Genomic DNA, 64,573 nt, shown 5'->3' on the forward strand with positions numbered 1-64,573 from the left:
TTGAATTGTTCGCATTATAGGTCACATTAAAGATGGAAAAAGTTCTGACATGATTTATCTTTGTCTCATTCTTTAACATCGCAAGAACCTGGTATTTTAACAGGGGCGTGTAGACTTTTTATATCCACTGCATATATATATATTTATATATATATACATACTACATTATACATTATTCTATGAACCTCAGAGGTCTATTCTTCTATTTGAGGTCCCAAAAGCTTATGCATTGTTTTCTATCTTCACCCCATCTTCCATTAAAGACTCCATTTTCTCTTGGGCTAATGCAGCTATATCTTTTATTCTTTCATAAAATAACAGCACATTTCTGGTGTGTGTGTATGATATAAGTACTCAAGGAGACAGAGTGTCCTAGCTGCTGGCATTTAAAACCAATTTCAAGAGACACTCTGCTGCTGGGCAGTCGCATTAATACATGTCACAAGGTGTCTACGGGACTGTGTAGCTCGGGGCCGGAACAAATCCTTTCACAACAGATATGTAACTGCATTTGTAGAGCAGGAGGAGGATCACAACCAATATTGTGCACAACCATGGCAGCAGGATGGTAAGCGAGGTATATTAAATATACATAGGTTATGGTATGGGTATAGTGTGTATAATTCATTAGTAGCCAATGGCACTCTTACCTTTTTAGCAATTCAGTGACATAATCTTACTGCTTTAACCATAATTATGAAAAACCCACTGCAGAAAGAAGAGGTACATCTCAGCCTCAGCTCATGATTTAGTGAATAAATCCCACTAGTGTATTCATCAGACTTTACCTATGTATGTAATGAGAAGTGTCATCTGAATTCCAGTATGCCTTGTTACCGAATCACGAGAAGGATGTGGAATCAGTCTGTACATTTCTGCGCATCCCTCAGCCCCCGGCGTTAAAGGGGAGTTCCTACCTATGTTTTTATTATATGTGTCCAATTAAAAAGAAGTTTTCCAAATATTTTGCTCTTTTCAGTCCTGGTTTTGGATAATATATTTTGTTTTCAGGCGGTAGCATATTAGCCATTAGTATGTGTTCTAGCTGTGTTATCATAGTTCAATCTACTAGAATATGAGCCACATTGCAAGTGCCATGATTAAGTGCTTCGCTAGGAGAATTCTCAATATAGTCAGTATTTATAGATGGCTCTCTGTTCTGCTCAGTATTTATTGGAGAGTTTATAATTACCATCCTGCCCACCTTTAACTGTTATAAATATTTTATGAAGACCCAGTACAGCGTCATACTGCAGCAGCTAGAAATCATTCACATTTCTGATGATTCTGCTGAAGGCCGATTTGCTTTCTGGTATAGTAGCCTGGATGGCTTCTATTGCACCCTTCCACTGGCCACAGAGTCACGTTACCCATTAAAGTTTGGGGTCACCCAGGCATATGCTTCGTGTACCTAATGTGTATTCCTTTTTTTATGTAGAAATAGAAGAATATACCCCTTGTACCCTTGATGATATTAATAGCCCTGCATGTACTACTTTTTGATGATTACTTTGTAGATGTCTTACTATGAATAACAAAACTCAGGCTTTATCATGCTCATATTTAACATTATGGCTGTTATCACATCTTTATTGAAATAATAATAATAATAATAATAAAACAATAATAATAAAACAAAATGTAAAGGTATCTTTGAATGTAACTCTATGCATTTTATTTATTTTTCTTAAATTTTAACCAACAATAAACCACCTTTGAACCAACAATAAACCACCTTTCTGTAATCCGTTGTTACTAACAGGGTATAATAACATATGGCTATTGTAAAGACTAAAATATATGCGCTATTAACGCATTTGGAAAGGAAACAAAAACTGCATATTCATTTTCTTATTTAAACATAATGTGCTACTAGCTACGTCACACGAGTGTGTTGGTAACCTGCGGTACCTGTTCCCCAAGAAGAACAGCTCATAAAAGTATTGATAGCTGGAGCTAGAAGTCTGTCTGTGTATTGACTGCTCTTTTGACTGCTCTGCTTTTTTGAGCAGTCAATTGTATTTTGTAAGGAATAACCGGTGTTCTGCAAAAAACGATAACGACAAAGATATTTGGAAGATGTGCTTAAATATAGTACACAAATAGAATATACATATACATTCTTGTGTAGTGTATATCTCTCAACATACTCCTACACTAAATGACCTTTGTAACGAATCTCACGCATTTATGTTACGCCAACATTTTCATCCACAGATATTTTTTCCAGACATTACTCTGGAAATGAAGAGGTTTTTTAATGGTATTTTAGCTATAATTTTTGCCTGTAGTAGTTTCCTACCGTGTTGATGTAAATTCATGTAGAATATGCATATTTTTTCAGCCTAGTGTAAAGAGCGCATGGTATTTCACAAAGCGTAACATGCAAAGCTATTACAATATTACTCAACACCTTCAGGCAATTTTCAGTTTCAAAATGATTACAGTCTAGTTGAAGACTACAGGAACAATCCTTCAATCAGTGTTTGACCTCCACACCTTATCAGCCTTAAATTTCTTTAAGAAGACTGTATAATTACATACATTACTATGTGTATAACACTGTCTTTTATGCTCTCCTAAGGAAAGAAAAATACATTGATTTTCAGGGCACATTTTGCAAAAAAAGTGCAAAAAGGAAAAAGAAAAATACCCTTGTTAAGGAAATGATCCGCTCTATTATAAAAAGACATATTAATCAGAGAATTTTAAAATCAGACAAAAAGTAGTGAGCTGGGAAAACAATACAGCTTAAAAGGACATTCCAGCCATCATATGTACTTTTTTTTATACACCCATGATAGCTGTGATTGTTCATTGTTTGGGACGCTACATCAACATTTGCACTTGATGCATATGATAGACATGTCGTCCCTTTACATTTTTGTTATTTCTTTTTAAGTAAATGCATGAAGGGATTCTGCAGAATCCCCCATATGCATTCCCCCCGTTTCGTCATATCCAGTCAGCTCCGTGGCTCAAGGAAAGCTGGGGGTTGAGATCTGTTCAGACCCCCCAGTGCATATGTCTGGAAAGTGCTGCCATTGAGTTTAAAAACAGTCGGATCATGGAGGAGGAGGGCAGCTATTGTGTCAGGTAAGTGTTATATATATATATATATATATATATATATATATATATATATATATATATATATATCTTCTTTATGGGGGGGTCAAGGGCATTAAATGCTTCTGGGATGGTATATACTATACACTCACTGGCCACTTTATTAGGTACACTTTCTCAATTGTTTAACACAAATAGCTAATAAGCCAATCACATGGCAGCAACTCAATGCCTTTAGGCATGAAGAAGTTGGCAAGACAACTTGCTGAAGTTCAAACCGAGCATCAGAAGGGGGAAGAAAGGGGATTTAAGTGACATTGAACGTGGCATGGTTGTTGGTGCCAGACGGGCTGGTCTGAGTATTTCAGAAACAGAGACACCAGATCTCAATCCAATAGAGCACCTTTGGGATGTGGCGGAATGGGAGATTCAATCATGGATGTGCAGCTGGCAAATCTGCAGCAACTGTGTGATGCCATCATGTCCATATGGACCAAAATGTCTAAGGAATGTTTCCAGAACCTTGTAGAAAGTATGCCCCGAAGAATGAAGGCAAAAGGGGGTCCAACTAGCAAGCTATTAGCAAGGTGTACCTACTAAAGTGGACAGTGAGTGTATATTGAGCCACTGTAAAACCCACGGAGATGGATGATATATGTTAAAATGTATCATTAAAAATATAACTGTTAAAAAAAAATAACTAATTAAACTGTGTTTTTCTTTTATCTCAGAATGTAACATAACAAAGATTGTAAGTTCATAGGAGCTGGGTCCTCTTCTACTTAGTTATGTCTTACTCTGCGTTAATGCCATTGTAACTTTTGTATATTATCCATTTTTATTAATTTTCACTCGCCCTATTGACTATTATAATAGCGCTACGGAATCTGCTGGCATTCTAAAAGTGCAATATAACGCACTTAATATCAACTATTATCAACCATTTATATTTTACAAACATCTATTTTATATCTAAAATGTAAACATAGAAACAGTAAACATAGAAACAAGCATTCCTATTTGTATGCTCCACCATAAGATATGTTTTCGGGTGACAGGTCCATCATAATATTGGCAAGGCACGGCAGGAGCTGCAACCGTACATGCTGTTGTTTCAAAATTGGATTGTCCTTCAAGATCATGCTGACAGAGAATGAAAACTGATACATGGATACGCTGAACAAGTTAAACCATAGACTATTGATTAAGAGTCATGCCCTTTCCCTTCTGTCTGGAGGCGAAGATGGATATCTTATCTGTCTGACACTTTATATGCAAAATCTCACAGCCTCGGTTTGTTTGCTTATCTCGGAATCGATATAAAATACATCTGTCCTCCAAGAGTCTCAGATAGTTCTATTTATTCTGAAGAACAGTACTAAGTAGTCCCTCACCAGCCAAAAATAAAGCCTATTCCTTTACTAAGTTTGAAAGCACTAAATGGTGATTGTCTAGGTGACCCAATTAAAATCAGAATGGCCTATATTTGTATTGCTGATTGAGTACCTCCATAATAATATAGTCCAAATGATTTAGAAAAATAATTTTACAAGAACGTGTGTGCGGTTATTAAAGAGCATATCTTAATGTTCTGCTCCGATAAGATGTAAAACAAGTGTAAAGCAAGTTTTGTACCTAAGTATATACATTCTACAAAATTTCCCAGGAAAATGGCCAAAAGAAATAAATCTTTGGGTTCAGTCATTAACAATATAAAATGTTCTATCTTCCAAATACGTGTACGTATTAAGGCTTCTTCATAACACTTACATGATTCCACTTAGGAATCAGGTACATGGAGATGTGTTCAGCACTTTTATAACTTGCACCTTGCATTCTTAAAATCATCCCACACTTTATTATGGTGGTGTAGACCAGGCAAAGTAGGGTTTTTTCCCCATAATAGTGAAAATGGTGCTACTACATGTAAGGGAAACAGTGGCATAGCCATGCTCTTGCTTCTTCTCAGTGAAAGGAGCAACACATCAACAAGAGAGATTACTAGATTCTCCTTTTCCTCTGGCCCATAACCTAAATCCATGTCGTCATTGACATAATCAAGGACCATGTTCTTTTCCCCTAATTGCATAAAGGGGAGTAAGGCCCATTACTGCTGTAAGATTAGACCTACCTTCATCTTTCTCACTTTTCTCTGGACTAAAAATAGACTTGCTACTATCATCTGACAGTACCTGTCCATCTTTGCTCTGGGGTGTTAGAAATATTGCGGTTTCTGGTGGCTGGTGGGACTTTATTTGGGAGGAACCGATTGATATGGCTGCCTGAGAAGGAGCTCCGGCTGGTTCCACAACAACCCAAAAGCACCTGACCATGGTAGGAGAAGAGTATAAGGGGTTCTTATAAACTCCCCGGAAACATCCCTAAATGTCAGGTCAGGTTACTAGACATTGTCATCCTATTAGTTCTAAATTGCATCTTTATCAATTGGCTAATTTCCGAACCTCCCATGGTATCACTCTTCAAAGCAAAGACGCACCAGCTCTTAGCTATAGCCAACAAGGAACACATTTTATGACACCTGGGACCTATTTTTTATGCTAATATACATTCATACAAGAGAACCTATCCAATTAAGTCAAACAAATCAGTTTGCCCCAGAGCCAGGAACATGCTTAGGTTGGGCATAGGGCGGGTTATGTCATAAAGTCCTTAATTTATGCAGCTTGTATTATATGCACCCTGGCATTTTCACATGACCAGCACCCGAAATATACCTGTTCTAGTTACGGGAAAGAGAATGAATCACTGTACAGAGAAAAGTGTTATATTGGTTAATGATGATGATTTAAATTTATCTCCCTTGTGCCATTTAATTGCCATGAGAATAATAAAAAATTTAAAAAAGAAATATAACAAAGCTGACACCAGTAGTAGTTTTATTCCGTGCTTAATCATAGAAGAATTTACAAGCAATCTCCACATTTGACCCCCCCAAAGCACCAGCACATGAACGTTCCGTGATGCCTTGGTAGTAATTAAATTGTGCCTAAATTTGGTAGGTTGGGTGGAGAAGATTTAAACACTAGTATGACCAGGATCTAGTATTTCTGTCTCCAAGAAAGAGCTTCTGCCTACTTGGGCTGGCATCCCAGGGTTCATCAGACTGGTTTATCCTCTTCAAGACCGGGACGTACCTGGTACTTCCTGGTCACAGGTCACCGCCAGACAGGGACTTACCAGGTACATCATCGATGATGCGCGATCCAGCGTCGCTATGAACGCTGGGATCGCGAGGGGCGGCTGCTACTGACCACTGGGTGTCCCCAGCGATCCATAGGAGCCACTCTCCCTCAATTCCGTGCACGTGATCGCTTTGAAGTGAATCACGAGCACGGAATTAAAATATTTTTTTAAAAAACGCGGTCTTCTGAAGGGGTTATTATACACTCTTACCACCTCTGCTCACATCAACAAAATTGGAATCACATCGTTTCACAGACATTTTCAAATTAAGATTTTGGTCAGTCAGTGGTGTGCACAATGAAAATGAATACGTTTGATTGTCAACTAGACTATATCTTCAGAAGCATATAGATACTTTGGCGAGAGTTCAGAGGGGCTACTAAACTGGTTCATGGATTGCAGGAGGCAAAACGCGTTGTGGAAATGAAACAAAAATTTTTTGGACTTCGGACTATTTATATTTGCTGCTACTTACTTTCATGGAAGATACTTTTATATTCTTATGGTGTTATAAAAAGTTTTACTGACACTACCCTCTTCTTGCATTTTTCTGCTGCATGGTGGAGCATTGTCTCAGAAATATATAGTTACCCTTTGTGGTCCCCTTTGAGCTGAATATACCAAGCAGGATCTGCTCAGGTAAATGTGAGTGAGCATTTTTATTTTTCTATTTAGGCTCCCTTGTTAAGATATATTACACATTTTTTTCTTTGTTCCCATATGTTATTACTGCTTGGTTGATATCCTTTAAGAGGATTACTATACCTTGTGTGAGATAGGTCTGGGATCGCCCCTCGCTGAGGTCAAGGGACAAATGCCCGTCTTCATTCAAACCAGGCAAACAGCACTAAGTTCGTGCAATCTGACACAGGGTCAGGTTTATTAGAAAGGTTGCAAAGACAAAAGAAATATAACAACACAGCAACAAAAGAAATACCTTGCCTGTCCGGCACTTACTATACAAGGGATGTCCCTCACTACCAGCTGGAGAGCTTCTCTCTGCCAACTTAACATAATATGTCCAGCAACCTTTACTCACATGTCTCTCCCACAGACAGGCTTTCTCTGTCCTCAGCCAGAAAGCTACCTGCCCTCCTGGCTTCCCTTTTATATCCGCCCTCTCATTCACCTAAATTAATCACCTAGCAGGTGGAAGACTCAGGTGTTACTTCACATAGGAAAGGAATCCAGGAGAAACATACCTCCCTTCCACCACCAATCCTACATGAATGTCACACTTGCAATAAGGTAATTACACAGTGTGTAGAGGGGGTTAGTGCACCTCTTCATTTTCTTTTTGGTTCTTTATTTGTTTATTCTAGCAGTGAGACACTAGCAGATTTGGAGCTGCTTTCCATACAACAGAGGAGCAGTATACTTTTTCAGTTGTATGGATAAAACGTACAAGGAAAGGTTCAAGGATCTTAATATGTATAGCCTGAAAGAAAGGCAAGACAGGGGGATAGGATACAAACATTTAAATACATACAGAAAATATGGGCATGGGTGTGTATGTATAAGTGTATGTAAGCATGGATGTCTATGTATAAGTGTCAGGGTCCAGTGGTCAGAATACACCGCAGCGACTCACCGGAGTACCCGCCACCCGCGGGTACCGGGTCCAGCGCTGTGTACCCGCTACCCGCGGGTACGGGGTCCATCGCCGCAGCATCCATCTTCTCTTCTTCCTCGAGCGGCTGGTACTAAGGGCGCGTGCGCGCCCTCTAGCTTAACTTTATTGTTTCCATTCGGGGAACACAGACTGCATGCTCGGATGATGTCCCGCCCCGAGGGGCGGGGCGTAACCGAGCGGCAAGTTTAAAAACGAGTAAATCAGTTATCATGCTTCCCTAAGCATCGCCTGAGTGACCTCTATTGCTGATTATTGTGTACCAGACCCGGCTTGCCTTGACTCCTCTATTTATTGACCCTTCGTGTACCAGACCCGGCTTGCCTACGTTTATCCTTTTGGTTCCTCCTTGGCGTCTAAACAGCTCCTGCACCTGTGTACCGATTTTTGGCTTCTCCTTGACTTCGTTTTTGGGACTGATTACCTAAATATCGTGCCTGTTTCTCCTGCATACTGGTCTCCGCTCCTCTTCAGTCACTTCTGTCCAGTTCCTGACAATAAGTGCATGTGTGAAGACTAATGTCTATGTATGAGTGTGTGTGAGCATGAATGTGTATGTATAAATGTGTATGAGCAAGAATGGTGACGCTTGAGTTGACATCATCTCCCATATCCTCCAACAGGGTCACTAGACATGGCAAAATGTCAGCGCTTTCAGGGACGTCACTTCTCCCCGAATGGAGGATTTGGGTGGAAGTTTCCGCTGAGATGCAGGCAAAGATAGCAGACCAGAGAGAAGATGCAGAGAGCAAAAGATACAGAAGCAGAAGTGGTCGGCAGAACAAGATGTGGTCGGCAGAGAAGTTAGAGAAACTTTAGAGTGTGTGAGAGAGTGAGTGAGAGTGAATGTGGTCAGCGTGCAACAAATGTTGTTCCCAATTTAAAAATGCACCTAAATTTCCCTGCCTGGGCAGGGTCCAAGGATGAAATGCATCTCCCACACACAAACACTCCCACCAAAACCACACCCATATCCATTATGTTATATCATTAATAATAATAAAATTCACATGCTCTCTCACACTCTCACTTACTTTCAGTCTCTCAATGTCTTCCTACCTTGTCTGCCAACTGCTTCTGTTTCTCTGTCTCCTTTCCCACAGCTCTGCTTCTTCTCTTACCTCTTCCTGCTCTTCTGTCTTCTTTCTTTGCTTCTCCCTATGTCTTCTTTGTGAACCTGACCTCTCAGATCCTATATTTTGGCACTCCCCTTGCCACCCAGTAACTCACATATACACTCAGACACATCTGCACAGATTTACACACTTACGCCAACAGACATACACATACACACTCTACATACACATACACCCTACACACTCATGTTAACATATACTTCACTACACACTTACACATACATATCCATGATCACACACAAATACCCATCAATGCTGACACACATACGCATTCACGCTTACACACACTTACACATACACATTCATGCGTACACACTTACACATACAAATGCATGCTCCTCACACACACATCCATGCTCACACACACATACACACTCATGCTCACACACAAACTCTTACACATTCATGCTCACACACAAACACACATTCATGCTCGTACAAAATTTCACATTTATATCCTTGCTCACACACATACACATCCATGCTCACAAACACAAATACATCGATGCTCACATACTTACACAGAAATTCATGCTCACACACACTTATGCATACATATCCGTACTCACACACATCCATACTTACATACACACACACATGTATGTCCTTTTCCCCACACACACCCATGCTCACAAACATTCATGGTTACACACATACGCATCCATGCTCACACAAACATCCATGCTCACACACTTCCATAAACACATACATGCTGATACATACTTATCCATACCCATCCATCCTTACACACTTTCACATACACATCCATGCTCACACACCATGTACACATACATGCTTATTCACACTTACACATACACATGCATGCATACTCCCTCACTCACCCCATTACCTCAACCACAGCTTTTCCTCTGGCTATGATCAGTCTCATGTTTAACCAAAGGGTCATGTAACTTTGCCTTACGTGACCCCGCTAAATTGCTGTCAAGTTGATGTGATTAATACTAGAACTTGAGACACTCCTGAGCGGGGGAACATGGTAGGGCAAACCATTAAGTTGCTGTCTGCTGGGTAGTACCATTGTTTTTTCAATGGATATTTCTCCTCTGTAATAGCACATGCGATCTAAAACTTAAGCTGCTGAGTAAATATGTTTTGTAGAGCTGGCTATTTCACTGTCTGTTCTTGGTTTGTATGCTCTTTTTCCTTTTTTTTTGCACCTCAAGTGTCAAAACATGGACATCCTTGTTTTAGAGAGATAACATCCACACCTTAGTGGAAAGTCTCTTGACAAATGAAACAAGTATCCTGTAGTACATACAGATATTTGTGCATCATTGTATGCCTTTCTCTAATGAATTATTACTCTGGTATAATCTACCCCATATCTGCCTAAACCACCAAAATATTTGAAGTAGTCATAGAACAGGAAATGCTGCATTCTTCATTCGTCAGATAGATGTCAGTATAGCACCACATTTTATCTAGACCTCTGAAGGCTGATTCGATTGTGAATGTGGTGAATATGCCCTAAAACAATAGCAATAACACTGAAAAACACCAATAAAATGTTTATATTCTGTTAGAACTTTCCACTATTTCCTGCTCCCAGTCTAGAACAAGTTACAAGAAGAAATATAATAATCACCCTGTACCCATCAGGGACCCTATCAAGTATAGTTTGCTCTCTTTGGGAGAGTGTCTACATTATGCAAAATAATAATAAGACTAGCTTGAGAAAATTTAAAATTACATATTACTTTAAGTCCACCCAAAAGAACAACCCAGAAACCAAAATCCAAAGTATATGTCCCCTACACAAGAATCCCCCGCAATCCCAAACATATTTGTCTTAATGGTGTCCTCCCGGTAGACGTGAGCAAGAAGGTCTACATCTGCACACTCTTTTACACTTAGAGTGAAGATTCAGTAGCGTCTTAAGTTTTAGCTGACCTGTGCCATTACAGAGAAAAGAAACTCCACCTAACCTTGTATTTCAGTTCTGGACTGTGCTCATGGGCTGATCAGACTGATATGTCGATGCAGATTGTTCCTCGGTTATGACACAAATGAGCTAGACACTCCTGGGGGGTACTCGGTAGGACAAGCTATTTAGTCACTGTCTGCTTTTGGATGATTTAACCTCATTGTACACATTGTTTTCCATTTTGTGGCTAAATTGGGTTTTTATAGAGTTCCAGTAGTTCAGTGGGATAGCAAAGCCTCCTTAGGTATCTGTAAACCTTAAATAGAACTTGGTGGTGGCAGCGAATAAAGTTTGGGGGTCATGTGAGAGTCAGCAGATGGTGGTTCCTGCTGTTGAAGTGTCTAAGACACCTTGTTTCTAGAGATATAACGTCCACTGGGAAGTCCTATGACGGCTGAAACATAGATCTGGGATTGAGACTGTTTTGACTAATGTTGCAAAGTCATGGCATGGATGGTCATTAAGGGAGAACATTTATGCATACTAGGGGTCTGTGCAGTTACAGACAATGCCCACAGTGCATCATGATAGAGGAGACCTCACTAAATTTTTTCTGGCCGGGTTTTTAAGATCCCTGAAAAGAACTCGGTTTGTATAGATTCTTTTCAGGATCTCACATGGAGGGTAGTAGTGGGATTCAATCTTTTTCGTAACCACTTCCGAGCTTTCTTACTAAAAAAATAAAAACCTTACACACACACAGAGACCCAGGCAGTCTCACACACACAGAGAAACTCAGGCAGTCTCACACACACACAGACCGAGGCAGTATCACACACACACACAGAGAATCAGGCAGCCTCACACACACACACACAGAGACTCAGGCAACCACACACACACACACAGGCTCAGGCAGCCACACAAACACAGGCTCAGGCAGTCACACAAACACAGGCTCAGACAGCCACACACACAGATTGTCCCAAAAGTTGTGTTATAAGTAAGTAAAGTTTACTGTAAAAAGGCACTTTGAACAATTTCAAGCTGTTTAGCAATTTGACTCAAATTTGTATATGCCGTTTTGACCTTTTTTCAAAAAGTATACCGTATTGGCTCGAACATAGGCCGCACTTTTTTCCCCCACTTTAAGTCTTTAAAGTGGGGGTGCGGCCTATATTCGGGGTCTAGCACCCGACGCCTGGGACATGCAGTCCCGGGCGCCGGGCAGGCAACGGGGTTAGGATACAGATCCCCCGCAGCGGTGCAAGGACCTGCATACTACTCTCGGATGTGCTCAGACAGCCTCCCCTGCCAGCACTTTCCACGGAGGGAGTGCCGGCACGGGAGATTGTCTAAGCGCATCGCGCAGACGTTCACCAGCAGCGGCGATGTGCATAAACAGCCCCCGCTGCCGGCACATCTGCACGAGGTGCTTTAACAATCTCCCTTGCCGGGAATTCCCACGGGGGGGAGTCCCGGCAAGGGAGATTGTTAAAGCACATCATTCAGACGTGCCGGCAGTGGAGGTTGTTAACGCTTGCATCGCCGCAGCCGGTGAACGTCTGGGCGATGTACGCTAACAATCTTCCTTGGCGGCACTTCCCACGGCGGAAGTGCCAGCACCGGAAGTTGAGGACGCGTACTGCGTAGCTGTCCCCCGCCGGCCCTGCAAGACCCCGGGGAGTCTGCACCGGTAAGTCTAGGGGGGGGGGCTCTTGGGGGCAGAGTGGCAGCATATCTCAGGGGGGTAGAGTGGCAGCATATCGCGGGGGGGCACATCTCGGGGGCAGAGTGCATATCTCAGGGGGGGATAGAGTGGCAACATATCTCGGGGGGGCAGAGTGGCAGCATATCTGGGGAGGGCAGAGTGGCAGCATATCTGGGGAGGGCAGAGTGGCAGCATATGTAAGTGTAAATCTCAATCTAAAAAGCACCAGTGCATGCTTTTAATTACCATTAATTAATGCTAACTACCATTATACCGTATTGGCTCGATTATAAGCCGCACCATTAAAGTTTAGTGCTGTTTTAAAGATACATTTATTTTTAAGGAAAAAATACACGTATATTAATCATAATGCACCTTACTTATAGATATGCCACCCTGCCCCCCGATATGCCACTCTGCCCTCCCTGATATGCCACTCTGCCCCCCGATATGCCACTGTGCCCCCCGATATGCCACTGTGCCCCCCTGATATGCTTTATGCCCTCCCCAGATATGCCACTCTGTCCCACAGATATGCCACTCTGTTCCCCTGATATGACACAATTTTCAAATTAGAGCAGCCCAGGGGGTGCCCCCCCCCTACCCACACACCTTGCCACCCTATCCCTGTAGGATATAATGACATATCCTGGTTCTCAGTCTCAAAAGGTGTCACAACTAAGGAATATACCCTGTACTCATCCTTTTACTGCTGTTGGCTGGTCTGAGGGGGATCACCGATCTTCCCAACTGGCCCTGCCACCAGTAATACAACTAAGGAGCAGTGCACTCTTACACATGCATCCCAGTATGGACCAAATCATGCTGGGAGTCTGGTATGCTAATGAAGATTTTGTGATGGCACAATCGACCAAAATTTAAAGACCCAAGTGAAACCTGAAAACTTGCACATTCACCGGAACTTGAGAACTGACATTCACAGGATATGCTTAAAATAAACAATATGACAAGATAAAATGTCATTGAATGCATTCAACTGGCTGTAAACAGTGGGTTGCTTATGTACTACAGCTTTCTATAATGTACTGCAGCATACAGTACTTTGCTTAGTATGTGCAAAATAGAAATGTTGATGCAAATCATGATGTCATAACCTTTCCACATAATTTGTATAGGGTAAGGTGTGGTGTTAACCCATGAGCTGAGACATTTAACTCTACAGTTGTTAACAAAGGGAAAAAGACAGTAGGAACAAATAGCTACAATTACACCAAAGAATGTGTGCGTTATGAATGAGGTCATGAGGTTATTTTTAGAACAGGAATAACCAAAGGTTCTCACAGGCAAAAATGGCGATGTTGGAAGGAAGTTAATAACATACTCCATAGTATGGGGAGTTGAAAGAGCATGGGAAATAAGGGCGGATTTTGTCTCTTTTGGATCTTCATCATTGTCATGGGATTAATTGCTGGTAGACAACTGCCTATATTTATATATATTGTTATGGCTTCATCCAATTGCCTGCTGGCTAGAAATGTAACAGTCCAAAAAAAAAGGACACTAGCGGTCCACCAGTTATTAACGTTGCACAGACTACCAGAGAGAAAGCAACAAATAGGTTCATTTACTAAGGTGAGAGTTTGAAGAAGAGTTGGAATTCTTAAGACAAGGGATATTCTGCATTATCACTCCCTGGAAGGAGGATGCCATACAGCAGGCATGTCCAAAGTCCGGCCCGCGGGCCAATTGCGGCCCGCGTTCCGGACTGATACGGCCCCCAAGTGAGCCACGGGACTTGGCGTCATCAGCCGGCGCAGGGAGAAGGAAAGCGCGAGATTTGGGCTTTCCTTCTCCCTGCGCCGGCACACACCCCTCAGTAGCGTACCGAGCGGGGGGCGGTCCGCACCGGGTGCCGCTCATCAGAGGGGTGGCAACTTGCCGGCACCCCTCCAGAGACGGACAGTAATGTCCGCCGCTGGAGGAGCAGGCTCGCAAGGGAGCGGTATCGGAGGTCTTTAACAGACCACCGGCTCCCTTGAGTGATTTTAAGCCGGTTCAAGGATCTCCCTTGAACCCGGCTTAAAATCACTCAAGGGAGCCGGAGGTCTGTTAAAGACCTCCGATACCGCTCCCTTGCGATCCGCGCGGCAACAGCTGTTGTGCGCCGGGGTTTGTTGTCAGATCCCGGCGCACAACACTGAAGCCGCGCCCACCGCTGTCCGTGCCCTCTGAACCCCGTGCCCTCGGAAGAAGACAGAAGAACTGAAGAAGAAGAGGAGCGAAGAGCAGGAAAAGGAGCTGTAACGAGAAAAGAGGAAAGGTAAGAAAGCATACAGTGAGAGTGGATTGGTGTATGTGTGTGGATTGGTGTATGTGTGTGGATTAGTATATGTGTGGATTGGTGTATGTGTGTGGATTGGTGTATGTGTGGATTGGTATATGTGTGGATTGGTGTATGTGTGTGGATTAGTATATGTGTGGATTGGTATGTGTGTGTGGATTGGTGTATGTGTGTGGATTGGTGTATGTGTGTGTGGATTGGTGTATGTGTGTGGATTGGTGTATGTGTGTGGATTAGTGTATGTGTGTGGATTGGTGTATGTGTGTGGATTGGTGTATGTGTGGATTGGTATATGTGTGGATTGGTGTGTGTGTGTGGATTGGTATGTGTGTGTGGATTGGTATATGTGTGGATTGGTATATGTGTGGATTGGTATATGTGTGGATTGGTATATATGTGTGGATTGGTATGCGTGTGTGGATTGGTATGCGTGTGGATTGGTAAATGTGTGAGAGTGATGGGTGTTATGCTGTACTATTTCCAATGTATTTTTCATGATATAATTATGCTCTAAAGTACATCATAACTCCCATCACTCTATACTGTTCCATACAGTGGCAGAGCTGGGAGACAGAGGCCTTGCACCCCCACCGCAGGACTCCTGAAAGGTAAGTGAACTTCAAAGAGGGAGAGGGTAGATAGTTAGGAGGGGTAGATAGGGCAGAAGGGAGCGAGAAGGGGTAGATAGGGCAGAAGGGAGCGAGAAGGGGTAGATAGGCCAATCATACTCCTATCATGCCAAGTCTGCGAGTGCCTCCTGGAATCTGGGTATGCCTGGGCATGATAGGAATGTGATTGCTGTTAACAATTATATATATATATATATATATATTGTTATTTAATTGTTTTGTCCTATTTTGGTGTGTTACTTACTTTAAATAAGTGTTAGATTTTTTTTATGGTGTGTGTGTGTGGGGGGGTGCCACATACAGGATCCGCCCCGGGTGCCAAATACTCTAGGTACGCCCCTGCCCTCCCCTACACAATTTCTTCATCAGATGCCCTTGTGGCTGTGTGTGCCGGCGCAGGGAGAAGGAAAGCCCAAATCTTGCGATCTCGGACGTCGCTAGATTTGGGCTTTCCTTCTCCCTGCGCCGGCACACACAGCCACAAGGGCATCTGATGAAGAAATTTGTAGGCAGTGGCGGAACTACCGGGGTCGCGACTGCGACCGGGCCCTGGAGTTCTGCCAGTCAGTGGGGCCCAAGGGGTGCCGAGCGGTCGCTGAAAACGACCGCTCGGCACCTCTTGGGCCCCCCTGACTGACAGAAATCCAGGACTCCTCTGCTCGCCGCTGCCTGCCTCTGCGCTGCCCAGAGTGCAGTGTTGGAAGTGTGAGGTGTTTGTCTCGGGTGCCGGCGCTTCACGCTGAGCGCTGGCATATGACGGCACTCAGCAGTGAAGCGCCGGCACCCGAGACAAACGCCTCACGCTCCCAACACAGGAGTTGACGGTAAGTGACCTACAAAGGGGAGTAGGGAGGGAGTGGGTAGATCGTGAGAAGGGGGGGTAGGGAGGGAGGGAGAGGGTAGATCGTGAGAAGGGGGGTAGGGAGGGAGAGGGTAGATCGTTAGAAGGGGGGTAGGGAGGGAGAGGGTAGATCGTGAGAAGGGTAGGGAGGGAGAGGGGAAATTGTGAGAAGGGGGGTAGGGAGGAAGAGGGGAGATTGTGAGAAGGAGGGGTAGGGAGAAGGAGGGGTAGGGAGGAAGAGGGGGAGATTGTGAGAAGGAGGGGTAGGGAGGAAGAGGGGAGATTGTGAGAAGGGGGGTAGGGAGGGAGAGGGGAGATTGTGAGAAGGGGGGTAGGGAGGGAGAGGGGAGATTGTGAGAAGGGGGGGTAGGGAGGGAGAGGGGAGATTGTGAGAAGGGGGGTAGGGAGGGGAGATAGTGAGAAAGGGATAGATGTGGTATGCCGTTTTCAATAAACTTTGCATAAAATAGTTAATTTGCATTTAATTTTAATGGTTCAGAAAATGTCAGGCAAAATGGTCGGCCCTCGCACATGTTCACTTCATCAAATCTGGCACTCTTCGAAAAAAGTTTGGACATGCCTGCCATACAGGATCTGTATTTTATAAAAACACAATTCTTTAAGCATGTGCTGATTTTAGATGCATAATATGAGCGGAAAATTTGCGTAAGGATTCTAAACATTCCACTTAAATATTTATTAAATGCGTCCCCTATCTGATTATAGGAAGTTATGTTTCTTTCAACAATTCTTGCTGCTGTTGTTTAAAGCAACGCATGGTCTATCCATAAGAATGATAGCAATGTCATAGCAGGGGTGGTAACTAGGTAGATACATACCAGACATTTCCTAATGGGTGCTATTTGTGTTCCCTCAAATTGTCTGGATTCTTATTAAACGCAAGTGCCAGCGCGATCGGTAGGGTGTCATTTCCACCATTACAGGCGTGTTAAGTCCACCAAGTAAGATGCTGTTCATTCCACATTCATTGATTGTACCGGCTACCCTTGTGTGGTTTTTACTTCTTCTTGTAATGCTGGTTCCATATAATATAATTACACCAATTGTAATATGGGTAACTAGGCAGACCTGCCCTCACTCTATATCTACTTTACATACATACATTGTATGTATGTTAAATGAGAAAGAAATGCACGGCTGTTTTTATACCTTGGGCTCCTGTCCAGAAATCCAAAAAAACGAACCATCATCTGACCCCACACATAACGTGAGGTGCAACAGGGGCATATCTGTATAGAGATTACAGACTTGCTGGAGGCTATTCTATAAATGAGAGGCCAGTGTTGATTTCCATGTGCTAACCTGTGGTCCATAATGAAAACTGTAGCAAACCAAGGAATTGGAAACAAATTATGGCTGTGATAATTGCTCGAATCTGCCCAAAGCCATAGTTTGACTGAGACAGGGCACTAAAACACTACGTTCTTTGTCCCTCCCTTTACACTTTGGTGATTTCTAGTGACTCCCAAACTTCTCAATTCTCATACCTACTAAAATGTATGTGTATAAATTATATACAGTGGTAAGAAAACGTAAATGAACCCTTTGGAATTACCTGCCATATCATCAGGATGTCTGGTGTGAACGACTAGTTGTATTTGTGTGAGAGCATGGATGTCTAAATTGTGTGTGTGAGAGCATGGATGTGTCATTGTGTGTGCATGTGTGAGAGCATGGATGTCTTATTGTATGTGTGTGTGAGCATGGATGTCTAATTGTGTGTGTTTGAATGTATGTGTTAGTAAGAGTATGAGTAATTGTGTGTAATTTGGGTAAGTGTGTTTGCATATATGTACCAGAGTGTATGTTGGAAAGGGGGCAAGGAAGGCACAGACAAGTTGTTTGGGGGCAATGATGGCACATACCAGCTGTTGGGAAGGGCCCAGGGCAATTTTTACAAAAGGGCCCTGTGGTTTCTAGTTATGCCGCTGGGTTAATGTCTGGGCTCTGACTGGGCCACTCCAAAAGGGCAGATTTTGTCCTGGTACCTCACCCACCTTCTACTGAGCTTTAGCTGGCGGTCAGCCACTCTGACATCATGCTGTATGATACCATGATAAACTTGGGAATTCATTGCCCCCTTGATTATGGCAAGCTGTCCAGTCCCCCAGGCAACACAGCATTTTGGCCGTGTGCCCACTTCTAGGGAGAGTAGTCACCGTAGTAAATTGTCTCCATTTATAAACAATTTGTCTAACTGTGGACTGATGAATACGTACATGAACATACAAAGATTACTTTGTGTAAAGCAACGATTATGCAACTCAACAATTCTTGATTGTGGGTCTTTCAAAATTTTTCACATGAGCAGATGATTCTTGAGAATGACAAACTCAAAATATTTGAGTGTTTTTTACGCTCTAAAACACACATTCTATCCCATTTCATTCATGGGACTTCAGGTTTGCCAGCTCCTGACTAGCTTTTGTTGAGGTGATTAGCCAAGGGGTTCACGTGAATGTTAGAATGATGTATTCAATATGGACAAGAACTATACAACACTTTGTGTGTTATTGGTTAAAACAGATTTTGTTTGCTCGTTATTGTAACTTACATGAAATGTTGGTGTGTGTGTGCCCATCAACCCCAACTGCAAGCTCTCAACACAGCGTTCTCCATTTACCTCTGCAACAATCAAGTGGTCACCCAAGCAGTCCTTCTTCTACTGTCTCATTTCCTCCTCAAAGACCCAACAGACTGCAAGCTCACAAGACAAGGGTCCTTCTGCAGCAATGCCTTAGCATATGTTAAAGTTATTATTGTTAGATTTTCTTCTATTGTAACAGCACTACAGAATCTGCTGTGTAAATATATATATATAACTATATATATATGTATATATATGTGTGTGTGTGTGTGTGTGTGTGTGTGTCTATTTTCAGTATGTGTCCACTTTCACATACACCTTTAGTAATAAACTGTACAAGAATGTAGTAATAAAGGCAACTCTCACCGAGCCTGCACCACTTTTTCAAAGCGGGGGGGGATACCAAGAGTTTCCTTCAGAAACGAGCACTCCGCATGCCCCATACTATCAGTCTGTGACTAGTATTGACTTCAGTTTTCACCCCCTCCAGCAGACGTCGGCAGGGATCTGCTTTTGTTTACTGAGCTCTTTTTCCTGTGTGTGTGAGAGGGAGAGCGAGCCTTCCCCACCCCCCTTATCCTGAAATGCTGAGACCCTCCCCTGTGGTGGCCATGTTCCTACAGCTCTGGATGAGCGGTATTCAGTGAGGGCTGGCAGAGCTGGGCTGCGTGCAGCATCTGAGCGGATCGTATGCTTTGCCTGCGTTTCCTTTTGCGCGCACCCTTCGGACAGCAGCATGGCAGTCGCAGTGGGAAGACAGACTGTAAGTTATCCAAGGGTTAACTACACCTTTTTTTTTTCTTCTCTCCATCAAATTCTGCCCCCCCCCGAACGTAACTACACTTTCATTGTAACGTTCTGCCACACTCCATGTGCCCATAGGCTTCCATTGGCCATCAGCGCGTCCAGTTGCTTTTTACATTACATGTATGGGCTGGAATATTTAATTCCCCATCCTCACTCTTTGTACCCCATAGTAGCCCCCCCCCAACTCCTTCCATCCCTTTAACCTGATCTTCCCATTTCCCTCCCTTTTGCATCCTGTGCTTAGGATCAGGAGATGAATAAATCATCTTGCAATAGCGTAGGAGGGAGTTATATAATTCACATAACGGATTCACGTGTCTTAGCCTAGAAACCCATCTGGATCACTAGATCACTCTCTAGATCCGTTGAATGGATCACTGGGGGTTTATGGTGTGCAGCCCCCCCCCCCTATTAAAAAAAAGAATCAGAATAAGAAAAGTGTATTTTTAGACCTGGCCATGCGTTTCTGCCAGCAAACTCTTTGCCAGCTCTTGCTTTACTCACTGCGTGGGTTTCCAATGAGCTTTCTGCGTGGGTTTGATGTGAGTGGGTGAGCAAAACTGTTATGGTGATGTGCAGCACCGTGGGATTAAAGATCTTGTATATAATATACCATGGTGCTGCTGGGCAAAAATTACTTCCTAAAATGATCCATTGGTTAAAAAAAAAAATGTCAATGATCTGCTGGGAAGAATGATAGCTTGGAATGTTTTTCTGATTTTGTCTAAATATCCCCCAAAAATGGTTTATCGTATCAGTCTGGAAAGTATTAATGATGTTACAAACCCTCTTCTTTTTCATTCTTTTTCTCTTGCTTGTTTGTTTACGTGAAAGTTGCTGCAGCTTCTCCAGTAGAGTTGTCAGTCTGGCACACAAAGGGTGGAAGCGCCACAGAAGCTAGTGGGTTAATGCTGCTCCTATGTGACCCTGTTGCCTAAAGTTTATTGTGTTTGTAGGATTACTGTTGTTTTATGTTATTCTCTCTGTAAGACAATCAGACTCATTTATTAGTCTTGATTTAAATACCAGGGTGTGGTCCTGCATACGGTCCTCTGGACCAAGTCTCTAGAAAGTTACTGATATTCCTTGAAGATTCGGAGAGAGGAAAGAGAGATGTAACAAGGAGCTCTCTGTATTTTGGCTTGTGTTAACCCGCTAGCGTTTTTTCTTGTATGTCAGCAAGAGGGGGTGATAAAGGTTAGAATATAAGATTTGAAGGCATCTCTTTGTTGGCTGTGATGGCCGGATGGAGAGGCCTCTCCCCATCCCGCACTCCTCTCCCCCTCCCAATCCACCCCTTGGACAAACAGTTATCTTTTCCTCTCTGGATCAAGCATAGCTATCTGCGGCGTGTGTGCAGGCCATGTGTAAGGAAAGGAATACCCCCTTTTAAATGATATAGATCAAAAGTTTTTTGCAACTATAGAGCTTTGTGAGCTCAGCGTGAGTTTTTTTTATGGGCTGGGGTATGCATTAACTCTCTGGCACACGGGAGGTTAAAAATATCTTTTGTATTTCTACCCGCTGCCGCAGCTATGTGTGCACGAATAACAGAAAACTATTTAATATATGACTTATGATTCCCCCTAAAAATAAATAATCGTCTATAATGTCGGAAATTCGTCGGAGAATTCAGAATCTCAACACCGGAGGGATTTTCGTACGTAGATTTGACTATGTGTTTTAACCCATTTTTGGGAAAGCTGCGTGCATTGATCTTGAAGCCTAATTTAATAGTTAATGTAAGTTAAAATAACAGATGATTTAATCCTACTTTTCATTCATGTTCACTAGCAGATAATATAAAGCTGTTCAGAAGTAAGGAATAAAACATCCCGTGTGTCACACCCGCTCTTATATACGGTACAAGAAGCTTGAAGTTTGTAGCCAGCTTACATTTGATCTTTTCTTGGAACTGACTTCACTTATTAAATATCCAACCGTTTTCTTATGTCAAAATATAGTTAATACTTCTCAATGTTCCAAAAAACAAACATAAGCCAGCATGCACCTACTTCCGGAGAATGGATTGTCGTTTGGCTTTGGTGTCATGAAAAATATAAATTATTTATCTGTTGATTATTGGTAGAATAAAATAGAACTTTTTGAGTTTATCTGCTTGGATATCAATGCATTGCCTCCAGTTTATTTAGGGAAGAATTAAAAAAGAGAAATTGTAGAGAGTCACACCCAAATAATACAATACGATTGCTAATCGTGGTGCGACACTCCAAGACTCTTGCCCAAAAAAGCCTATAAATGACCAAAAATAAAGGACATGCGCATACTAAAACATTTCACAATACGCTATTACAAAAATAAAGCAATACTGTATGGAAAAAAGTTATAAAAAAATGCATAAAAATATGCATAAATGGTTAAAAAAAAAAAGCAATACCAGTGAGCGGTAACACAGAGAACCCCCATGGTTTTGGCAGAATGTCTTTATTAAGGGTGATCTGGTGTGTGCCTCCTCCGTTTTATGTTTAGGGAAGAAGCTCTGATGAAATTGAAGCCCATTTAAGATCCACACTTCAACCTCCCCTCCCCAGTGAGGTCATAACATAAGGTTTGCATATGGAATACACACAAAAAAGGGCCAGGTTCTGTTTATTGGGTCTGGTGATCTTCTCTGTTGGTCGGACATTATAAATGGATGGACAGATTCCATGAGCCACGTAGCAATGGCTTCTACAGTTTTACTGATTATGTCTAGATTTTTTGTTATTTTATGTTGAATCTCATAGACTCTCCACTCTTACCTCCCAGTGCTGGCCCCTTGGTTTTCATTGCCGGCTTCTAAATGTTTTATGTATAGATTTGTCCGACCAATATAGAGTACATTTACGTTTCACATTCACCAGATTGCAAACTCTTTGTAACAGCCCGAGGAATGCAAAACAGATTTATATCTCTGTGTTAACTCCTGATGTTGGTAGAGATTCCAACCCTTTCTGTATTTCCATTTCCTTCCTCACTGCCATCTCCTACAATCGCAGAAGCAATGGATGCAGTTACGGAAAGGCCCTCTCAGTGGACATTGTGGTCAGCTGTGGGCTAAAAACAGAGCGTTTATGTCCCAGTGGGCTCCCACCACTTTGAATGCCTTGAGTAAAACTTATCTGAAGAAGTAATTCGGTCCATCGCAAACTTTTCAGTCCACTTACGTTTTTTTAAGGGTCCGTTTAATTGCTAATAAAGCTAATTAAAGTGTTTGCTAATCCCCCCACTTGTTATGAATATTAGTATTTTTTTCAAGATTCTTCCAAATTAAGTTTGCTCCCCTATGTGCTTTTGCCGATGACATAAAAATTACACTCAATGTCATAGTGATTACCAATTATATTATCAATGCCTTCATCAATTATCTTACCAGGGATTACCTGTAATGAATGGAATCTTCACAGCCTGCCACTGAGACGTACTATGACATCATAAGAATGTTTATCCTGTGTTGTCTTCACGCTATTTTTATGTTAACATACTCAAATGAAATCACAAGAGAGTTTACATTTTTGTTGAAAAAACATTTTTTTTATTTAAGTTATAAGAGAAAATAGTACAGTGACAAGGAAGGAAACAAAGAACCTTTAGTGCAATTAAACAGCCCTAAAGGGGAAAAATCCTTTCAGAATTAGTCTGCAGTCCACATCCTAGTGATCCAGAGGAAGGCGAAAAAACTCGGAGGACAAAGATTGTATTCCAAGCCAAAAATTCCTTCCTGACCCCTGGAAATGGCGATCGGTTACTTTTCCCTGGATCAACAATGAACCGCAGAACCCTCCCTGTAAGGGAAGGACCACTGAAGTCACCAATTGATGGGAGGGGGCACTCTGAAGTGCTCCCCCCTCACCAGAAAAAAAAAAAAACTTTTGGTTCCACCACAGCATTTTCAAAACAAATAGAACAAAAAAAATTCCGGGTGCTTGTTTCATGCAGTTTGATCAATGAAATGAAAAAAGCGCATACTTGATAAAGAGCTCCATCCTTGAAGCCCCAGCCCTTTCGGATGATGTAATAAACACTGCATGCACTGCACACCAGGTGAAAGGGCCGGGGCTAGTAGGGCCACAGTGAACACCAGAGCCCCTTTTTCTTTTATTTTCTTTTGGGGGCTGCGCTCACTGAAGGGATAGGCTGCCTCTTCTTTCCCTTCTCAGCCAGAAAGCCTACAGGAAGGCCGGATCTTCCTGGACCCTCCCTGCAAGGGGGAGGACCACTGAAATCACCAGTTGATGGGTGGGGGTACTCTTGGTTCCATCATGGCATTTTCAAATTAAATAGAACAAAAAAAATTCAGTTTGCATGTCTGATGCAGTTTGATCAATGAAATTTAAAAATCATCACTCAAAAACTAACTCTCAAGGAACAAGCCTTCACAGGCACTCTCGACCTTCTAATAAGGATGAGAAGAGGACCTCTTAAGACCTTGCTGGTGTAGTTAAAAATATCCTCTATCCCAACTGGCCTCACACACTGCAGGCACCTGCTTGGTCTATTATGACAGCAAGCATTATGATGTAATGTGGGTGTGGCTTTAACAAACCCTTATATGGTTACCTGCTATGCGTTATGGTGTAAAGAGGGTGTGGCTCTAACATGCCTTATATGGTTACCTGCTATGCGTTATGGTGTAAAGAGGGTGTGGCTCTAACATGCCTTATATGGTTACCTGCTATGCGTTATGGTGTAAAGAGGGTGTGGCTCTAACATGCCTCATGGAAAAACTGCATCTAGGTGTGGCTTTAGCATCTCTTATCCGAGGAAATAAAATATTTCTTCTTACGAGTAACTGCTGCTGCTGGCCAGTAAGACCCAAATTCTATAACCTCCATACATATCGATAAAGATTATTATTAACAGTGAAACATGCTTGGTTATCCTCTGTGAATGTGCTACTCTAACCAAAGCTTTTAAATTTCCCATGTTTTGCATAATAATTGTAAACTGCATGCATGTAGTTACCGGCTCTGAGACTATAATTACCTGCCATACCTACCAACAGTCCAGAATTTCCTATGCAAGACCCAACAACTGGGTTCATATCCTGTGCTGCAGATTATCCTGTTTGTTGCCAGTGTTGGTGTTTTATAACGACAGAACCCGTCAGGTATCTGTGACTCTGAGAATATGTCCTTTACCCTGAGATTAAATCTTTATAGTTCCAGATTATGACAACTTTAATACATGAATGCGTCTGTGGACTACGACACCCATTTAAATGAACTCTTCCAGAGAACTATTCGGTCACCAAACATGCCAGGAGAGCTCTCTGTTGCCCATTGTAAAATCAATGCTTTGGAAGCCATTGGGTATCAGGCATGCAGATAGCATTTCACCCGAATGGTGTATCGACTCTTAAACATAGAATGGGTTTGAGTGGAAAAGACCCCTAAAATGTTAATCAGAGACATAATAAGCATTAAGTATAACCTCTCATACCACTGTCTGTGTATTCGGAGGGGTGAGTGCCCAACCCCCTAACCCAGCCTGCATACGTACACTGACTTACTGGATGCTATATAGAAGAACATTTAGCAGCCCTTCGTATTTTTATTTTTACAGAAACTGGATTTTTACAAAAAAAAAAAAACCTGTAAACAATCCCTGCAGATACAACTTAATCCGGATTTAGTGTCTAAATACCCTTCTTCTATATGTATTTTTGTAGATATGCTTTGTTCACACTACTTATGACATTTTATTTATAATACAATTACATTAGGGATTGAAGAAACGCCGTAAATTATTCACAGAAAATCCCATATCCCTCTATTTTGTAAAATGTCGTTCTTTCCAATGCATCAGCCCTGGCATGTGAAGTTTATGCAATATGTATTTGTTTTGTGTGGATATCAAAATGCCAAAACCTGTTTACTACACATAAACACCAAGTGAATATTATGTGTAAAGAGTAATTTGGGTGCAAAGTGGTACAATCAGCAGAAACACTCTATTAGTTGCAATGGTGATTGTACCACTTTTTACCAGAATAAGAATAATGTACAGTAAAGAGTATCGCATGTGATTTTTATTCCCCCCCCCCCATTTAGAAATTATAGGTACTAGGAAACTTGTTTACAGGATCTGTAGCTGTGATGTTGTGGAAGTAAAACAATTATAGGGATTATTGTTTTATTTTAAACAGGGCCGGAAATTTCGTATTATTTACAGAGGGAAATCGTTTCCTTGGGTTTCCAAATTGGAGGCATTTTTAAAATGCAAACTCAAACAAATTCATACCAGTCTAAATCAAACTATCACACACGGCATTCTCAAATGCACCACACACACACACACACACTCTTTCATTTCACCATACAGACCATTCTCGGCCACACTGACATACACTCAAAATATATACTAAAGTACACAGTATTCTCAACCAAATGGCATGCACTCAGATATACGCATCCACCTTCACCCACGTACTTCACACTCAGCCGCACACACAAGCATGATCTTCTCACCTATCACTGTGTCAGAAAGGTCTCACTATTCTTTTGAGCTCCTGCTCTTCTAGCTTTTGGCCACAGGTTGCTCTCTATTTAATATAAATATAGTCTGTGCAGTCACATCCAATTCCAGGCGCTGTTAACAGTGTGGTCTGCAAATTTTTTTTTTTTTTCTTCTTCTTCAAATATGATGAAACAATAAGCACCAAACAATTTTTTTAACTCCTGAAACATTTTTTCTAATATTCTTTAAAATAGTCAAAACAAGTATTTGTATGCTAATTGTTTGCTTCTGCCAGATGAAGGAACCAGAAACAGACAATGCTTTTTTTCATGGACAAAATGCAAATTAAAAAACAAAAAAAAACTTTCCAAATAGTCGTGAATGTATGATTTATTTGTGTGTAGCCCATAAAATAATGTTTTCATATACAAAAACCAGAGTGCATTTTTCTGTTGGTGCCATTCCATGTTTTGTCTTTGTTAATGTAGCGTTGTGTAATGCGTAGCCTTGAACTTGATCCACTAAAAGAAAAAAAATCATTTTTGAAAGATGTTGACTACACCACATGCTCTTCATCAGTATTTAGGGGCTAGTGGGGGATTCTACTCTGGTTTTGTTAAGTTTCATTTAACCCTTTTAGTTCCAAGAGGATGAGTAATGCATTGTTTTTAACCCCTTAATGACAAAGCCCGTATATGTACGGGCTCAAAATGCATTGTTTTCAATGGGTTTAGGGACCGCCCATTGTCCTTAAGGGGTTAAGGGCAAATAAAATATGAAACGTGACTTAAATACGGAGCCTCTTGCATCCTACGCACTCGTGGGGAAGCTGCAAAACCAACAGTTTGTCGGTCTGTCCACCAAAATAAAATAATTTTGCCTTCAAGTCTGTTTAAAAAACATGGGCAGGGATGTTATCTCTTGCCACCCAACACAATATATTTATAGTGCCAGATATAGTAACAGATATGTGCGGAAGAACATTGTATGTGTGTGTGTAGACAGACATTAGCATTTTTTCTTTATCATTTCCATATTTTCCTGTGGTTTTCCATGTACAAGTTCAGGTTGTGTTAGAGGCTGTTATAACAAAAGAAAACTATAGTAAAAATGCAAATTCCTTCTGTATGAAATTTTTCACAAATAGTTATTTTATACCATCCCATGCCTTGAACTGACATCACATTAAAGTACTTTCGAGGTGTGTTTGTCTGCTAGGGGAAGGATCTTTTCTTTGTCCTCTCTCAAAGCGCAAGTGGTGTGAGAAGACACATTGCCTGTGTATAGACACTGGCACCGGGGATACCTAGGAACTCTACGGGTTTCGCCCAAAGACTGTGTGTATGAAGCACCGCTTCTCCAGGTCACTATGCGGAACGCCCCACTCCCCAGCCACTTCCCCTCCAACAATGGCGTACGTCATTGGAACAGCCCATGACATCAGTGGGACGGCTGTCCATTCCTGGTTGATGTGTCTCTAATCCGCTTTGTTTAAATGTTCCCCTTTGAAATCTCTTGGGGCCATTCCAAGTGTAAAGGTGAGTCCAGACAGGGACCTCCTTGCTTACTTGTGCCTACTGTACCAACCATACCCCACTGATGAGGCCATGAAGGCCAAAAGGTGTGTCTGCTGTTTGTGGGTTCCCTTGTGCAGGGCTAATTTGCCTCACTGTAACGGCACAAGAGAGCGAAAACTTGAGATGTTTCCAAGTGGGGGCTTACTATCACTAGCGAGTGTTTAGGGGCAGAAATGTTTTCTAATTTTTTTTCTACAAATTTGTGAAATAAATATTCTTGCCAACATTAATTTTTGTGTGTGTGGCGGGGGTCACATACAGGATCAGCTCCGGGTGCCAAACACTTTAGGTACGCCCCTGTTGAGACGTATTGGGGGAAAGCGCAGCTTGACAAATGTCAGCGTGAGAGTCACAGTATGTGATCTACAGCAGAAGAGATGCACGATGGACAGCGCTAGTGTAACTATAAACAATTTAATATTTATAGCTAGTTTAAATAGCCAGTATAATTATAGCCACCTTATGCTGGCCTGATTAATATATAGACGGCCATTAGCACCCCACTACTTATATGACACATGAAATCCAATTACGGCGGAAAATGTTGTTTTTGAGGCAGCAGTATTTTAGTGTTTTTTCTGTTTTAGCTTAACCTACCGTACTCTCACCAAAGAATAGAGTGGCTCAGTCTTATCTACTCAGTATGGCACTTAATGAAGTTTTATCGAAGGAGGGATTTAATTGTACAAGCATTAGCTTTGCCATAAAGAAAAACAATGGTAGCTTCAAGCACATGCTTCAAACATAAAAAAAACTAAAAGCTAGGATAAAGAATTGACTTTATGAGAGTTTTTGTTCTTCTAGAAATGAAAAACATGATACCTGTAGGATCCAAAGATTTATTCTGAAAATCAAGCGAACGGATATCTGAAACACGTTTTGCCAGAGATAAGACATAAAGGCATAGTAAGCGTCTCAGATAGTTGTTAAAGCGACAATTCATTCCTTGCCCATAATGAAAGAAAATGAACAACCTTATCCACATCCCATGTCCGTAGATATTTAGACATCAGAGAATTCTTAAGTTCAATTCCTTTTAAAACCTGACGTATTAATGGATGTTTTCCAGTAGGAAGGAAATCCACTTATCTTGTAGAAATGGCAGAACGGTACAAATTGGGTTAATTCTGTATGCTTTTCCACTATCATAGAAGCCAAGAAATGTCACTTCCCTCACATCTACACCCAGATCTAATTCCAAGCACCAGCTAGAGCATAGCTTCCTGGCTGCTCCATAAGCAATCCTGGCACCTGGTCGATGGATGTCTAATATATCATCTTGAGTTTGTAGCACGGAAGACTCAATAAAGCTTCTTTTGAGTTTATGGTAAAACCCAGAAATTCCAGTTTGGTATGGGGAATCTCCATTTTTCCCAGTATATGAATAAACCCAAGTCTGTGAGGATTTTTATTGGCCATTCAGTATGTAATAGGTTCAAATGTTCGCTTTGAGACATTATGAGACTGTCGTCCAAATAAATTATAGTTCTTATGCCCTCAAAAGAGAAATCGGAGCTTTCATCGGTTTTGTAAGACTGATGAAGGTAGGTAAGTGAGCCGATACTTTATTCCTGTCCATAGGAATTGAAGAAATTTGTGAAATACCATTACTGTCAAATACGCATCCTTGATATCTATCTTCTGTCATGCATTCGCCCCAAACAGATTAGATAAATTCACCTGGGTATTGCTTCCATTTATGATCTGCTGATAGCCGGTGTCTTTCTTTATACAAGAAAGAGATTGTTGACAAACACTAGGGAAGAAATCGGAAAAGGGATGATCGCCCCTTTGTCCGCTAACTCTTTTATCTGTTTACCAAACTTACATCCATAGACGGCAAGGAAAGTGGATGAGGGAGTTGTGTTTGGTAAGGAATGGTATAAACATGCAGGACATGTAGTATTAAGCATAGCAAGTTGCGGTTAGAGCTGATCTATCATTATGTTGGTCATAAAGGAGTATTTCTCTTGGGAAGCCTTCTCTGGACCTGCAAAATCATCTTCTCAATGGAAGGATAGAGGGTCTGTAGAGGGTGACACTGAGGGGCCGTAAAAGTGGCTCCATCGCTTCTTCAGCCTTTATCAAGAGAAGTGAATGTATTTCCCCAACTCTTTTACGAAAGAATCTCAGAAGAGGTTACCCTGAGCAGACGAACCAGATTTGATAACTCTGTCAACTGAGGGTCAAGCCCTAGGAGAGAGCATTTTTTTTTCATCCTCTACTCCTCAATATCTGCTTGTGCTGATCACATTGTGATCAGCAAGCGGTGCTCCGTAACCCTGCATTGGAGATTGCCATAATTGCAATCAGCCAGCAAACGATGAGCCCAGCAACCGGCTCTTGCTGTGCTTGTTGGGAGGAAGCCAGCGATGCTACATATGGCGTAGCATGAAGCCTGTTTTGTGATAAAATCACCTTTTTATACTTAATCCCCATTGTCGTTTGTAGTGTGTAGCACCCTCATTACGTTGTTCTGAGCTTCTATAATACTGGGCTATTTAGCTGTGCTGTGTTCCTAGACTAAAAGTTGAACAGGAATGCTCTGTAGAAACCACACTGGCACTGAATTGTTGCTTAATCACAAGTTCTGACAGCTTGGGTCAGTGAGTTCCAAACTACACCGTTTTTATAGATAAAGTTAAAATCATGTAAATCTTTGATGAGGGTTCAGTAAATGATTGCCTAGCTGGTACATATTTGGATTGCTGTACACAGGTGAAATGATCTTTATATCAGACAAACATTTGTTCCTTAGTATAATGCCCACCTACCGTGAGGCTTATGACTAACATACACGGTGTAGGAAGGTAGTGTTTTGGTCCGGCCAGCATGGGAACATACCAGGGTTACAATCTGATCGGTTCATTCTTAAGTGATTAGTTGTTTCATAAAGTAGTTGCATAGCTTTTAAGCATCACTTGGCTGTTTTGAGCAGTTTAGTGAAAATGATCACACCAGAACTTCTACCTGAAATTGAATAAACCATAGGCCATGAAAATAAATAGTTCATGGAACATATATGATCTCTACACAGGCAGCGGTATCTTCAGGACATACGCTTTGACCGGTACCTGCCCTGTCGTGGCCTGTGTGAATAAACTGTAATAGTGAGCTCATTGACTAACAGACCCAACACTATAAACTAGAGACTTAAAAGCATTCTGATTTCCCCAACATACTCTTTAATGTGTGTTTCTTCTTTGTTTGGCGGAAATTATTTTGCACAATGGGCCTCTATTTTAGGTTAATCAACATTTTGGGGGTCTGTTTTGAGTTTCGAGTTTGTAGGTTTCTGGTGTTATTTCAGGACATGTAGCATTAAGTGTAGCAAGTTTGCGGTTAGAGCTGATTTATCATTATGTTGCTCATAAAGGAGTATTTCTCTTGGGAAGCATAGGGGAGGCTTTGCTGAGTGATGAAAATATATACTCATGTTTAACCCTTTTGAGTGCTGGGGGGGTGTTCGACACATTTTCCACCTGGGATGCAGAGCAACTGTTTGTAATTATGCTAGATGTTTAGGTGACAACCTGACAAGCGGTTTACACTTCTCCTAGGAAAACCTTTTTTGTTGTTGTAGTTTAACCCCTTAAGGACAATGGGCGGTCCCTAAACCCATTGAAAACAATGCATTTTGAGCCTGTTCATGTACGGGCTTTGTCATTAAGGGGTTAACCCCTTAAGGACAATGGGCGGTCCCTAAACCCATTGAAAACAATGCATTTTGAGCCCGTACATGTATGGGCTTTGTCATTAAGGGGTTAACCCCTTAAGGACAATGGGCGGTCCCTAAACCCATTGAAAACAATGCATTTTGAGCCTGTACATGTACGGGCTTTGTCATTAAGGGGTTAAAGGAACTGTATACTGCCCTGTGTAGCCTTACCAAAAATCTCCGTGGTCCCTGTTGTTGCATTGCCCATTGAAGTCAGTGGAAGCGCTTTCTGTGTGTGCATGGTGTACACGTTGAAACCATTTTCCACCTGCTATGTGAGTTACAACTCCCATGACCCTCATCATCATTCTGTCTGATGTTTGTAAATAGGGAGTTAGTCATATGAACAGTATGATCAGTGTGGGTGATGTTTGGTTTTTTTTTTGCCATGTTGCGTTTGCTCATTATTTTTTTTTATGGCTCTTCTGTATATTTTGATAAATAACATGTTTACTGAACATACTGTCCCAGCAGTGCTTGTACAGCGCCAGCCTAGGGGGAACAGTACACCTCACCGTGAGGTTTCTGTAAGTAAGTGAAACCACTTTGATTTCATTATTGGTGGTTTTAAGGTCAGCTCCTGTTTTAATTGCTTGGTTCAGATGAATTGTATCATAAAGAAGTAATTATTTGATTCAAGTCTTCATAATGCGGAGCGGATTATACTAGGTACGGTCCGTAATGGATACTCAGGCTTAAAGATAAACGAGACATAAGGAATAAAAAGTATCCGAGCTTTTCTGATTGGCTGCTCTCTTAACTTTGAAATCCTTCTAACCAATAGCATGTCATCTAGAATGTTGGAAATTCTGCAGATTTGGATGTGTTGAGATCCAATCACACGGCTTTACATGGAGCACATGCAATGTTTAACCTTCTAACACGCTTTTGGGGTTTTAACATATGAGAAGAAGGTGACCTGGTCCCTAAAAACCAGCAAAAAATGCTCTGTTTTACGATGAATGCGTTGATCAGATGTAATTCTGGCACTGTTGTCAATTCTGTTGCTTCCTTTTCATGTGTTAAACATATGTTAATTTCGAGATAAAAAGGGCCCAAAGCATCAGAGTGCAGAACTCATAGGATCTAAAGGAACTGATGGAACTACATCAAGTATGTGTATATGTATGTATATAAATAAACTTTTTTTTTTAAGTGGAAAAGAAAAGAATATATTGTGTACACCGTTAACTAAATCACTCCTTTACATTAAAGACCTTTACCACGGATTTTTTTTTTTGTTAAACGCTACATCTCATGCAATGGAGTTTACGGAATAACATAAACAATACACATGTATGAAAAGCCCACCTTAAGTGTATATGATCGGAGCAGCAATCTTCTTGTCTTCAGGATCTGCCTGATTACCCCCCCCTTAAGTTATTTTTCCTATATTGTTAAGCTGCTGATTTTTGTTGATTTGGTTCAGGCAGCCTTTGTAACCCAGGAACATGACATTAATTTGCTTACTGCTAGCTGTGTCTTTGTACACATCCCAGAGGTAAAATGATCCTGAATTTCTTAAACTGAATATCCCCACAACATTTACAATGGTTAAAAGCCCCTCTTTATTGAATTAACCCCAACCTATAAGCTGTAGGTAACATTGATAACTAAATTTAACTAAGCTAAAAATGACATAATAATGATTTGTGCCATGAGCTCCTCCTGTGTTTCTTCTCTCCGTAGGCTCTGTTATGAGATCATGCCTTTGGCATATACTGATTTAAACACACTACTCCCACCAATTTACTTATTCTAGAAGACAGAGAAGACTGGTGTAAATTATTATTATTACTTGAAAGCAGCCAGTGTTTGGCCTTCATGTCAAATGCATCTGAACATAGGTGTCCGCACTTCATACAAAAAGTCCAACTCAATATTCAATACATCGATCGATATGACCTATATTGGATGTGTTCATCGCCGGGGATCCAGAGAGAATATTTTGTTCAATTTTTAAATCACAAAATGTAGTGTATCACATGCTAATTAAAAAGTGACGTCAGGAAGAAGGGTTTTGTGGAGAACTACATCATCATTCAATAATACATTTTCCTGTAACTGGATCTTTAGAAATAATATAGTATTGTTAATATGGCAGGTAAGGTTTGAACACATATAAGAGATATTTTTCACACATACATTTTGTAAGCTCTTGAATCTTAGCATGTCTTCTAATGGCAGTAATTGCAATAATGTGCGGTATTCAGTGGCCGATCTACGCTGGACAGCTTGGGACTGCAATGTAAAATGGAAGCAGAGGCCAGGCTGGGCCTCACAAGCCCAGCATGTGTTTCTTGTTTAAATGTGCCTCTTGAAATTCTTGCCGGCCTGTTTGTCACATCCTTGTCGTTAAAAGGAAGTTTATGAGACGCGCAAGAATGCACAGATGTTCTTTGTCATCTCCACAGGCTCCACAGAGTTTTCAGTTGCTGCTGTTTTTTTGCTTGCTAACATGTGCCGTTTGTACAGTGGAAAATAGTCTTTTTATGTTGATCAATATATATATATCTTCATGCTACATGGGTATGAAAAGAAATGTTACTTCAGGTCTGCTCGGATTTGGCACGCTTTCATTCTTTCACTTGCTTGCGCCACATGATGTGCTCCAGATTCAGAAAATGTGATTGTCCCATTCTTAAGAAAGGAGGAGAACGTCAGCTGCTTTTGTCTTGGTTTGTACATTGCAACATTCCATACTATGAACTAAGAACGGGGGGCTTCACATTACCCGTGTTGGCCTTCAAATATGTAAATAAGATAAGAGTTCACTTTAAAGAATACTAAACCACATTGAGGACACCGCATGGAGAAGCATATTTATATAAACATTCACGCGAAAGGCTAGTTGATAACAAATTGTAGGGCACATGTTCCAAAAATACCTTTAACGTGATCACTTTCCTTTGTTGGTAATCAGTAGCTCTAGTATCAGGTATAGTGGAGTTATTCACGAAGCCAGATACTATTACTTAATATCCTTCCCAGATGTTAAGTCACACGTGTTGTAAGTTGTACAGGTAATGAAGCTTCGAAACATCAATGCTTGGCGCTCCAGGCAATTTCAAGCTTAACTGTATCTTTTCTTTTTAAGGTCATTTGCCAGGTGGTTAGGTCAGCTGTTCTTTATGTTCTTTTTCCTTAATAACTGTATTTGCAAGAACTGCTTACAGGTTAATACAGAAATGGGTTGGAGTAATGACAGCTTAACCCTACCTATCCCTGCCTATCATACTCTTATTTCAGGAAACACAATGATTAGCTGCATATTATACACTTACTATATTATATTATCTTATTATATTAAGACGACATTGCATGTGTATTTTGATTATTTTGTTTTTCTCTCTATCCTTTTCGCTCTCTTTTATAGATAAAAGTGGCTTCCTCTTCCTGCTTCTCCATATGTTTAGCAGGTTGGTGAAGATACTCTATATAAGGACAAAAAGAAACCTTGCCTATCTCCATTTTTTTTTGTTCTTCCCAGGCGCGCAACTGCACATTTGTTGCGTACTTGTGGTTTTGCTCAGTTCTTGGCATTCCAGAAGCTTATATTAAGTTATGGAGCAGCCTGAGAAGGAGCGGTTAAGGGATTACGGAAAAACGCAGGGCAAGAATTGCAGCATCCACCCTTCCATGGGACAGCAAGGTTTAAAAATAAATCCGGCGTTTCAACTCCTAAGCATTTGCGCTCCCCCCCCCCCACACGCACACACTCACTCAAATCTGTTATACTTATGAAAATATATAAAGCATTTCAGAGGACAGAAGAATGTTTGGGGGGGGTGAGCGGTCAACAGAATATCGGTTTGAACGATTGCTTGTAATCTGTAGAAATCATGCATTTTTTGAACTGAAACTTAAGCCAAACCAGATGCACAAGAATTAGGTCAGAGAAAAAGATCTCCATTCTCAGACGCTTGTTCTCGATATCAATATCAATGCAATGTGAAAGTGCAAGTACATTCGTTTTACAAATGGAGCATATATTGCTGCATCATATGATTCCTAATCAACGTTTTTTTGCATTTTGGTTAAAGTGTGACAGCCTACATGATTTACTTGAACATAATTGAATATATAGTATAGATCATAGTTGCCAACAGTCTCGATTTATGCAGATGTCCCTATCAGTGTTCCAGACGGTGCATGTGCAAAAGCAGTAGACAGGGAAATGGCGATCAGCAACTTTACACTAGATGAAAGATAAGTTAATTGAAAGGAATAAACATGCAGAGCCTAAGGACAGAAAGTTAACATGCCTTTACCCACAGTCTACATTTGATAGACTCTTGATAGTTATACATTTCTCCGTTCAATCAGTAAATGCCATTACTTAAGTTCATTAGGGTACAGAACAGTAAAATGTAGGGCTATAAAAGGGTAACTCACACTCTAAAGACCATGAGGATTATTCTTGTTGGGGTTGTTTTATGTGCAACACATATGATGAAACTCCTCAGCCTTCCTCATAGACTGAAGGTTGATTGAACACTGCAGAGAAAAAGATGAGTTGCCATCTGGTTTCCCGGTATCTGGGAATAAGCATGTAAACATGTGTAAGTGATGGAAAAACACCCATTTGCTGCGCTGTTTATCACTACATCTAGAGCTCCCAGCTTCATTCTTCTTTAGCAGTGGATGATGGCTAAGTTTATTATGGAATGAGATCAACCCATGCCTGTGCAACCAGGCACGAATCTTCTAGGTTCGTCAACACAGATGCCAAAATGTCTATAATATTGTTTCTAAGACTACCTGAGGAGTTTGAGTACGAAGCTGAAAACTAGTGGGAATACATCTGGAATACTTAAAGATCTTTAGAGTCGTTTGACTCAAAAACATTAAAGTATATAATCATTCTTTCATGGAAACCAACTAAAACAAGAGGGAAAAAAAGCACCAGTTTTATCTTATTAAGCCCCGTGCTTGTCATAACCATACCTGGGAACTCACTGGGTTTGAGTTAAAGCCCTGCTTCCCCGAGTCTCGTGGTCAGTTTCGTCTTGCTCCAGTCAGTGGAGCAGTATTTGGACACACCCACTCCATACCCATTCCCCTCCCACTCCCCACCCACTAAAAGATTTCCAGTCAGTGGAGCAGTATTTGGACACACCCACTCCATACCCATTCCCCTCCCACTCCCCACCCACTAAGAGATTTCCAAAGAGGAAGAGCGCTGGGTAGCCTATCCCAGGAATGGTCATGATGGCTACCAGGATTCTTAGCTTTTTCCATCGGCTCTCCACATAAAACCTAGCCCTTGGACCTTTTGCCAAATAAATATGTGTGTGTGTTTTAAGTACATATTATGAATATATGAATATACTAAGGCTTACTTTATAGGTAGGGCTTGTTATGCTATTAAGTAAATTGTAAAATAAAATTTTTTTGTCTATTTGACTATTGTCTCAACAAATGAACTGCTGTCAAAGGACGCTTAATTAGAAGCCAAAGTAATTTATGTGTTGTAAATTTCCATTACCAGGTGCAGAAAAACATTTTGCAAGAAGCCTTGTATAGAGAGTATAATTGTATGTATGTGAAAAGAAAACAGAGTAGATAATAAAGCGAGTAGTTGGTGGATTATGGTTGCTAACTAACAACCATGGTCTCACGGTTCTAGAATTTCATGTTCTCATCTGACCCCGTACCCTAAGCAGGGTCAGTAGCTATCCTAAATGTCATGTACTCCCTGCTCAAAGGTTCGCTTTCCCAGGGATGCAGAACATATATGTCTCTAGACGGCCATATGGCTTTCATTGCATTAGACAAAAAGTAAACTTCCTGATGCCTCCCACTGACATTTGTGTGTGAAACACCAAGGAATTGCGGTTAGATATGGGCTAGTGCGTGTCTAGCTCTGCCCCAATAAATAGGGACCACTGTAGGTTTTAGCGACCTTAAGCCAAAATCCTATCTCTTGCACAAATGATAGACTCATGATTGTGATGTAACATTGTTAATGGTTGTCTTCTCTGTAAATTAGTCCTCAAGAAGCTTTGTTATCTGTTTTATGGTAGCACAACCTATGCCTTTACATATATACACTATACATTTTGTAAGTATTCTTAAATCTCCTGGGATCTAGGGATATATAAATATATATTCTTTATCTCCATTATTATTAGTTATGAATTAAAATTCTGTGATGTCAAGTACATAACAACCTTACCGCTATATATTAAAACATATAATATATTATTCATATATTATGAAAAATATATTCATATATTATGTAATCCTATCTCCCATCTAGATCACATATATGTAACCGAGACTAGATGAAACCAATAAAGTAAAGGTTTTTTTAAAAAAAAAAATGACTGAAAGCACAACATTTATACTAGTTATCTTTTTGTCTATAGATATAGGTGTTACTTTAATAGTGCTAGTGGTCAAGTGTACTTGTGTCTTACTCTTGCAAGCTGGTCTAGACCAATGTTCTTCATGTTGGGTCTCTCAGACAGTAAGCGTGTGTTTACGTCTTCCTGTTATACAGCGCCAAGAAGTGATAGGAAATACCAACCGATACTCCCTTCTGGTTTAGGAAATCTAACCTTAGCTAAGCCACAAAGAATTAGTATGAAAGCGCCTCATTAGTTCTCCAGGGCTTTCTTTATACAAAAACAGAATTTGAAGGCAGATAAGAACCCATCTAGCCTGCCTGTTTTTTTCCAACATGTCTCATTTAGGACAGCCTTGCAGGTTCAACCTCCCTCACTTTGATAATTTCTACGACTGCTGGAAGTTTTTATGTACTAACCTCTCCATTAAGACAAACTCCCTTACCTTACATCTTTCTCTGTGACCCTTCAGTTTTAGATTATGATCTCTTGGCCTAACATTTTTTTCTCCTTTGGAATAAACTTCCCTCTTGAATGGATTTTCCTTGAACCCGTCTCTCCAAGATTTGTTCGCTGGTTTCAACCTCATACAGGAATTCAAAATTTCTATTGTTAAACCAATAACGTAGTATGGAACGATATTGCTTTTAGCAGTGCGATAACAATTTTGCATCATAAAAAGTTTTTTGCCCAATTTTGTAAATTGGCTAGAAATAATACAATGTAGTTGGATTACTAATTGATCTGAATGGCCGAACTCCCTGTGACTATGTGACTTTTGTATGTGATGATTGTAAATGGCTTGGCTTCCATTCACTTGGATTAGTAGGGTTCAGTAGCTTGCCAGGACATTTATTCAATCACCCATAACGTAAAAAAAAAAATGTGACCGTGTAACATTGCTGTCCTATCTCATTGTTTTACAGGAAAAGGGTGCATGAAGTGTCTAATCGGTTTAATTAAAATTGGCCGCTGTGGCTGCTTAACAATAGCAAATTATACCACACGTCGATGGCTCTCAGTCCTGCCAAGTACAGATTAAAAATATCTGTGGGTTTGGCAGCTTGTCACTGGAAAAATAATGTTTTTTGTGCTGTAATAGGAGCTTGAAATGTAATTGTCTAGCCGTGTGCGTACCCAAAGAGCTGATTGCTTCACATGTTGTTATGTAGTTTATGGAGGAACATTGTGCCAGATGTGTATTAAACGAGGCCAATGCTGCTACACAGAGGCTGATGGGTTTCTAAATGTTTTCCTTGGTGGTCCAGAACAATTCTCCATACTTGTTTTCTACAACACAGTGTAGGCTGGCTTCAAATTCTTTCCCCAATTTTTTTTTATTATAACGTTTTTGTAATAAAATTTATATTTTTAAGCCTTCCACCATGCAGGGAAAATATTAAGGGAATTCACCTAAAAAAAAACCCCGATTTAAAGGTACAGGCCTATTAAAATTATGTAATATATTTGAAATTAAATTTGCCCTTAAATGGATGAATCGTTGATCACCTCCTGCACCTGCAGCAGTTTTCGATGTTGCTGAATGCCTCGATATTACAGCAACCCCGTTCAAGCGAAGAAAAGGACCTTTTGATGACTTTCTAAGCTTATTTAATACTATGTCATGCCAGGCACGTCACGGAAATACGGTCCGTTAACGACCAATGACGTGCCTGGCACGACATAGTATTAAATAAGCACGTCATTGGTTGTTAAGGGGTTAAACGCTGATCTACGACCACCAGACAAGCCCAGAGACTTGTTGTTCCCACAGAAATCTTGTAGTGCTGCCACCTCCCAGGGGATTCTGGGTAGGCCTTTGCAAATTAGGCTAATAATAATCAGCTTTTTGATCTATGGCTTATGTGTTGAGTGTACATTAATGTAAGGCCTCTGCTACCCCCTTAACTTTAAGTGGAGGGGTTTTCCCCCTTATTTTTACCCCACCACAATTTATACTGTGTTAACTAAGCCAAGCAGTGGATATCCCCAGGAAATATTTGTTATCTCATTGAGGCCCCCTATGCACTCCACCTTTTCTTTGTTAGTATCTCTCCCAGCATGAGTGAATTTGTCTTGCTAGATAAACAGACAAAGGTATGCCTTATCTGTAATCTGGTATCCTTTCTTCTGGCAGCCTGTGGATGTTCCACCAAAACATTGGATCGGTTTCTGAATAACTATGTGGAACAATGGCCAGAATGCATGACTGCACAGAAGTTATGAGGCTATCAAATGGAGATCTTCTGCACGTTGTCCTTTTGGGAGGGAGGTTGCTGAATATTTGGATTCAGCCAGGGATTTGTAACATCTAAAATTCTATCTGCTCAATACTCTCAGTATGGCCATCCTACACTGAGTTTTAGTCGACAGTGGTTTGTTTCTTAGCGTTTACTTATCTGGAAAGTTTTCACTTCAAATTAAAAAGAAATGTACACAAAACAGGTCACGGAATGATTGTAAAGGGAGTGTGAATTAGCAAATGTATAAATTAAGAAAAGCACCATAGAGCTGCCCCTTACACCTTAACAAAGCTACATCAAGCTGATCTTTAATTAACCTAAGAAAATTACCTCTGGTGACCCAAAATGTACTTACATTAAGATTATCCCACAGCATCATCCCATCTTGTCCATTAAAGTTATGGCGAATGGGACCGCAAGGCAAATACTGAAATATACTCGTGGGCATTTTATTGTATTTCAAATATTTTTTGTGTATACTTGAAAATAAAGTATTTGGGGGGGGGTGTTGACACTTGGCTATCATACGAATTAAAACATTTTTATTTATAGTTTTTTTAATTTCAATTAAAGAAACACTGTGCTTTTCTGTCTTCCAGTCACCCAGTGATGATCTCCGGACATTGTCCCTGTCTGGTCATGTTGGGTTTGACAGTCTTCCCGATCAGCTGGTGAACAAATCCACCTCCCAGGGTTTCTGCTTCAACATACTCTGCGTCGGTAAGTAATTCTGTTGTTCCATTGTCTATGTGCACCGCTTGTCCGGCAGAATGAAATCCGTAAAAAGTAGTGCTTCAGTCACTTGAAGAGAGAAAAACTAGAACATGCGGTATCGTAATCCTTTTATAGGTTGCCTTTGTTGAACGCTAGTTGAGTATAAAGTAGTACATTGAAAACTCCGACCCCATGTTGTGGAATGCGCCGGTCTCTGGTTTGACAGACCTTTCATACCCCTGTAGTTATTTGCTGAGAGTCCTCTTTAGAAACCGCTCAAAATAAGATGAGGGATTTAAAGGACCTATTCAACTTACACAAAACATCCATTGCGCTTTCTTTCACTTACTTTAACAGATCTGTGATTTTATTCCTTCCTCGGAGGGTTTAATCGTGTAAAACATACACATTTAACAAGATTTTTCAGTTGGCTATGGCGGCGATGGCAAGTCTGTAGTGAAAATTGATACCTTTTGTATTGGGCCGCCATCTTTAAATCATTTAATATATTGGCTCTATAAAAGATATCAACTTCAAGTAGAGATTCTGTTTTCTTTTGGGCCGATATGGTGATATGCATTTTTCTTTCTATGGCAACAACCTATCAGTGCAGGCTTTTGTGCCACGTGGCCATTCAATAATACCAGGGATATTAGTATTACAAACGTGTTTAATTCAGCACTTTTGACATATAGTATACAGTTGCATTGTTTATACTGTTATTAGCAAAATAACAAGACTTTATAATAAAGCAAAATTAACCAGCCAGTGACATTTATGTAGGTATTTATTCAACCAATTGATTTTAAAATGTAATTTGCCGTTTAAGGCTGCAACAGATGCTTAAATTACATCCAGTAATAAAATAATAACTATAGTCCACTTTTGTATGCCGCACCTTTATTTAGAAATAATATTCATAACCTTAAGTTAAGGGAACTCCGCTGACAACTCAGTGGGACTCGGCTTTTAAGAGGGACTTATAAGCTGTATAACGTATATGATAGTATATACGCTAGGTTCCTCCGCGCCACTCAACTTTCTAGAGCTTGCATTTGAAGGAGCATATGAAGGTAAAGTGTGTAGGCCCTAGTGTGCGTAACACATGTTTTTATGAAATGCAAAATAAATCATAAGACATTTCATCTTGATAGATCTTGGTGTTTGTTGAGTGGTTTACTAATTTGTTTATAGTGTTTGCAATTCACATCTGGCTGACAAACTATTACATTTTCCATCTGGAAGCGCTTCTCATCAGGAACAAGATTCCAAAGACCAAGAAGCAGATATCTCCAATCGCCGGGTTAAAGGCTCAGCATTTAGTAGGGTTATTTTTCCACTTTCCACATTATGTTGAAAAGGATCACTCGGAGTTAGTTAATGTGATAGCTAGTAGCTTGCATGTGGATACCTCAAAATGTTTATTTATATATATATATATATATATATATATCTATATATATATATATCTATCTTTGTACAAGGTGGCCTAAAAAGAGGAAAAGGGCAACCAAGTATCCTAAAAATCCATTAAACTTAACTACAAGCAGCTTACATAGGCTGGGAATTACTCCACGAATGGTGGACTCGCTGTCCCCACTTGTGAGTTAACCCCAACTTTAGCACAGGCTAAATTCTTTAGAAAGTTGAAAATGTACTAAATTTGGCACCAAAGTGTTTGGTAATTAAGCCATAGCAAAAATGCATTGTGCACAACGTGTTTATTCTTTCAGATATTATATCTGTAAACTATCGTAGGCCTGAAGCTAATCAGGCTCATATGGTTTCATTGTTGGAAGCAACTGCAGCCCATGAGATGAGGTAACTAACCACCATTATGTGTTATTTATTTTCAGGTGAAACTGGCATTGGGAAGTCAACATTAATGGATACGATATTCAACACAAAGTTTGAAAGTGAACCCGTGTCTCACAGTGAACCAGGAGTGCGGTTAAAGGCTAGGAGTTACGAGCTTCAGGAGAGCAACGTGCGTCTGAAGTTAACCATAGTTGATACCGTGGGGTTTGGTGACCAAATCAATAAAGATGACAGGTACATTCTGACAAAGGGAAAATGGATCTGCCACTTTAAATGGATCTGTCAGTTTTGGGGTGGGAAACAATGTAACAATGCGCACATATACCCAAATTATGTGTACCTCATGAGAGCCGCCATCTTAGTTTACATAATTGCTGCCTGTTGCGTTACTTTTTTCCATATGAAGCTGGCAGCCTTTGAGAGAAGGGTGTGAAGGGAAGGGAGGATATTTATTAGCAGCAAATAAATTACGAGTTTTTCTCAAAATGTTGCAAACTAGGGGCATTAACCCAATTTTAAACCAAATATCTAAAAAAATGAATTGCAAAAACAACCCAAAAGTGCAATTCTTCTTTAATTATTTGCCTGGGTAACTAGCCAGCTATTAAGGGTGTTTAGAACTTGTAAATAATCTATTTTCTTTAATGAGAGTCATTATAGTAATTTGTGCGGGGAATTTAGATGTCGACGAGAAGCAGGAAGCCAACAAAGATGTACGATACAGACTTATATGTAACTTATTGTTTTGTCTTTAGATTTTCTGTTTTAAAATTCTTTAAAAAATACAACATTATGTTACTGTATTTCTGTAAACAGTTGAAAGCCTGGAATTAATAAGCAACCGCTATTAGTATATATCTACTTCCATTGGAGATATATATATATATATATATATATATATATATATATATATATATATATATATATATATAATAATGACCTCTGCAAAAGAGGAGCTAAAGTTTGACTTTTAATTTCAAATAACCAGATATAGGTTACATAATTATATGTGATATTATTAATTTAGTATCATCTGGTCTCTAGATTTAGAACAGAATCCTCCTATCTAGACCAAAACGGTGGACAGCACTGATGTCATAAAAAACCTTTTTATGTATAATATAATATTTTAGTACTTTTTTCACCCTTCAGGTCAGATGTGAGCTATATAATTCTGTGAACAGAGATCTGTTTCTCCGTATTGCTCCCCAAAAATAACAAAATATAATTGTTATATGACATAAATCTCGTAAGGACACTTTACTATATTGCTGGGTGCTTCTCAGTAACGAATTGGTTAACAAATGTTCTACTGACAAGTTCTCCGGTGAGTTTTGTTAAGCAAATATTTTATTTGTTTGTGTTGGATGGTGTGTGTTTGTGTGTGTGTGTGTGTGCGCGTGTATGGATCCACGTTCCAGTACCCAGCTGACATAACCAGGAATGACACAGAGATATTGGAAGATGTGTGCACGTAAATAAAGCGCTAGCCTTCGGTGACCTCATATCCCACCGCTGTTTCCATAAATGGGTAAAATGATAGCCCCACATCAGTCAAAACGCGTGCTTAAATAGTGATGTCCCCGAGGAGCACACTTGCTGAAATACAGGGCCCACTAGGAAGTCTGGACAGGAAAAGGCAAATCTTTCACAGCTCTCTCGACATGACGTTTTATCATTGTTGTATATAGCGCTGTGCTTTTTACAAGCCCATTCAAGTGAAAGGCTTTGGTGACGGTATCAGTTTTTACATTGCCTTGCCAGGAAAATAAGTTCTATTTGAGTGGGGTTTTTTTCCTGATTAGATACATGTTTGCACATTGCGTCATAAAGGATCAAAAGACATCCCTAATATTTTTAGAAAGATGAACTATAGAGCAGTTTGATTCTTGAAATAGTCAACAATGCAAATATTGTAGTTCATATTTTTTTTTGGTTTTAACCAGACTTCTCTGGGGATGATACATTGAATATTTTGGGGGTCTCTTAAATATTGTGCCAGTTATAAAACATGCATAAAGATACAAAACGTGATGCCAGACATGAGCGGAAGTCATCTTGGATAGACAAAGTGTCCCCACACCGACACCATTGTCAATGATAAGGTTGGATTGCTTGCATTAATACTGCGATCACCTTTATGAACAAATTGCAAACGTTTGCATGTCTTTAGAAGAATGATGTTGTACTTATACTGTGTTTAAAGTTAATGATCTCGTTACTCGTCACCAAAGGGGAGTGGACAGAGGTTGACAGTGAGTTGTAGTTTTTATCTTCATTATGAAAAGCCAACCCCAGTGATCTGCTGCAGGAAGACCCGGTATAATAATTGATTAAAACAGTAAGATTTCTTCACACATTGAATTATACTTAATACAGGACCTCCCAACATCATCCTCTTGAGTCTTGAAACCGAATTGTCCCGTCTACTTTCCTAGCATTTCCTGTTTGTTATAAACCCTTCTGTAAGACATCACGAAATCATGCCAGGCTCGTGTGTTTTCTTTCAGCTACAGGCCAATTGTTGAGTACATTGATGCCCAGTTTGAAGCATACCTGCAGGAAGAGCTCAAGATCAAGAGATCACTCTTCAACTACCATGACACAAGGATTCACGCCTGCCTTTATTTCATCGCCCCCACGGGGCATTCACTTAAGTCTCTTGACCTGGTCACCATGAAGAAGCTTGACAGTAAGGTACATGCTGATTTCTTCCCATCATATTTATCTGTGCATCATGGTCTCATTTTTCTTCTTATCTATATGTAAATTCTTATGTTATGGCAAACCGTACATAATGACAACAGTATTTCTTACATACCGTTACAGAAATTTGATTTTAGACTTTTAATGTTACTATAGAATCTATTAAAATGTTGCCACACAATTCTGGGAGTGGTGCCAAGTGCATATTAACAAATTTGAAGTACTTGTTCAATAGTCATACATTTGTAAATCTTTTTTATTGTTACATATTTAAGCGATATTTGTTATCAGTTGCAGAAGATAGTCTGGTTGGCTTCCAAAATCTGTAAAGGCTTTAAGGCACAACTGTGTTGGTACATTCTTACCTTTGTATCTTCCTGGCATATGTCCAGCCGCAAACTTTGTTTCCTTGTCGGTTTTGGTAATATTGTTTCGTTTTAGTATAATTTAGTATCCCAAATCTTCCGCTGTTTAATGCGGGAAATGATTTGGGTGCCAAGATATTTCTGTGCATTCCTTTGGAGGAGCCAGGCTACGTCTTCAGGGAATTCATCAATTTCCTGACTTCAGTGTAAACATAACTTAGAAAAGGAGCATCATATTCAGCTTCCACCAAAAGTCACACAGAATAGGAAGCCCCAGCGCTCTTAAAACAAAGGTCAGCTGTATTGGCAGAAGGTTTAAAAAGGGCCTCAATTAATGGATAAATTATCTTTTCTTGGTATGGCGTCAATTTACCTAGCACTTCTTACAGTGCATACATTCAAAGGGTAGGGCAAGACTAGGACAAACTAATACGAACTGATACATTAGGTAAATGAAGGGAATACAGCCAGTTTAGGTGTCCACATTACGAACAGAGCAAAAGGGTCATGCATTGGGATAAAATTGCACAGCCATTATGGTGGATCCTGCGTTAATTAGGTTATGATGTCCAAAAAAAATGGGTCTGTTTTCTGCATCTTTGAAAAAAATACCAGATTAACTCTTAACTGCTTAACTCTTAATATAAAAGATATATATATATATATATATATATATATATATATATATATATATATATGATATGTGTGTGTAATGTATAGATGAATACATACAATTAGTTTTTTTGGCTGTTTAATGTGATAGTTCAACTCATAGCCAAGAGCCCTTTCTGATCTGGTTTGTTTTATAGCAAATATTGAAAAATGTAGACTATAAAATGTTTGCTTACAAAGCAGTTCCGAAGCATTGTTTTAAACACCCCTAAATATATGTTTTATATCAATGAATATGCTTGCGTGAGAGACTTGCGTGGCAGAGCAGCCAATCTCAATGTTTAAACTGGGGCAAAGAGTCATACACATGCCTCAAAAGATAAGTGCCTATTTACTGCCCGTGTGAATTGAAATAATTGCATTCTTATCCCCTGGTGAAATAGCACCATCTAGTGGACACTCACATGGTTACACAATGCACTCGTTTACATCTCGCAGCATGGATTCTCATTGAATCAATTTGCAACGGACTGCCAGAACGGAGCTCCACAAATCCGCGCATCACAAGGCTTTCTCTCTGCAGACTCCTGGAGCTAATTGCCGTCCGACTCTATTCCTGCAAATATAGCGGATATGGGTCACAAGACTTATTTTTTTATGGCTTGCAGCCTGCGTGAGCAGCCCATGTGGTTTGCTGTATTACATCACAGGCATATGATTTAAAGAGATCTGCAGGCAACCTAGCGGGGGGAAACAAGACGCACAACATTTAAAATGTTAAAAAAAAAGATTGCTGTATAAATTGTTATAAATGTCACGGACTGGGTCCAAGCTGGTGGCTGGAAGGACCCAGCGCGCCCGATGGTTGTTTGCAGGAGTCTCGATGCAGTAGCGGAGTCTGGGGCAGGGCCTGGTGCAGGGTGACCACACTCATCCAGGAGTTGAGCACCTAGGGTAGTGCAGCCAAACACCAGGGCCCTGATATGGCAGCAGATGAAGTCCAGAACAAACGAATCCTGCAGGCACCCTGGAGCAGGCATGAAGCATATCACATGGATCACGAGCAGGATGCTGCAGGCTGGGAGAATGGAAGCTAAGCAAAGGGTTAATGTAGCAGACACAAAACAAGCAAGAGAAAGGGAGACCAGGCAAGAAACATGATACGAGATATACACGAGAAGTGGCTAGAAGCATGACATGAATAGAGCAAAGTATAAACAGGCACAAGACAAGGAATAAACATAACCTGACAAGACATACATGGTACAGGGCACAACAAAGGACAGGGAAGAAGGCAAGGAACACAGGGGAAGGAGTGAGGAGCCGGAACCCTCGGACGCTTCTCCTATAAGCAAGGATAGGGCATATTAACAGGGACATGGGGAGAGGAGAGAGGAACCGGAATCCTCAGATGATTCAAGGAAGAAGGGCAAAGGTACATAGGAGACAGACAAACATGAATACAGAAACTAGCCTAGGACTACAAGATAACTATTGGAGATTTCGTCACATGATATGGCCATAGTATGCTTAGCCCACCACTACGCCAAAGTACTCCAATGACGGTGGGTCCTAACGCTAATCCCTGCTGACAATGGTACAAAACAAACCACACATGAAAACCAAACACATAGCACTGAGACATACCTTAGACTGCAGACTGCAGACTGAGACAAACAGAACACACAGGTGGGGCACACTTAATAAAGGAAGCAGAGCTGAAGCAAAGAGCCGGAGCAGAAGCAAGGAATGGAAAATAGAACAAAGCAAAAGGAAATCCAGGAATGGATCAAAGCAAAGCAGAGAAACTACAGCAGGACAGATATGCAACTCCGCAGCCTGGGCAGACCGTGACAATAAATACCAAAACATAAAGCCAATAAGGGTATTTTATGGAGCATGGCAGCATTCTATACTATACTGGTTTCCTTATGTAGCACAAAACACTTCAATGTACTCCAGACTCGCCTATTCCCATCCTACTTGGGTTTCTGCCAAAGACACACTAATTGACAGATCCCCATTGCACGGGACATTAAATTGGGTTATTATTCAGGCGTTGCATATCTTAATAATTACTGTCACCGGGAATGATGATCCCTGAAAAACTTGTTTCCGGCATGTGAAGATGAATGACGTCGTACATTTCCTGTGTGTTTTTTGTATTGTGTCAGCTGATGATTTATTGTTTTTTGTAAAAATCAAAGACCAACATCCACTCTCTGGCACGGCCTTCCTTTTTACTGTTAACCCCCTGCGTTCCAGAGGGATAAAGCTGTAATTGCAATAAAAAGAGTTAAGCCATAAATAACACACGGACAACATGATTACTTATGTTTCCAAATCAGTGAGACTCTCCCATCTTTGTTCACGTTGCATGAGTCTCTCCAGATATCTGGACATTGTTGCTAAGTTCTGGGGCCATCATTGGGAGGATTATGGAGAAGAACCGACCCGTAACATTAGATCTATTTCTTCTGTAATACCAAAATCAGTTGTAATGCTAGAAACAGGCTAATCTCTATGGACACGGATAGCAGTGCCGTGACGTTATTTATTTCACATACATTTACTATGCTGTCTTGCCAGCCTCGTGTATATATATATATATTCTTCTACTTGTAGGTGAACATCATTCCAATCATCGCAAAAGCAGACACGATAGCCAAAAACGAGCTGCACAAGTTCAAAAGCAAAATAATGAGCGAGCTTGTCAGCAACGGAGTGCAGATCTACCAGTTCCCTACAGACGAGGAGACTGTCGCGGAGATCAATGCTACAATGAGCGTAAGTGAAATCGTGGATTTTAGGGGTCTGAGCAGATTTTGCTGGAAGAGCGGGTGTGTATGGAGAATGAAAAGTAAAGCATCTACTTTCGATTTTGGGAAGAAAGATTTCCTACTCATAGATTTAACGTGATTCTGAAGACCTAGAAAACTAAAATTGAGAAAATGTCCAGAATTATCTAAAAGTGTTGGTTACTACATACAAGATAGAATTCTATCATTATGTATTAGCGTATATTTAATTTGGACCACTGACTTTTTTGGGGAAATTGCCCATATGCAACTTTACATTGGCTTCCTCTATTTCCCACGATATTGCTTTAGTACAAATAAAAAGAAAAATTAAAGTTTACAAAGCAATTAAAATATCAATTCCAAATGGAAATGGGGATTAGCAGAATGAATATGATTTCCTTAGAAAAATATAAAATATGGGAGAATTGTTTGTTGATGCTACAGCAAGACGAGCTGCCCTGACATTAGAAATAAATTTATGTATGGCACTAGGCTTCCCCCTCTCTGAAACTCTGAAATTCTGAACGTTGGATGACATGAAGCTAGACAATTTAGAAATATATTTTCTCCTTCTTCTTCCATAAGCCTCTTTTTCTTTTTTTTTTTTCTCTTTCTTTTTTTTTATGTTGATGTTTTGGTCGTTGTATTGTGAATGTGTGTTATTATATTGTTATAAGATATGAATAAAAAAAAAAAAAAAATAAAAAGAGAAAGTCTCTTACCTCTTTGTTCTTTGCAGGTTCACCTTCCGTTTGCTGTTGTTGGCAGCACAGAAGAAGTAAAAATTGGCAACAAAATGGCTAAAGCCAGACAGTATCCCTGGGGTATTGTGCAAGGTATGTTACAGAGTTCTCATTTTGCATCATATGTTTTAATTACCTCGTATTTCATTTTACCCGTGGAAGCACTGCCAAATTCACTGATACTCCTGTGCCCAGATAACGGTATTTTTTCTAATCAAAAGACACGGAAAACTTTAGGGCCAGCGTATGGACTCTAGATCCCTTTAAATTTTACTGGCGTCACATATGCATTTGACCACCACCACCCCTTGGTTATTAGCCATGCCGGAGATGTGTTCAACCATACACACCTCTTGCGATGTAATATACACCAGTCGGCTGGAGCTCTGGCTCTGCGGATGGTGGGAGATATATCAAGGCCCCCCATGTGCATGTGCATATAGCGATCCAATTTAATACAACGGGAGAGCTTTTCTGCCACTGATTGGCTGCTTCAAGTGAAATGTTGGACCATGGATTGGGGGTAGGTTCGTGCTTTGTACAATTTTGAACTATGTATATGTGTCCCTTGAATGACAAAAGCGACTAAGTTGGGTAAGAGCAGCCCTTAAACTGTTGTTGCACCAAAACATCAAGTATCCTTGGGGTTTTGCTCCATCAGCAACTAAAGAGAGACAGTTGCCCTGGTTAAAAGTTATTCACATCCCCACTATCCACAAATAACACTCAAGTTAATAAAGTACACCCCAGCCCTCTTGTAGCATGTGGTCTCCTTGACATAGGGGAAGTTGCTGAGGAGAGCAGATCCGCAATCTCATTGAGGACAAGTAATTCATAATCAAAGGAATAAAACCGTCCAAAGCCAAGTGTAAAAATTGTACAGCTACGGCTCGTTGCACCATTAAAATCGTTTTCAAACAAGACTTTTTGTGTGGCTTCGAAAGGACTTTGTAACAGCCTGGGGTAATTGCCTTTCACAGTTGAAAATGAAAACCACTGTGACTTTGTGAAGCTCCGAGAAATGCTGATCAGGGTAAACATGGAGGATTTGAGAGAGCAAACTCATGCTCGCCACTACGAATTATACCGACGCTGCAAGCTGGAAGAAATGGGGTTCAAGGACACCGACCCAGACAGCAAGCCATTCAGGTATGTGCCGTACTTGCCTTTATGTATGCTAAAGTTACTGAAGAAACCATCGTAACCCCACATAAAGATGTAAGAGACTGTAAAATGTGTGGCAGTTTTTTCAGTTGAAGACCTCACCACCACTCAAGGTTTAGGCATTCTGTCCTTGGGATGAGAACAAGGTTCCTCTTGCCAACCTCTGTATTCGTGACATATTTTGGTCCCTGCCCAAACATAAATAGTATGACGAGCAATTTCCACCCCACCCCACGTCCCCATTTTGCTCAGGCATCATGGCTATGTCAGAGACATTTGCACCAAGTTGACCTTTTTTGAGGGTACTTGTCCTAATCCAGTACTAAAATATTAACAGTAGAAATGCTGAAAGATTTTACTCTCCCCAACCCCTCCCCCGTAGACACATAATGCAAATAAACGTGTGATGAAATGGCGACTACATTATTTCTTGTGTGCACGCCCAGACCAAAGCTACAGCATTGTTTATGTTTTGGTTTCTTTAACCACAGCAGTATTCCGATAGCTCAAGTATTTCAACAATCTCTGGGACTTCCTGCTTTCGTGGGGCCTTTTGTGACCATAAAAGGCTATGACGGGATACGCAGTCCTTACGTGTTTTCTTCCCGTATAGCTTTCTGGGAGAATGAACGGACGCTTTTCATGTATGCCACCCTCTAGAGCAGATTCTCTCTAAACGCATACGCCTTCAAATATTCTATTCCTAAATCTTGTTGGCAATGTTTACCAATGTGGCTGGTGGCCTATGAGAAGTCTTATACTTCTAAGGGATTTATTCACTAAAGGGAGAGTTTGAGTTTCAGCTCTTCAACTATACATTAGTTTGGCTACCCATCCATAATGTATTGTTAAATGATTGAGATTTCTCACAAATTGAATGTATATTTATTATCAGGGTTGGCTCAGCTCTTCACATAGGACAAACTTAGTGTTGGCCCTCCATTAAGAATGGAAAGGTTAACTGAGAGAGTTGAAACCGCAACTCTCCTGCCAAGTCTGTCTTTAGTGAATAGACCCCCTAAAGGAAAGAGACATTTTAATTAGATTACGCTGCATATGGCATAAATTATATGGAGTGGTAAATTCCTGCCATTCTAAGGGATGTTGTATTTAACTGTCTGGTGTAACGTGTTGGAGAGTATTCTCTGATGTACTAAAATGATATTCTTCTGTCAGGCAGTAACAGTGGAGACTTATTTCCTTAATGGCTGACTTAATCAGTCCAATGAAAGGAAGACACCATAATATAAACCTTCTTCTTAACAGTCTTCAGGAAACCTATGAGGCCAAAAGGAATGAATTCCTTGGCGAACTCCAGAAGAAGGAGGAAGAAATGAGACAAATGTTTGTGATGAGAGTAAAAGAGAAAGAATCAGAACTTAAAGAAGCCGAAAAGGAAGTAAGTATTTGGTCATGGTTAGTGGGGTTCCACTCTGTTGTAATCAAGGGGTCACTCTTTGTTTTAAAATAAAAGATAAAATAAACAGAAAACATCAGTAGAACATTGTTGGTGGAGTGGACTATAAAGCTTTGTTAGATAATACAATATTGTTCAGACTTGGGCTCAAAACTGGATCTTAAATTGGCTGATGAACCAAGTAGCTTAAACCAGAATGTAACTGGGTTTTTTGTACATGAAACTATATACTTTGACTAAACATTTTTTTCAGCCACTCAACTTGATGCTTTATTGTAAAATAGAATACATTTGTCAGATGTGCAAAATCTATCTCTTTTTTTTAGCTCCATGAGAAATTTGACCTCCTCAAGAGAACTCACCAGGAAGAGAGAAAGAAGCTGGAAGACAAAAAGAAGGAGATAGAGGATGAAGTGAGCATGTTTCAGAAGAAGAAAGCAGCCACACAACTTCTTCAGTCTCAGGCCCAACAAGCTGGTTCTCAACAAACCAAGAAAGACAAGGACAAGAAAAAGTAAGCAGCCTGTAGTTTTCTCTGGATAATTTCCACAATAGGTGACACTGCCCTGCCTTTTATTTTTTGTAAAAAAGAAAAAAATGGTTCTGCACTCAACTCCCAGGAAGCTGGGTGCTAGTAGGAATTATTTTTTGTAAGGCTGTTATTTTTGTTGTGGGAGTACAAGATCCCGAACTGTCTCAAGGGATAGGCTAATATACCAAAGTATTCTGAAAACCAGGGTTTGTAATATATAAAAAGCCTTTATACTAATGTCATTAAACCAGCTTTTAAATAACCTGTATGCCATATTTGAGGCTGGATGCAGTATCTCTGAGCTGTCCAACTCTATACCTACAAACAATTTGGCCTTCCTTCTACCTGCCTGACATCATCTAGGTTCAGTATCTATTATTCTTTCTGAAGACTCCGTAGAGTATGAAATAAAAGAACCTTGTCCTTCCCCCAGTGATTCCTAGCTTTACTGATAACCCAAGGCTGTCAAGCGTAACTCATTTAGCCTAGGTGGGTCCTACAGCAATATCATCTATCCTGGCCCCAGTACCTTATTGTATAAGTGTTCTTACTATGCAGTAGTAGGAATGAGTGACATCACTAGCACATCACTTTTGTACAGCTTCATCTATTTTAGGAAAAATTTATTATGTGCATTTCTTAAGGCACTCCTATTGATAATTTCGCATTCACTGTTGTATAGTATACATGTTATTTTTCCATATAAAGGGTTCCCTTCAGCATTCCATCTTTCTATAGCCATATTCAGTGGTGGCAATTTTTGAATGTTATTGGCAACCAAGCAGGCGCAAAAGCATTGTAAATCCCTGGGATGCCATCGGGTTCCAAGTACTGTTACAGTTAGTCCTTTCATTATGTGCCGGATTAGCAAGGCTCTTCTGCGTGTGGAAACATGTGCGGAAGCAAGGACAGACGGAGAGCCCCCTGCTCCGTCCAGCACCTGTTCTACATATGCTTGGCTAACCACAGATGCACATATTTGTCAGTATAAAAAAAAAGCATTTAATAGTCACTGTACCGCTAGAAATGCTGGTTGTGAATACCAGAGAAATAAAACAGTGGCCCAGTAAGCGGTTTTAATATGCGCATCTTAATTATTAAGGTACTTTTTCAAGAAATCTAATGATTTAAGTACACGTTATGCAGGTTCAACCAAGCAGGGTAAGCCCACTAGGATTATCGGATTATCATTCATAATTCATAGTTGAATGAGATGAAACTTCAAAGCTTCTGCAAACTCCCTCTTCAGCGAATGAATAACAGCAGCGCCGCTTATCAGATATTATGTTATCAAAATATATCAAATAAATGTTCTATATTACATTTTTCTCATTTACATTTGACAAGCAGCCAATTACTATTTCAATCTGGTATACCATTTTAAAAAAATATTTGTTCCATGGAGAAAGAATAAGTCCCCATTCGATATGCGACTGTCCCACTTTAATGCATGCGGACCTTCAAAGTTATGTTTTGAAAGCACTTGTCCAACATACCCACCTTCCTATCGAGAGCAGTCATAGGTGTTATATGACTAGGCCCTCGTTGCAGTGGATAAGGAGGTTTCACCAGCTTTACATTCTGTTATAGGTCACTCTTTGATAGCAAAAAAGTCAGAAGTATGTCTTCCGTGCTCCTTAACAATGTTATGTGATAGAATCCTTTCGCAAACAGCCGAGCGGAAGCTCGAAGAATTCCTTCTACTGACGGTGTTTTTAGCGTGTTTTGCCTCCACCCGTGGTCAGTGTCTGCAGCAGGTTTAAGTGTCAAGCTCTGAAACTCCAAACTGGTTCTTCTAGAACATTAGTGCATTCAAGTCAAATGATTTACCTAATTAATTAGTACTAATTAATACTAGATACCTCGATATCATCATTTTAGATCAAAGTTGAATTGAAGAATATCAGAATCTGATACTTATCTCTATGAGCCTGACACATAGACAGTAGGCAGTACAGACTGCGTTGCTTTCATATGTATATTGTTTTTTTTTGTCTCTTACAGTAAGTTTTGGTTAGTGACGACTTTTGCATGGCCTGGAGCAATGTTGCTTAGTTTCTGATAATATATATATACATACATATATATTTTTCCATTTTGCTGTTTTCCATTTCTAATGTTGGTGTTCTATGCGTGTTTTTTTTTGTTTGTTTGTTTTGTGTTTTTTTTTTTCATGTGTGTTTGTATTGTGTCTTTGTGTTTTCTTTTAACTTGCAGTGCGAGCTTCACATAAAGTCTGGCGAGCCGCGGATGTTCCAGCATTCACCTGCTTTTTGCAGTAATGTGTCCCTGCCATTTTGTGTTCCACGACACAGATCACTAATCGCTCACTTACCGCATCATGTTTGGCTGCACGCGGAGGGGAAAAACAACTGCGTGCAATCTGACTTTTTTTGTTGCCGGAAAGCGAATGTTGCCTGGCCTAGCCTGCTACGAATGGCAGAAATGTGCCTTTTTTTACAATTCTGATTACTTTTCTGTTGGCTGATGCTACTCTTGTATTTCTGGATCACACCTACATTTGTTCATGTTTGGGTTTTTACAAATACGGGGATTATCTGTTCTGTTGCTGAACTGTCCACATGATTCTCAACAAGACTTTGGCCAACCAAAGAGCAGATGAGAGCTAGCTGAGGATCATGAAATATTATATTCAACAACAGTTTTATAATTATGGGGCTGCTGAACACATGTATGTGATTCATACTGTACTCTTCCAAAAAAAACATGTAATAAACATTGTCAGACTAATGCCTATCGCACATGCTTTTCCAATGTATTGAAAAGTTGCAAACTCTTGAATTTAGTCATTGATGGGACCAAATTCATGGCGCTGTCAAGGCACTAACTTAAGCTTGCAGTTGCAATTGAGTCTGCATCGGCCTAAATTGAGATACTTTCCGAAACTGGGTTATGTCAGCCTTATCTTCATTCTCTTTTGACGCAAAATGTTTTGGAACGCCAGGGAACCATTCCAACAAATTTGCACTGGCCATATGCCGAGACGCTTTGACATCTGCACAATGGGAAAGGCAAATGTTAATTGGTAAGCTTTTTTTTAATCATTTTGGCAGGTCCGATCATTTTTTGATCCGAGTTATAGCTCTTCAACGTTTTTAGGGTTTATTAACTACAAAAACATTCTAGGTTTGGGTAAGGCAACAGGCTTTAAAGGCAACATGGAACCTTCCATTACTGTAAGTGTCACTGTGTTAGTAACCGTCTCTTGAGCCGTACTCACTCTTGAACATTACTACCAAGAACAGGTGATCTGTGAGTCGATTTTATCCATTGCTGTTCTTTTCGAGTGTTCAAGTAAGCTCTTGATATTGACATCCCAAGCGTATTTTTCCCCCCTCTTTCAATGGCATACATGGTAAGAAAACTGACGTAACTTTTGTTTTTGTATATTTTTTTTATGCCACTCCTTGCTGGACAGCGCCTTTCCTTTTCTGATACATTCCAAGAAGTGGCGACCCACGTTTACCTTTTGACTTCTGGAATTCTTTCCTTCCTGATGCTGTATTTCCTGCTCCCCTCCGCTCATAGCTAGGTAGCTTTTCTCTTCTATCTATTTTCTCGCTTTCCCTTCTATCTATTTTCCTTTCTGCAGCTCGCCAGAGACCCTCATCACTTAAACTACCTTCACATCCCACTGTGCCTGCAGCTGCACCCGCACCTTGGAAGCGAACGTGCCTGAATGCCTCTGAAATGCACCCTGTATGCTTGGTTTTGCTTTGACCTAAAGGCGTTTTTTCTTCTTAGTTTTCACTGCCTAAACATGGCTCTGGGTGGAGGAGAATAGACATTTTTGAGAACTAAACCAGAATAAAGAAAGCTAGTATTGAGGAGTCCCAGATGGTGAAACCAGTTTCCTTACCATGGCTTACATTTGTTCTCTCATTCCGCTTCCGTCGGTATGCTTGCCCTGGTTCTGTCTGTTAATGTGGTACGTCCATTCTTTTTATAGCTGCGTGTGCGTTTCAGAATTCGTACTTCTGCTTCTAGAAATTTGTCACATGATCAAATCCTCTTGTCCGTCTTTAAATTATATAGATAATAGGTTTTGCATTTTAAAACCCACCAGTTGTTCAATTTGGGACTTTGTACTTCTATAACATCTTGGTAGCACTTCTGTCTTTATAGGTTTATAATGGTAAATAAACATTATTTTGTGACCAAGTGGTTGCACCTTTCCAAAAAATGACAATTGGGGCTATGTTTAGTATAGAAAATATTCTATTGCAAAGTAGTGGTTTTACAACCATGGAAACTATTCTTCAATCACCAGCAACATCCCATCGGCTGCTATGCTAATAAGTCATTTTGGCAGTCTTTGGCCCAGAGTCACTTTTTATATATTTTTTTAATACTTTTTAGCAAACACGCGTTTTATATTAGCAATAAATAGGATTTGGTATATACCGCACCCAACTATTCATCATTTGACAAATTTGAGCTATATGACTTAATTGTATTCAATCTAACTCCGAACGCTACCCCTGGGCCATGTTTAGCATGACACTGCTGCACCTGTATGTCTTTCTTTCTGTATCTATACTTTTTTCACAGTAGTCCTTGGCTGTGCACAGAATAGGTGGCTTCCTTTCCAATGCGTTTGGATGTGCTTTCCCTCCTCTGCATGTGAGTATAATAAACGCCACGACTTAATGACTGCACTGATAGATGTGCATAAACATTCTGCAGGCACTCATCATTTTATCAGTGATGAAATTCTTTCTGGAGATCGGAGAAACGTTTAGGTTTGAACTTAGTGGTACAGATTGTATATCTCATCATTTGATGTATATTAGAATATCACACTGAGCACAGATCCGAAGTAGGAGTATGATGGGGATATGTGTAAGTGGCTTTGAAATATACTGAATATAACATATATTTTCTGCTCCATCCATGTTGGACTTTACCCCCCCATTGCCTGCAGCTGATAAGTTTCATCTATCATACCATTTTGGTTTCCTTTGAGATTCTTTTAACGATACGGAACGTCCTACATCTTTTCAGTCGACTGCTCTGCAGCGCGATTGTCAGCCCAGAAATGGGACATTAAAGCCCAGATGTTGCCGACAGACATTTACCAATCCTTTAAGCGTTAAAAGCTGGATTCATTGCTTGCCATCATTAATCAACTAACGTGCAATCAACTTGCTGCGATGCCATCATTGTCCTGGCACAAACATCCCCAGCTCAGCTGCTTTTGTCATTAGTCATCCATCTTTGGAGCAAAGTCATGAGTCGTCACATTTGTTCATGGCCAAGCGCAGTTCGTTCTGTTCGTTGTGTCTCATCTTTCATTCAACGTGTATGCCATTTGGAAAGCTTGTGGATACAGTTTAACTGCAAATTGCTGTTTTTTATGTAATTTTTGTTTTTGAACATAAAGCTGTGAACAGCACTAGGAATAATGTTATATATTTTTTTTCTATATATAAATATATATAATATACCATTTGCCTTAAATTGTAGCTTTAGAAATTTAAATACCAGTGGTTTTTTTTTTGTTTTTGTTTTTTAAATACCTAGTATGTTTCATTTTTTTTCCTTTTTTTTAAACCAAAACAAAAATATTTGTATCTTATTCCCATTTTTAATACAGTATTATGTAATGGATGCTTTTAGTAGACACTTGTGTTATAATTTTTAATCTGAAGTCAAAATGTTTTATGTTTCAAATGTAAAACTTATTTGAAATAGTTTTTTTGTACGCGAGACAGAGGACATTGAATGTTGTCGGCACTCAAAAATATAATTTTTATCCCAACTAAATACGTGTGTGTCCTTTTCATTTGTTTCCATGTTTTCACTTTTTGTTTTATACGTTTCCTCTATGGACAGTTAGAGAGTTAAATATATTTTTTGTGTCTTTTATCCCAGTAGTAGATTTCTACCAATCATTTATGATTATCCTATTTAGAAATGTATGTTTATTATCCCAAATGGTTTAGATTGGATAACAACAATAATAATTATTATTATTTGATTGCTAAATATATTCAACCAATGGGCAGGAAGGAAATGCAATATGTATTGCATTACATAAGAATGTGGGTACATAGGAATAAAAGGTTAATAGAGCCCTGCTCAAACAAGCTTACAATCTTAATTAAGATCCTTACAAGAAGAAGCATTAATAAGCTCCATTTGCATAAATATTTCATTTTCTTCTAAGCTTACTCTGCAAAAAAAAAAAAAAAACTGGCCCACATTTATAATCAGGGTACGCTGAACACATCACATTACTAAACGGATCGGCATAAACCCAGATTCGTATCAATTTAGAGAATCAAAATACCGAGAATTACGAAGCTGGCGTAGTTGTCAAAACGACCACTTTGTGTTTTTGTATCCATGTGTACTGAAGCAATTTCAGCTTTCAAATTCATACAAAGATGCAATTATGGCCTTTCCCATCATGCCTCATTACAAAGCACTAATAACTGCTATATCTAACAATCCAACATGGAGCTTGTCTTGCAAGACCCTTAATCCTTGATACCTCATTATTATTATTATTTCTCCTTTTCTATAGCTTCTTCTTTCTGTAACCCACCTGTTGATAGCCTTTCACCTTCCCGCAAGGCCCATGTGGGAGAAGATCACGGGTCCAGCTGCATACCTATTGAACGATTTGCCTTCACACTACAGCCATGTGTTCTTCCTCGATATCCCTTCAGCGGGTTACCTCTTGCTGTGTGTTGTTGCATTTTCTTGGTCACATTTGACATATGTTGTCGGTCTGCAGATGCTACAAAGCACTGAGAATGTTCAGGAGTCCTACAGATCCATTGGGGAGGGACACCCCCTGCGCTCTGAAGACCCACCATTAGACAAACCTGACATTAAAACGGGATTCTCTTTGGAAATGTTTTTTGCCCAGCTGACAACATATTCAAAATCTAAATGACACACACATTTTACTAGTTTTTCCTATGGGGCACATGGATGGTTAAGATGCCATGATTTTTTGACAATGGCAAACGTTTTATCGGACAATCCTATTTGATCTTGTTTTTTTTCTTGCACTCGCCAAACATACATTCCAGAGTGATACATTTTTGGCTATTTTTCATTTCTAATACATTTCTAGTGTTCGGGATCAAAAATGTAAACGGTGTACTCCAAGCAGTCATCCTTGAATACATGAGAACATGTGTCAAACATTGTATTGTATTGTTTGCTTTAAGTCTGGTGCTTTTTTTTTTTTTTTATATGTAGCATATGGGTCAAAAACCCATGGAGTGCCAGCTGATTCTGTGCTATTACAATAGAATTCCAGTTATAAAATTAAAATTTATATTAAGACTGATAATGTAAAATTTGATGATATCACGCATTAAGACATAAGGGTACAGAAGGATAAGAGGGCTCTTGCAAGTTTACAAACCACATCAGGAGAAATGAGCAGACTAGATTGGCCAAATGGTTCTTATCTGTCGTCAAATTTTAGATTGCTATAGGGATGTTGAGGGGAAATGAGACAGAAAAACGGGGGCTGCTTCTATAAGGATAACTCGATTATAGTAAGGGTGAGGTCGGTGTTATCTTAATAACATCTGACGTGATGACAATGCTTTAAAGGTAGTTTTAATGAAACACCTATTTGCTGTCAAGCACTGAATCAAAATCAAGTCTTGTATACAAGTATTTTTCAATTAATAGCTTACATGTTTTTTTTTTATGTATTTCACTGATAAACCCTTTAAAAATCATATTTTTAATTCATTTGACATCCTAACAGTTGTCATTTCTATGAGAAGTTGCCTTGGTATGCAAGGCTTACAATCTATAGTAATTGTAAGACTAAAATGCAGTTACTATAGCTTCATCTATCTAATTTCATCTTGCTAGAATAGTTACTTTCATCATATTGGAGACATTTTATGGAATCTTATTTCATAACAAAAATTGCACACCAAGTTATATAAAACTATATGTAACCTTGTCTGCCATGATTTACTTAGTTCTCCATTGAAATGCATAATTTTATGAGAAATAATGTTTACTGAATTCTCTCTGCATCTTACATTATTACACGACTGTGACCACAGCATAATCACTAAAGTGCAGACAATTTTTGACCAATAAGGTCCTATTCTCTGCACTATTACAGGCCCTGGAACACACTCAAAAATAAAAATGCATCATTTTGATTTATTTTTGTGATACATTTTATATCTTTCCTATGATTAAATGCTTTCTATATATATATACACCTAGGTATTCAGATTAGGGAATATAGTGGAACAAAATGAAATAGAAATGACTTGGGGTCTTTGTATAACTCGTGTGAGAATGACACTGGATTAATTATGGCATGTCAATAACAAAAAAAAAAAAACACTCAACAATAGTGTCATGGATAATGCCAACCGAGTCTGTTTTGTAGACGGAAACATAAAATAAAATGGGTCTTAAATCTTGTCTTTAATTGTATTTAAGGTTTATGTATACCATACTGCCTAGACTGTATTAAAACTGGTTGGATTGTGAATGGTTGTGGCTCTTTGCAAATGCAAAACTAGAGCTGAGTGAAAAATATAAAAAATATCTCTTCGGGAGGTACCATGAAAGGTAGGCCTCTTTGTCTGTTTTAGAGGAAACCCCAACTGAAGCAACAAAAAAAAACAGGAAAGTGGACAAAGAGTCACTTTCAGTCCACTGATCTGATGTGATTCGGTGCTATAAGTATACTAAAGAAATACTAAACAGGCATAAAAGACATATTCCCCGTTATTTTAACATAAAGCCCAAGAGTCGCGTGCTTTCCAGACTGTGAAGAACAAAAATTGGGAAGGCCACAGTAGATATCATGTCCTCGATCTTAGTCTTCTGACGCCGCACTTCCACAAGGATATTTGTGGCCCCCCTCACAGGGTGATGCTTAAGGAGAGCCTGAATCTATTAGATAAAAAATAATCCCATACAGCAACGATCAACCTGAACTATTAGCAAAGAGTTTAGTCGAATCACACTCACACTCTATGTCTCTACTTTCTCTGGCAACCGTGTCCTTGTCACTGTCTATATTTCCACAGCTCTGCTGCTTCTCTTGCCTCTTCCGTAAGGTCTCCTTTCTTCGCCTGCTTCTCCCCATTATCCGTTCTGTTATCCATGTACTTCTGCTAAAGGGTGGAGTGTTAGTGAACCCACTTTCCCCGATCGGAGGAACGGGGGAGAGGCTGTCCCTGTGGTGCGCGCAGTGGTTCTGTTCTTTTGCGGAATAAAAGACGACCTCTATTATAAGACAGTATTATTTTTTCAGGAATCGAACAAATACGGTATGTATTTGCTGGATGTGTCTGCCAGTGCCTGACCTGCTGCTCTGTCTCCTTTCTTACTCATCAGTTCTTTTAATTTTTCAAATATGGGGGAACTTCTGTCTTGCAGCAAGTGACTGATGTGTCTGTCTGCTAGCGCCGGTACAAACCCTGTGACCTACTGTTGCTGCACCTCCTCTTTTGTCATTCTTTGCTCTGGGAAATTATTTTAATTTTCCAAACATTGGGGAAATTCAGCCCTGTAGCAAGTGGCTAGATGTGTCTGTCTAATAGTGCCTGCCCAGGCCCAGTGCTCTATTGCTGCTGCTCCTGTCTCCTTTTTTAATCTGGGGATCAGTGCTGCTCCTCTATTTCCTTCCTTCCTCTGGGGTGTCCAATTGTTTTTTTTAATATTGGGGAAATCACTTTTAATATTTTTGGGGGAAATTCAGTGTCCTATGCCTGGGACTGGATGTGTATCCGCCAGTGTCACCGTCTACCCAGTGGCCTACTACCACTGCTGGTGCTTTATCTTCCTTACTCCAAAGAATCAACTCATCAAAATAGTCAAATTTAGGGGGAAATTTGGTCCCATAGTATGTTGCTGGTGCCCCTGCAGTGCAAACTGAGTCTGGATCTCTTCCTCGAGATGGTTCTGCGGTAAGTGGAAGGCGAGTCCCTTTGAAACACCCAAATTTTGTCTCCAAATCAAAAACTTTTGCAGCCATAGAACACTGATATACATATACCCAGGTTCAATTAATTTCTTGTTCTTCTGTTAAACTACCAGGTGACAATGCGCTACATATGTACCCAAGCCTACCAGTGTTTTATTTGCCCTTAAAAACCTAGATCTGTACATTTTAGTGTAAGTCAAATCCTGCTCACCGAGTGGGAGCAATAGCTAAAATTTAGGCATAGCATTTACTTAATGTAACAGGAAAACTGGCCCTTCATATACATAGATACCATATAAGCCACCAGATGGAGCTAGATGTAAAGGAGAGGGTCATGACCCACTTAGTATGTAATTGTATCTAAAGCCAGGAATGCAACCCAGTATGCATTCTGGACACCGTCCAGCTTTGGAGCTTTTCTTGATTCTTATGGAGTGAAACACCTCTAGAATAATATGACCATGTCGAAATATGCAGACTTTAAATCTCTCTTTGCAATGTCAGTGTTAGACTTGATCTGCAGCATTCATATACAAATGTAAGCATTTTGCCTAAAACTGGCAAGGGTAGCAACAAAACATTTTTGAAAGCATACCCATTGTATAGTTTTTTACTTATTAGAGACACAGCAAGGCCACAGCAAATATTTTTTATGTGTGTGTGGAGAAGTTAAGTAGCTCTGTTAAGCTTCTACCGCCCCTTAATGGGAGACCAAGAAGATTAGGCCACCATAGGTCTTTTAACCAGGGGAAAAAATGGACCACATATCTAGGGTGTGTAGAAGGTGAAGATTTGGTATCCGGTGATCCGTTGCAGTTTTAATGGGTACTGTTGTTTCAAGCCCCGTGTACCTTGAATTTAACAGCTTGGCAAAAGATAGGCAATGGCCATCGCCAATGTGACTAAAGAGTGATTTAGTGTAATTGGGTATCGGGCATTACCGTCACGACTTGCTCAGGCATTTCCTCAAATATTACAGCTGTGAATTATTTACATTGTTGATCACAAATACCTACCTTAGTGAAGAATTCTTATGAACGTTTGCTGTTTTTTATGTAAGAAATTGAGTGTTTGTACGTATTTTCTTATTGTAAAGTATATTTTCTCCATGTCCAAAAAGTCCTAATATACATCCAAAGCTTCCAGTCAACAGCATGGGTTTATGTTACAATAAAACTCCTGGATGTTAATGTCCAAAAGAGACAGATATTCCTAATTAAAAGGTTACGGTAAAACACAAGCACTGCCCCTGAGAGTTTCATTCTGCTAAAACCGGCGTACTCTAAATACAAAACAGTATCGACATATGGCTAAAAATGTAAACAATTCGATGGCAGATAAGAACCATATGGTCCATCTCGCATGCTCATTTTTCTACCTTTTGTAAAATATTAATGTTTCATCTTCATCCTTGTTTTAAATGGCATGTCTATCCCATATGTGTAAATTGCTGTGTGGTGTTTACCATTGCCACCTATTCTGGAGGCGTAGGTCGCGTATTCACCACAACCCAGTGATAGATTATTTTATATCGCATGTAAAGTCTGTCTAGCCAGTCCTACATGAAAATGCAGAAT

General features: G+C 40.1%; 1 protein-coding gene across 2 annotated transcripts; it reads left to right on the forward strand.

The window, feature by feature from the left end:
* The first annotated feature begins 19,634 nt into the window (after positions 1-19,634).
* On the forward strand, positions 19,635-59,733 carry SEPTIN11 (septin 11). Of its 2 annotated transcripts, none has more exons than XM_053461667.1 (10): positions 19,635-19,778; positions 40,769-40,889; positions 42,740-42,935; positions 45,212-45,398; positions 49,010-49,171; positions 49,925-50,021; positions 50,909-51,077; positions 52,359-52,491; positions 52,836-53,023; positions 59,592-59,733. In XM_053461667.1, the coding sequence occupies exons 1-10, from the start codon at positions 19,752-19,754 to the stop codon at positions 59,605-59,607; spliced, it is 1,296 nt and encodes a 431-aa protein (XP_053317642.1). In that variant the 5' UTR covers positions 19,635-19,751; the 3' UTR covers positions 59,608-59,733. The 2 variants fall into 2 exon arrangements, with proteins under 2 accessions (XP_053317642.1, XP_053317641.1); XM_053461666.1 differs by lacking the exon at positions 59,592-59,733 and adding an exon at positions 55,259-55,792.
* Positions 59,734-64,573: the final 4,840 nt, after the last annotated feature.

This window comes from Spea bombifrons, chromosome 1 (assembly GCF_027358695.1).
Source record: "Spea bombifrons isolate aSpeBom1 chromosome 1, aSpeBom1.2.pri, whole genome shotgun sequence".
Lineage (NCBI taxonomy): Eukaryota > Metazoa > Chordata > Amphibia > Anura > Pelobatidae > Spea > Spea bombifrons.

What these genes read in the sequence shown, in the direction of transcription:
- SEPTIN11 (XM_053461667.1), top strand. Translation starts at nt 19,752, where the DNA reads ATGGCAGTCGCAGTGGGAAGACAGACT. An exon ending in CAAATCAATAAAGATGACAG is followed by an intron (nt 42,936 to 45,211) that starts GTACATTCTGAC and finishes GTTTTCTTTCAG; the next exon opens with CTACAGGCCAATTGTTGAGT. An exon ending in TCCCTGGGGTATTGTGCAAG is followed by an intron (nt 50,022 to 50,908) that starts GTATGTTACAGA and finishes TGCCTTTCACAG; the next exon opens with TTGAAAATGAAAACCACTGT.